The 66,783-nt window shown below is 38.8% G+C and overlaps 1 long non-coding RNA gene across 1 annotated transcript; it reads right to left on the reverse strand.

Moving 5' to 3' along the window:
- Positions 1–12,474: 12,474 nt before the first annotated feature.
- On the reverse strand, positions 12,475–58,866 carry LOC101015662. The gene is made up of 2 exons (XR_004181227.1): positions 58,274–58,866; positions 12,475–16,766 (listed from the first exon to the last, which is right to left on the reverse strand). It is a non-coding gene; the product is annotated as an uncharacterized LOC101015662 (long non-coding RNA).
- Between the last annotated feature and the right edge of the window lie 7,917 nt (positions 58,867–66,783).

The following is a 66,783-nucleotide window of genomic DNA, read 5'->3' on the forward strand; positions in this document are numbered from 1 at the left end:
TTATGCAGAGTAGAGTTTTTAGTTGATTTATGGTTGAAATGGAGTCTGAGAAATAAACCTTTGTCATTTAAGACTTTTTTTTTTTGAGCTGCTTGTTATTGTAACATAATGTAGCCTTTTCTGATTGATACGAGGATCAGTGGCACCGCTTATTTCTTATTGTATTCCCATATCTTAGCACAAGGCCTGGTACAGTAAGTATTTGTGATTTGTTGAATCAAACTTGAGAATCAGAGTTCTCTAATGCCTGTGGTGACAATGCAAAGATGGGGGCTGATTTTCTGTGCTATTTGGTCTTGAGTTCTCAATACATTCCATTCATTTTACCAGCTGGAGGGAGGAAGAATGACATTTGACTTAGTCACAAATGGAAATCATTTTGTTTGGTACAAAGCCCATTGGAAAAAGGAAAACAAAGGGCATTTCTTCCAGTGGTAACCTGCTACTGCATTTCCTGTAAACACTAAATATTGTATTCTGTTAGCCTGTGAGAAATGGTGCTAGGTGGGAGAAGAGGCAAGGGTTTTCTTGTTTGTCTCTTAGCTCAAAAGAATCAGGGGAGAAATCTCTTCTAATTACAGAGTTGTGTGCTTTGGAAGGACTTTTGTATTCATTGAGTCTACCCACTACCTACAAGTAATCTGTCTTGGAAAAGGTGTTTTATTCTTAGAAGTATGAAACCATTTTTGGTCTCTGAAGCAAGATGATTGGATCTACCAATAGACAGTCATATTTTCTTGGTCAGACAAATATTTTATACGTTTTATTTTTCAAATAAGTAGAGAAGTCATATTATTTATTGTCTAAGCATAGAGACATCTGATCATGAAAGAGGGCACTGTTACCATTTATACTCGGACAACTAGCATAAAATGGTATTTTCCTGGGCAAACTACATGAACACCTTACAAATAGGGCCACTTATGAATGTAACTTTCATAATGTGTAATCAAGTCATTAAGTCCTTTATTCTGAGAAGAGCCAGCTGACCAGGAGACCAAAAAGCCAAGAGAAGAAATGTCATCCTCAATTAAGCATTTCAATGAGTAAATCATTATTCCATTAGTTGATTGTTACTAAACTTTCTTAAGATATGCCTTTAGTGGAACCTTTGACACCAGTGTACAAATGCCTGGACTATTTGCCTGAACTAGATGGTCCTTTCGCCTCAGCAACCCCTGACCATAAGACCCAGACTAAATGTTATTTCCTATGGAATTGCTTCTTCAACATTCCTGGATGTGGCTAGTCTGTGATAACTGGGTTTCCCCAGCACAGTGTAAAGACTTCTATAGTGGTACTTTTCACATTATATTATAATTCTTCATTTATGTCTGTCTTCCCTCATGGGCTGTTCAAGGGCAAAAACTTTGTCTTATTTATTTTTGTGTCTTTCTAAGAAAAGCTTTTTTTTACTCAAAGTAATTGCTCAATAAATTATTGAAAGAATGAATCCAGAGAACTACTTATTTAGAAAAAGAAGTTTATGCTAACAAGGCCTTCCCAGCTTGAGATAAAAGGAATAAAAAGAATGAACTGATTTACCAGCTGTTTCCTGATTCATAAGGAAAGAAATATGGAATAATTTTGAGGTGGGAGGCAGGGGAGAAACAAAGCATAGTTCCTTCATTTTAATTACATTTGGCTGTGGTGCCATTTCAGGATAGAACTCACAAAGCTGTAACTGCTAGGAGCTGTGTATGTATTGCTTAAGGGAAAACAAGATAATGTACGAATCTTTAAGATATTTTAAAAAGACTCTTTTGTGGTACATTGTCTAGAAGTGAATGTAGGTTATATCCCCCCCAGTGGTAACTACAGAAATTAGAGATGCTGAGAAATCATGTGGTCAACCCTCCCAGCGTAGTATGCACAATGTCACCTGAGCCGTGTTTATGTAGCTCCTGTCACTTCCCAGGAGTGTGCAGAGGTCCTAGCACAGCAGAGAAGACTGCTTTGGAAATCTAAAGCAGACACTTGGCTCCTACTGCTAGATGGCTTTGGTGAGGCATTGGGAATTGACAGATGTTAAATTGACAGCAGAATTCTCCAAACTGGGAGTTAAGGCTAAAGCGTGAAGTATTGAGAAGCCATATATATTTATGTAGAGAGGAGGGACCTCTCTTGAGCCAAAAGGAAGTGGGTGGGTAGGGATTCTGTTTACTTTATTAAGCTGTTTTGCAGGATTTGGGGAACCAATTTCATTGAAGCCTGTGTCAGGACAGGGCAATCATTCTCAGAGTCAAGTAGTACTGTCAATAAAGAATCGCATGGGGCCAGAGACTGGTGGGATTACTTTAGGTTCTAATTCTGGACTGACACCTGAGTAGTTCAAAGCATGAAATATCCATGTTTCTCCCCAGGACTAGATTTTTCATAGCTCTAGAGTATAGGGAGGAGTCCTGGTGACTACAGGAGGCGGTGACAGAAAGAGATACATAGAAACAGCAACATACGTCTCTCCCTACACTGAGTCTGTCTCAGCCTCTACTATCCTTTCACTCTATTCCTTCAAAAATATGTTCCAAGCCCATAGTACTGTGCTAAGCAGTGCAAAATTAATGGTAAAGGAAGCATTGGCTCTTAAGAGCTCCTAGCCTAGTGGGGAAGGCAGCCACATAAACAGATCATCATCATTCACCATGATATGTATGCTGTTGGAAATGTGTATAGGAGGTTATGAAAATATAATGGAAGGAGTTGCTGATTCTGTATGGTTATAATTAGGAAGAACTAGAGTTTCAGAAAGGCATCACATATGGCTTCCCATTATAAAACCCAAGCCTCTTGGCGTGGTATTCTGGCCCTCCAATGTGTGTCCCTGCCAGTTGAAATCTCACCACCCACCATGCCTGACACCAACTCTGCTCCATCCAGAGTCTGCCTGATTCTCAGCTTTGTCTTCTTTTTTCCCTGGCTGGAACATTGCATTTTTCTCTACTGACCTAATCTTAGCTGTTAAAAGTCAGTTCAAGTCCTACCTCCTCCATAAGTCCTCCTCTGAGTATTCTAGCCCGTAGTGAATTGCCCATTCTTGACTCATTGTTTGGAATTCTACCTTGACACTAGATTTTATCCTGCATTGTGACATCTTGTATATTGCTATATAGTGCTTCTAGTATTGATTTAATACACGTTTCTCTTCTCCCAAACTAGAATTAAAGACATTCAATGGTAGAATGCATTATCTAATATTCCATATAGATCAGTGATCCCCAACCTTTTTGGCATCAGAGACTGGTTTCGTGGAAGACAATTTTTCCATGGACCAGGGAGGTGGGATGGGATGGCTTCGGGATGAAACTGTTCCACCTCAGATCATCAGGTATTAGATTCTCATAAGAAGCACGCAGCCTAGATTCCCTGCCTGGGCAGTTTACAATAGGGTTCCCGCTCCTATGAGAATCTAATGCAGTGGCTGATCTTACAGGAGGCAGAGATCAGGTGGTAATGCTTGCTGGCTCCCTGCTCACCTCCTGATCTGTGGCCTGGCTCCTAACAGGCCACCAACAGGTACCAGTCTGTTATCTGTCTCTGGTCCAGGGGTTGGGGACCCCTGATATAGGCCTTAGTAGAGTGTAGGGCACAGTACTCAGTAGATACCTGTGGAGGAAATGAACATAAGCATTTTGCTCCTTGGGAGAGATTCAGGGTAAAACTGTCTTTCTCTCTCTCTTTTTTTTTTTTTTCCCGCCCAGATTCAATAAGGAGTGTGAAGCCTCTTCCTGTGGCTATGAATTTGGGTAACATTAATTTTTCTTTAAGACTGTCCATGCAGTCCTCCTTCTACCAAATATTTACCTAAGAATTTACTATTAACCACTACTTGGTGCCAAGAAAACAGCTGAATTTGCCAAGAGATGGAGTTCTTGGCTGGAAGTAATTTTTCCCCAAACTTCTTTTTCGTTTTGTTTTGAGGCAGAGTCTCACCCTTTCACCCAGGCTGGTATGCAGTGGTGTGATTTCCGCTTACTGCAACCTCTGCCTCCTGGGTTCAAGCGATTCTCCTGCCTCAGCCTCCTGCTAGCTGGGGATTACAGGCATGCACCACCATGCCCTGTTAATTTTTGTATTTTTGGTAGAGATGGGTTTCACCATGTTGGCCAGGCTGGTCTTGAACTCTCAGCCTCAAGTAGTCAACCTCAAGTAGTCTCCCAAAGTGCTAGAATTATAGACGTGAGCCACCGCGCCTGGCCTTCCCTCAAAATTCTGAAGGCATTGCCCAGTTATTTCTATTAGTTTGGTGCAAAAGTCACTGCAGTTTTTACCACTAAAAGTAATGGTAAAAGCCACAATGACTTTTGTACCAACCTAATAACTTTCACTGCGACTGAAGTCAAATGCTATTTCTGGTTCTTGATATTTTATGTGAGTCTTCCTAATTGATCCCCAAAGTTTTGGGGATCCTCTGTGTGTTGCTGGTATCAATGACCTTGGTGTTTTTTTGTTGTTGTTGTTTTCATTATGGTAAAATACAGATGACATAATTTACCATCTTAATCAGTTGTAAGTGTACAGTTCAATGGCATTAAGTACATTCACATAGGTATGCTGTTAATTTTAAATTCACAGTTTTAAGCACTTAGTGGGACCTTTCAAACTGGAGATACATACTCTTATTTAATAATTTCAACCTCTATTTTCTCTTTTCTTTTTCTGGAATATTATTAAATAGATGTTTGATCTTCTGCACTACACATCTAATTTTACATCCTTCCTGCTATTATCTATCTCTTTAATCATTTGTTCTACTTTGAGGTTTAACTTTTTCTTTTATTTACTCAGTGTTTTATTTCTCTATTTTAATTCTCTATTTGTTTTTCTTGCTTTGAATGTATTTTAAAAATACCATCCCATTATTGTTTCATTGATGTAAAATGTTATGTTATTCTCCAAGTATAGTAATCATATTTTTTGAAATTTTCTTATAGGCCCTTTCTTTCTTCCAAGTACCTTTTGCCTTTTTCTGCTTGTTTAGTTTGGGGGTCTCTCGTTTTAGAAAAGTTTTCCTTAAATATTAACCATCCCTGGCTATCTCTTCTTGGCTAAGAATCTGTCCCTAGGAAGCTGAATGGATGATCTATGTACATTGGACAGGGATAGTTTGATTAGTTAGAAACCTAATAATTTTCCTGGCGAACTGCTTGTAAATATCAGTAGGTTTTCTGTTATGTCAGGATGTCAGCAATCTGAAAACCCTGCAGGATAGGAACAGAAGTGGGGATCTCACCACTTACAATGTAGGCTTTTATTTAATTACTGTGTTTTTTAGCACAGTATTCCATTATCTCCTTTGCCTCATGTGCTTAACTCTGGGAGCCCTCAGTCTCATATTCCAAGTAAACTTCTCACCTCCTCTAAGCATGATGTAGGGAAGGCATCAGGCACCACCCTCTTCTTAGATAGATTTTCGACTAATCACTCTCCACCTCAATGTCTTCTAAGGACCCCAGTGCCCCTCGTCTCTGAGACTTTCCATGTTTTTGCAGCTTAATCAGCTTGTCTCCTCTTCAATCTTTCTCCCCTATGCTAAGTAGATTGCCACGTATGTATTACTTTGTATCTCCAATTTTTTTTGGAATCTTTCATCTACTGTCATGTTCTATTCCCTTTCCTTCATAATTTATGCTTTTTATTACCTATTATTTTGGAGATTTTCTGGATGGAGTTGACATTCACCTGCATCTATCTGCTGTATTTAGCTGGCAATCCTTTTCCTTATTTGGACTTTAGATTTCCCCTACAGACTCTCCTGAAAGTTCCCCTCACAATTGTCTTCCATCCTACACCCAATGCTATGGTATAAGGTTACCATATTTAGCAAATAAAAAAACAGATACCCAGTTATTTCGAACTTCAGATAAACAAAGATTACATGGAACCTACTTAATCTACAAAAACATTATTCATTGTTTATCTGAATTATTATTCATTGTTTTTCTGAAATTCAAGTTTAACTGGTCATCCTATATCTTATTTCAACTTGTCTTAGTTCAAGCTGTTTTAACACAGTATAGACTGGGTGGCTTATAAACAATAAAATTAAGTTCTCCCAGTTCTTAAGGCTGCAAGTTCAGGATCGCGGTGCCAGCGTAGTCAAGTTCAGGGTAGGTCCCTCTTCTGGGTTGCAAATAGTCGGCTTCTCATTTTAACTTCATGTGGTAGAAAGACAGTGAGAGAGCTCTCTAGGGTCCCTTCTATAAAGGCACTGATCCCATTCATGAGAACTACACCCTCATGACATAATTACGTCCCAAAGATCTCACCTCCTAATATCATCACCTTAGGCATAAAGATTTCAATATATAAATTTTGGCAGAACATAAACATTTAGTTTATAATATAACTCTTCTTGGAGAGGAACTTCTCACCCAAGCTTTGGCTTCATAGTACCATAATTCATATGTCTATCACATATAATTCTTATGCCTAACCACATAGCCAGCACCTGAGTAGCCCTTCTCTGTTCTCTGACCTCCACAAGAAAACAGTACTAGACATTACCTGTGGTTCAAGAGCTTCTACACTCTACCAAAATAAGATGGGTAAAATGTCTGCTCTTCGCATTTTGCTTATGCTAAGCTGAAGACTGTGAACTGCATCATTAAAGCTTTGGAGAATTCTCAAATATTTGCAACAGTAAACTGACTGTTTACTGATCAGATTTGGATTAAAAAAAAATCATGCTGTGGCATAAAGGTTGACAAGCCTAGGAGCTGAGAGACCTTTGGATGACTATTGTAGAGAGTAATTCAAGCAAGAAAAGATAACATCCTGAACCAGGGAAGAACAAGTGAGAAGGGAGAAGAGAAAATGCAAGGAATATTAAAGAGGTATAAACTACCAGATTTGGAAATTGAATTACTGTGGTGAAGGGAAAGGAGGTATTGAGTGAGTGCTGAGTTTCTGGCTTAGGCAAATGCTGGTAAGTAGAGCCTTTCACAAAAAAAAAAAAAGAAAGAAAGAAATTCAGGATGAGAACAGATTTAGGGGAGGAGATTACCATTGTTTCTCTCCTAAATGGTTCTCATTTACACAGCAGGAGGGGGATGTTCTTCCAGGAATTATGAATGTCTTTGGCCTTGTTCCAAACTCCCAGCGAGAAGAAACCACAAAGACACATCCAGCTTACTGAAGTCTTTTTCTAATGGTTGCTCCTATTCTGACCATGAGCTCAGCTGCTGGAGGAAGACCTTGCATTTCCCACATGCAAGCAAGGGAGGGGCCTTCTCACATCGTGGTCCTGTCTTTTCAACCAGGGGGTGACAGCTATTGGCAACTGTCAGCTCAGCAACACTGGAAATAGGCTGTCCTCATTTTGCTCTGGTGCATGGTGACCAACAGGAATGGCAGGGGCTCTTTTGTGCTCAACCTGAGTTGAAGTAACCCATCCTGAACTGAGATCTGAAAGCACCAAATGGGATTGACTCTCTGGAGGGACCATTTTCTTACCAACTCAGGATCTTGCCCCTTTGCTTTCTCTCTTAACTTTCAGATGACATCATTTGCATCAACTTCTCTTACTGCACTAAATCATCCATTTAGAATAATTGTCAGGAATAGTTCATCAGCTGTAAGCAGCACATCTCACTTCCTGGGGAGCTGGAAATAATGTAAACTCCTTTGTTGTTAAATTTCTTTGACCACGCCAAATCTCATTGTTGAATCAATTGAGTTGGTTGAGAGTTTAACATTAACTTTAATGCTAATTCTTTGCCCTGTTAATAGTCAAGTCAATACAGACACCTGCTATCTCTGTTAAACTAATGAGGCAGGAAAAAGGATGGGAAAGATGGCAGGTGAGGCCAGTTCTTCATCCCCTGAGTCTCTGTGTTGCCCAGGCAACTTTCCTGCAACTGTAAATGGCAGTGTTTTGCTTTCCAGTGTTTCTTTCCTCTGTGCTGTGTTAGCAGACTGCCATTCCTTTGGGAATGGCCCCTCTACTTTGTCTTTCAAAGAGTGTACAGGATGAACTCGAGCAAACAGTCTTATGGCAATTCCAGACATAGCTACTCCATCCATTTCTATTGTTGTTGATTCAATCTCTTTTTGAAAAAGTTTTGTGGAGTTGGAAACACAACTCTGTGTGTTGCACAAAGCAACAAATGGTTTTAGTGCCTGGGAGGAGGGAAGGCACAGGTTACAAGACACATTTAAAGAACTTGGGGGGCGGTGGAAGGAGTAGGCAGTTCTGAAACTCATACCTCTAGCTGAAAAATTCTAATGAGTCCATAAAGAAAAAAGAGTTTGTAAAAATTGTCGCACTATGAATTCAAACAAACTTTATTATGCCTAAGTTTGCCTTATCAGGTGAATTGTTAAACTCAAGTCAAAGGACAGGGAAAAAATATATAGTCAACCAAATAGATTTTTTAAAGTGGATAGCTTAGAATACAGGACATCAGTGGAAGCAGAGACATTGCACCTTACTTATAGGAATACAGGAGAAAAATAACATTCATCTGCCAATGTGGGCTTGTTGCTAGTGTTTTTTAAACAGCCCAACTTTCATGAGGTATTTAGGGAACATAATGAATTAAGTTTAGCGGTCAAATTCTTTCTCTCCTAGTGTGTGTGTGTGTGTGTGTGTGTGTGGGCAGGGGGGTGGGAGGTAGCGGAATTATTCATTCTCTGAGCCTCAGTGAACTCCTCTGAAAAGTGGGTGTGATTCAAAGAGAAAAAGCCGTGAAGCACTGAGCATAGTGTCTGGCACTTCCTAGCCACTGCATTGGTATTATTTTAGGAAACTTGCCTACAAAGACCATGTCCTTTCTACTTCTTCGGTTCACCAGCTGAAGCACATCACACACCACTCCTGCTTCCTTTGTTTCCTTCTGGGTGGTGCTTCCTAGATCTTTGCCTCCCTTGTTTTTTTTTGTTGCCGGCCGGGCACAAAGCCTCCTGGCTCTGGATGGTGGAGACTTGGTTATTTTCCAGGCTGCTTTGAGGATTCCCCAGGAGGACTATGTCAGAGGTGCTAATGAGTCTCTGTTTAACCATGACTGTGCACTCCCCTGGCAATTGGGACAGAGAGAAACACCTTGCACAACAATTAGCTTTTCACAGCCATTAGCAATTTGCAGTCATTAGCACCGTAGAAACACTGCAAATAACACTCAGGAAGCAAATACCACTGTAAGGTGCCACAGGGCTCCTAAGCTGCATCAGCCCACAGCAAGGCAGGGGTCTGAGATCCTCAGGTCCCCTGTGCCCACTTACTCCAGCAAATGGGTTTTGTGATCCAAAGTGCCCCTGTTCCTTCCCGTCATATCTTTGAAAATGGCTCTATCAAGCCCATTATTTGTTTCAGTGGAACATAAATCTTTCAGAAGAAAAGTCCAGAAGATGTAGCGCCTAATAAAGCGATTCTGAATTCCCTCAAGACCAAGAAGCCTAAAGGAGTCTGGAAAGAGTGGTGTGAATAACTGAAATTTGAGTGGAGTGAAACTCCAATGCAATGCAATGATTTCGCTCCAAAGCTGTTCATGGCAGCATTGCTAAATACAGAACCATCTATATCTCTAACGGTAGGGATTGGTTAAATAATTGTGCTACACCCATTGAATTGAACATAATGCAGCCTTTAAAAATAATATTCTGGAATTTACAGGCAGATTATATCAAAAGGTTATAAAACCTTATTAACATTATTTCTTCTTTGTTGTAAGATATGATATGCATCTTCTAAAATATTAGTGATGATTGTCTCTGTGTGCTGGGAATGGGAATGGATGATTTTTAATTATTAAATTTTGCTGTTCATAGTTATTTTTCTAAAATAAGTACAGATGTATGTGTAATCCTTTAAATTAGAGGGATAAAGACAACACAGTGAGAAAGTAAGCCCTGTCTGGGTTTGATATACCTAAAACAATTTTAAGTAAATATTTTATTGAAGCATGACATATATACAGAAAAAAGACACCAATAATAAGGACAGTTTGATGATTTTTCATGAAGTGCATAAATCCAGATACAGAATGAATCTTAAATACCACGATGGTTATGCTTGTAGCTCCACAAACAAATGTCTGCATGGTGAACAATTACAGTAGGAAATCAGCTGCGGGTTGAGGAGTTAGTGATGCAAGTTCATCAACTGAAAGCCCATCATGGTAATTGCATTAGTCTGTTTTCACACTGCTACAAAGAAATACCCAAGAACAGGTAATTTATAAAGGAAAGAGGTTTAATTGACTCACAGTTCTTCATGGCTGAGGAGGCCTCAGGAGACTTACAATCTTGAGGGAAGGAGAACCAGGCACGTCTTACGTGGTGGCAGGAGACAGAAGAGAGAGCACGTGAAGGAGAAACTGTCAAACACTTATAAAACCATCAGCTCTCGTGAGAACTTACCCACTATCACGAGAACAGCATGGGGAAAGCCGCCCCCAAGATCTAATCACCTCCCACCAGGACCTTCAACACGTGGGGTCTATAGGGATTAATTTTCGAGATGGGATTTGGGTGGGGACACAGAGCCAAACAATATCAGTAATGCTGGAAGGAAAGGTGGTAAATCTCCATTTTACAGGTGCAGAAACTGAGGCACTGGGAGTAAGAGTAACTTGAATCCCATAACTGCTAAATGGAGGCACTGAGATTTATTCCCAGTCAGGCTCTGGAATCAATGCATTCCCAAGAAGAAAAAATACAGCTGGGGCAACTAGCAGAAGGCCAGGGCATCTCTAAAAGCTTGATGACCAGAGAGTAGGAGACAGGGAAGAGCTGTGTCAGGGAGGGCAGGAAGGCTTGTCTGTTAGGAAGAAAGGGCAGAAAATCAGTTCCTGACAATTTCTACAAAAATCAGACCAGTGGGGAAACTAATAATGCTAAGTCTGGTGCCTTTGTGCACTTATATTTCATGTGGACCTGAAAGGTGGCCTTGAGGCTGATGGACCAGAGATGCAGAGGACAAGAGCTCTGACCTCCTTCAGAAGTCATGGTTAACTAAGAAGAATAGGGTCTAACTTATTTTTTATTTTATTTTATTTTATTTTTTTCGAGACAGAGTCTTGCTGTGTCACCCAGACTGGAGTGCAATGGCACAATCTCAGCTCACTGCAACTCCTGCCTCCCAGGCTCAAGCGATTCTTGTGCCTCAGCCCCCTGAGTAGCTGGAACTAAAGATGTGTGCCACCACACCTGGCTAATTTTTATGTTTTAGTAGAGACAGGGTTTTTTGTTTTTTTTTTGAGACGGAGTCTCGCGCTGTGTCACCCAGGCTGGAGTGCAGTGGCGCGATCTCGGCTCACTGCAAGCTCCGCCTCCCAGGTTCAGGCCATTCTCCTGCCTCAGCCTCCGAGTAGCTGGGACTACAGGCGCCCGCCACCACGCCCGGCTAGTTTTTTGTATTTTTAGTAGAGACGGGGTTTCACCATGTTAGCCAGGATGGTCTCGATCTCCTGACCTCGTGATCCGCCCGCCTCGGCCTCCCAAAGTGCTGGGATTACAGGCTTGAGCCACCGCGCCCGGCCAGAGACAGGGTTTTGCCATGTTGGCCAGGCTGGTCTCAAACTCCTGACCTCAAGTGATCCACCCACCTCGGCTTCCCAAAGTGCTGGGATTACAGGCATGAGCCACTGTGCCTAGCCAGAAAGGGGGTTAATTTATATTTTCTTTATATTTACTAATTCATAGGGGAGCCAGGCACTACTCGTAATCCTCTCACGTAGAAAAGTGGCCTCCCAAATCTTCACTGAATGATCAAACTTCTTTTCCTTTGAAATAGGTGTTCTGGGGGAACCATGCAGAGGGCACACTCTGGGCAAGGGGTGCCTCTGGAGAACACAGGGTACATGCTAAGGATCTTAGGTGATGAAAGCAGAAAGTCACCTTCCAAAATGAACTCTGCTGGGGAGGACCAAGCTTGGAAAGTTTTTATGGAAACCATTTCATCAAAGATATATATCTAGGAATTTTGTTGTCTTAATTAACTCAGTGGTAGTACCATACTATGCTAAGAGGACTGGTTGTAAGACTTGTAATTACCTCTCTTTAGGCTATTAACCCTGTTTGATTACTGTAAGCTTTTCAAGGAATGAGGCCATGTGGTTGGTCATCTCTATATGCCCAATGCACAATAATGTGCCTGGTAGATAAGAGACATTAAACAAATGCTTACTGAATGCATAAAACATGTGTCCTAGATATTCTAGGCCAATACCACTTTAAATAGTCCACTGATTATATATACTGGTTTGAGTTCAGAAACACTGATCATCAGAGAGTTAGGTCTGAATGTGGCTTAAGGAATTTCTGGGAATCTCCAAGAGATACTTCTCAGCAGTAGCCACTATACCAGCCATTTTTCATAGTCCTCAATCATTCATTCATTTTAGTAAAGGTAGAATCAGACAGAAATGAAGAATACCCCAGAAGCAAAGGAAGCAAGAAATTTATGGAACCTGAAATTGGTTCCTGGTCTTCATATTTCAGCAACTTCAGAATTTTTTTTTTTAATCATCTAAGACCTTTTTAAACAGTCATTTATTGAAGTCTTACTAAGTAGCAGGCTTATAGTCAGTGCTAAGAATACAAAAATCAATAAGATAGAACACACAGATCTGAAAATAGATACATTACAACCCAGGTTGGATAGTGTTTGTATTATGTAGGATGTCTTCAGTTTTGAGTAACAGAAAAGAAATAATGGCTAAAACGAAAGAAATTTTTAATCATCTCACAAATCATGAAAGACTAAAAGTAGATGGCTCCACATTGGTCCAGCAGTTCAATGATATCATAAAAAAATTCAATACTCTGTCTTTTCACTATTCTATCCTTTGTTCTTGGCTTATTGCCTCATGGTCACAGAATCGTTGCTGTAGCTCCAAGTAACATGTTTGCACACAACTGCATTTAAGTCAGGCAGGAAGAAACTTACTGTTTATAGCAGGAAACAAAAATCTTCTGAGATAAGCTGACCAATAGACTGTTTCTTTGGTCTCATTGGTCAGGGCTGGGTCACTTGCCCATTCCCAAATCAATCATGAGAAAAGGGGAATGGGATTGCCATGGTTGGCAATAAGCCAAAGATGCTTTATTCTCTCAGGCTAGAGGAAGGGGTTGCATCTTCCTTGAACATGTTGCTACCACCTAAAAACCTGGATAACCTAAAGAAGATGAAAAGAAGAGCAGAGAAGTTAGCCAATGTGTTTGCCACAGGGTTAAGCACAGAGTTGAGTGAATCAACGTACCTTATTTTTTCTGATTTGATGCCAAATCTTCGGCTCCACCTCCCTTCCCCAGCATACGGCCAACAGCCCAAGGCTACAAGAAAACCTGGCCTTTCCCTGACACTGCCTTGGCCTTGATTGCCTCAGTGCGGAGAGTAAAACAAGCTGTCAGACTCAGCTCCTGCCCTATCCTTGAGCTCTAATAACCTCAAGCTTTTACAGTTCCAACCAAGTTTAAAATTCTAGCTTGTTGATGTGAGTGGGAGTTTGGAATGCTGGAGGGGAAGGGTGAGAGTCAGGTCAACAAATGAGATTTGAAGTGGTTTTCCTTCCTCAAACGCAAGCTTCACATCAGGACTCTGAACTCAAATGGCCTCTCCTGAATGAGAGGAAGGGGGACACATGTAGGGAAGGCCAGCCACGGGTGTAGCTGAATGTTGTTTCAGAGAAAAAACAAGATTTCTCTCCCTGAAGACCACTGGGTACTACTTTCAGAATTTACATAAGAGAGAAATAAGGGGTGGTCTCAATCTGGGGAAGAAAGTTAAGGAGGTGACTGGAGGAGGACTCTATAGAGGATGTGGCTTTGTTCAACACATCCATAGACACTGGTTTTACAAGACCACAATCAATATGCTACTGATATATAATAGATGATATGATTGATATAATACAATATGATTTAATGTAATACAGTAGTATAGCAATACAATATAATGATACCAGTAACTAAAATTCATTGATCATTCACGGTGTGATTAACACAATGCAATGTATTATCCTTCCAGGACTACTCATAATCATACTTACAGGCAAGTTCCATTATAATCTACAAGCTAAGCAAAGTCACTCTGTTAAACAGTGGACTCAGGACTCAGGACTGCAGGGTTGTCTGCCTCTAGAACCCTCCTCTTCACCACTTTGCTATTTTGCTTCCATTTATCTCTTTCCTACCAGGGTGTTAATACACATAGTGGTGAAAAGGCCAAATGGTGACTACAGACAAAGACACTGAGCGAGGCTAAGTGAAAAACAGCTCATTGGAATACATACTTCACTAGCTAGAAAAAATGAAAGAAATAACACCAAAAAGTTATTTTAAATGTTCAGAGAACCAAATAGTTAAAAGTTTCTTGTTTTAAAGAGTTCAAGAAACATTAAGAGGAAATACAGTATTGATAGGAATTATATAAACAGATGAACCTCTTTCTCTATCATAGAATTCATGAACATTTATGTGTGTATTATCGAGATTTTGCAATTCCCTCTTTATGGCAGTTCATTCTCTAGCCTATATAGTTCACTCTTTTTCTAACTAACTCAAATACTCACTTTATTCTTTCATTCATTCATTTACCTAGTCATCCGTCAGATGTTTATTCAGTCTCTTCCATGCACTGGGTACCAAGGAGGATAATGGAAGCTTAAGAATAAAGAAACACTGTCTCCTTTCTTAAATGGGATGGAATTTAGTATGCTCAAAAGGCAATTTTCCCCTTCAGATCCCCTTCAGATTCACTCCATTGCCTGTGAATGGTCCTGTGCAATAGAGAGACCTCCTTTAGCCCTCTGGCATGTGGCATCACCATACTGCAGGGGGTTGCCTATCTCTGATTTAGGACTGCAAGTGGAGGTTCAGAAGATGAGAAACTGTGAAGAACAGAGGACACTAGATGTGTTCCCTATCTGTCTGATTGAAGCAAATTCTGGTTCAGGAGCCCCCTGGGAGGTTCTAAGACTTCAATATCCTATGTGATTTTGAAAACATCAAAGCTTCCTGGAATTGATCAACCCATCTTGGTCCCTTAAGATTTCCCTTCCACCTACTGGGAGGCACTAAGCTAAGGGTAGGGTAGGTACCTGGGGTAATATTTATTTCCAACCCCACTCTAGAGCTAACCTCTGCTACTGGATGCCTGAAACCACAAGCCTGATTCTAGCCTTTGGCTTGACTCAAGAATCCTAATGAACCTCTCCAGCACATTTCTCTGTGTACTGGAGCACCAGTGATGAACACTATTCTTGAAACATCTGTAGAATTGTCCATACTACTTTTCTATATGACATCTCTTTTCATTTGGTTGTTTGCTTTTTAATTTTATTTTGCTAAAATTAATAGTGAGGTAGGTTTACAGTCTCACAAAATATCATACAGGCAATCAAGAGATAGTCTAGAAGCCTCTCTTAAGGCTCCTATTACACACAGTCCCCAAGTACTGGGACCCCTTCAGACCATCTCATTTTTAGGAGGTGTTCCCAGTCACTAACAAAGGCCTGTGTCAAAACGGGTCCCCATAGTGATAGCCAGCGTCCTGAGCAGGTGTCTATGTCTCAGGCAGCTGGTCTCTGTAAGGGGTATCCAATTATGATGAGTCTCCAGGAAGATGTATATGGATGTGATAAGAAGGATGATGGAATGGGACCCAGGAGACACCCCACAATCACTATCACCAAAGCCTGGACATTTGTTCCTGCCCATTTCTTTGCCCATATTTCCTCCTCTGCAAAATAAATAGTTCAGACTAGAAGAGGCCTCAGGTCCTATCGAGCTTGGACAATTTATGACCTTCTGAGTACTGTAAGTGTTATCTGCTTTGGCAGTTTGCACTAAGAATTGGACTTTAGAGATTTGGCACATTCTGATGTTTGTTCAGTTGGTAAGTGTGCTCAGTTTTTGTGGCATGTGTCTACAAAGCACAAAAGTCTTAGGTTCTCTGGACTTCTGAAGTGCAAGAGGTAGATAGCAATCCCAGCCCAGTCCCAGGGAGAGACGCAGAAGCAACTCTGTGAAAGGGTACTTCGGTCTCTATGGGAACCAGTCTGTGCCCTTGACAGAGAAGACAGCTTGGGGAAGGGAAGCACATTCGAGAGCTCTGCAGCCTGGGCAGAATGCCCCATGGGCCCACAGTGCCACATACCTGTGAATGGAGAGAAGGGAACAGGCAGTCCTAGTGTGCATATTTGGAATCCAAAGTCCTGTTTGACCTTAGATATTTGGAAGTAGGTGGGACCTGGAAATGCTAACACCCAGAGGCCATGCAGTGTAGTGGAAAGAGAACTGGCTTTGGAATCAGAAGTTCTGGTTTGACTCAGCTCTGCCCTTACTAGCTACGTGACTTGGAGCAGGTCTCCTAACCCTGCTGAGTGTGGGTTTTCTTGTCTGTCCAGTGAGAAGCATTAGGTCTTTCCTGATGATCTCATAGGGTTGATCTTTCTGGTTACTTTTCCTGCACACAGTGTACAACCCCCCACCCCCGGGATGCGTTAGTCACAGTTTAACAACAATATTAAGGAAGGATAATGATAAAAGTTAATTTTTGTGGAGAATATAACATTGACGATTATTGCTACCCACTGTTGCATTCTTAATATGTACTAGGCACTCTGATAAGGACGTCAGAAATATTAATTCATCACCTGAGGTCACACGGCTGGTAAATCATATGGCAGGACTAAACTCAGACAGCTCTGATTCCAGAGCTAAAGTCTTAACCCGGTGCATGGTTCATTCCTCCTGAGCCAGCAACCAGGTTTCTTCCAGTCCTGGCTTGTAGAGAGTGAGAAAGATGTGCTGGCTTGTCTACTCACCTGTTAACAAACAAACAAATAAATAATTAAGCAAATCAGTCAAATCCTTTAAAAGAGTCAAACACAGCAACTTTGGAAAATCATATGTTAAAAGATATTTATGGATCAGATTATATAAATAAATTTATGAAAAAATGTGATTCTATTTTCACTAATGGTTAACCAACAATGCTTATTGCCAATGTACGAACTTTTCTTTGGCTTGTATCAAATAGGTATTTGTCCCACCCATCCACCCAGCTAAAAAACAAGCAAAAAAAGTACTGAACGCCTTCTCTGTACCAAACATCCATGAAGTGCTCAGATTTAATGGTGATTGAGGTGTTTCTGCCCTCAAGCATCAGTCTAACAGAAGATACTGACAGAAAATTAAGTAGAGTATGAAAGTGCTTTGATAGGGGCATGAACAGGGTACTAAGGACAGACAGAAAATAAGAAGTTAATTCAGCCTGAATATGTCGTAGAAACCTTCCCAGAAAAGGTGACAGCTAGGTTGAGTGGGAGTCAAACTGTTGGTAGGAAGGGACATGGAGAGGAGAGAAGGGGAAGGACATTTGGGAAGTGGGAGTGTCTTATGCAATGGGTAAGAGGCAAGAGAAATGTGACCCACTCAGGGAGCCAAAAGAAGTTCACAGTGGCTGATACATAGAGTCTAAGGACTAGAGAGGTGACAGCTGAAACAGAGGCCATATCATGCAGGGCCACATAGGGTTTTGAACTTTATTGTAATCAACTGAGAATTAATTGAAGGGTTCAAGCCAGGGCCTAAGGAGTGGGTTATAATCCCATTTGTATATTATGAAGATGATTCTGGCCACAGCGTGGAGAATGGATCTGTGAGGGGGGAAAGGGGTGGCTAACAGAACATAGGACTAGTTACAGAGTATTGGAATAATCCAGCCGACAGATGAAGATGACCACCCAGGTTCTGCCAGTGAGAATGGAGAGAAGTAGATACTACCTGAACACTTAGCAGAACGAGGCAGGTTTAGCAATTGAATGAAGGTAGGGTGAAGGAGGGCATGGTGTGAAGGATGCTGTGTCTGCTGGTCCCCTCAGTCCCCGAGCAAAAGGACTGATTGCTTTGTTCCGGGTTCCTTTCTGGTTCAGATGACATGGCTGTGTCCCCGAATTTTTGACCCATCAATCCATACTTTTTGACATCTCTCATCTCTTCTTTTGCCCCATATTTCCTTCCACCTCCCAGTACATTAACTAGGGCAATGTGAACTGTTGTATCAAAGCCAAAACTCAGTGGTTGACACAATAGAAGCATATTTCTTGCTTATGTAAGAGTCTTCTCTGGTCAATCAGAGGCTTTCTTCCACATTCGGGTTTAGATAGGAGGCTTCCTTCTGTTGCATGCTTTGCCATTCCCTAGGGCCTGAGTTCTCAGCATTTAGATGGTAGAGGGGCAAGAAGGTGGAGAAAGTATCTTTATTACTTAAAACCCCACCTACACCTCCATTAATGAGAACTTGCCACATGGCCATATTTAGATGCACAGTTACATCCCTACCTACCCACATGAAGGAGGGAGCAGGAAGTTTTGCTAAACAGCGAACCACCTTTGTCACACCCAGCATGTCTAGGTTTTAACTCCTTTTTATCTCTTGTCTTTATTTATCTCCTTCTACTATCTGACAGTTGATCACTGGAATGGTTGTAAACATTTCCATTCATCTGGTTTTCATATAGAAGGAGGATGACACTCCTCAAATACATCAACAATGGAGAAAGAATAATTCACAAGCTACTTATCACAAGGTAAACCCATGACCATTTTTCTTCTACTGAGCAAAGAACACCTAAGAGACAGGAGACCTGGCTTCAAATTCTGGCTCCATCAATAACTTACGGCATGACTTAAGCAAGACACTTCACTTCTATGGACTTCTATTTTTCCATGAGTAAAATGGATGGAGTGTGCTACACTGATATTTCTCCAAGTGTGTTCCATAGAACATTAGGTTCACGAGGTGCTCTTTGAAAAACTCTTCCATGGTCAAATAGCTTTGGAAAATACTGTGAACTTTAACCACTGCTTTGAGGACAGCTGAGGCTCATAACAATAAGAGAGGCTCTGAGAAGTCCTATACTAAGGCAATCTGCTAGACTTTAACCTGACATTTCCTAATCTTGAGAGGTGAAATTTATATATTCAAGTATTAATCTATATTATTAAACTGTTTTACCAGTCACGAATTGGTCAATGATACACAGAAGCTCAGATTCCAGTGAGAAAAATGAGGTATCTCAGTAACTAAGAATCAGAGTAAGGGAAAAAGAGGGAGAGCTGAGGACTGACATGGGGAAAAAGAAACCTTTCATGTGTTGAGAAGCTATAGGAAATCTTTCATGAACTGAGAAGCTATAAGAAAGCTCTGCACCAAACTAATGTGTCCCTCTTCTATGTGGGTGACCTGAAAACTGCCAGCAACTAACCCATGGAACTTTGAGAGTCTGGATGGAAGTGATGTTTATCACTGCCCATGAGACTCTGCCGAAACCTCTCACCTGTTCCAGATGGACCATCTCCTGTAGACAAGCTGCTGATGTAAAGGTCCTAGACACTCACAGGTCACTCAGAACAAAAAGAGATTTGGCCACCTTTTGAGGGGAGGATGATAACAGGAGGAAACTTGCCTTCAGATCAAGGTGGGGCAGGTATGGCCAGTTGGAAATTCCCTTCTGAACCAGGAAAATGGTGGTGATTTCATTTCTATTTATGTTATTTAACCATCGACACTGTAATAGATAATGTCTCCTCATACCACATTCTCATACTCACCTAGATCATTTGCAGCTATGGTGTCAGTACCAGAAGCTGGCAGCTTCTCCCTCAACCATCTCTCTTTTTTTAAGCCTGAGGATTTTTTTTCAGCAGAAGCATGTTCTACAGCAAGCAGACACAGCCCAGAAGTGTAGAGTTAATACCTTCAAGGGTAGTCCCCAGCCAGTGGGAGATGAAAACTGGTGGATACAAGCCTCAGTCTCCCTGTACTCATGTGGGGTGATTTTGAAGTATACTTTACACGCTTTTTTGGAGCATCTTCAGCAGAACTGAGCCCCAATAGCCTATATTAGTAGTTCAATTTTTATTGCACCTTTTATTGGCTTTTCTCCTTTCTGCATCTTACTTTCTCCATTTCTCCACTTGTGTTTCCTGAGACAAACACCCAAGTAAACTACCTGAATCCAAAACTGTGTATCAAGGTCTGCTTTAGGGGAAACCCTCACAAAAATAAAACTTTTTCATGTGGCATTCCTTAGGTAATTGTAAAGTTCCCTCTTGCCCTAAAATTCAGTGCTCATTCATTTGGTCACTCGCAGTGGCCAAGTCTGAGCCAGTCCCCATTTCACCAGGAGTGAGAGAATGAAGACAAGTTTGGCCACATTTTGATTTTTTTTTTTTTAATTATACTTTAAGTTCTGGGATACATGCGCAGAACATGCAGGTTTGTTACATAGCTATACACGTGCCATGTGGTTTGCTACACCCATCAACCCGTCACCTGCATTATTTCTCCTAATGCTATCCTTCCTCTAGCCCCCCACCCCGACAGACCCTGGTGTGTGGTGTTCCCCTCCCTGTGTCCATGTGTTCTCATTGTTCAACTCCCACTTACGAGTGAGAACATGCAGTGTTTGGTTTCCTGTTCCTGTGTTAGTTTGCTGAGAATGATGGTTTCCAAATTCATCCATGTCCCTGCAAAGAACATCAACTCATCCTTTTTTTGGCTGTATAGTATTCCATGGTGTATATGGAATACATTACAGCCACATTTTCTTTATCCAGTCTATCATTGATGGGCATTTGGGTTGGTTCCAAGTCTTTGCTATTGTGAAGAGTGCTGCAATAAACATGTGTGTGCATGTGTCTTTATAGTAGAATGATTTATAATCCTTTGGGTATATACCCAGCAATAGGATTGCTGGGTCAATTGGTATTTCGGGTTCTAGATCCTTGAGGAATCGTCACACTGTCTTCCACAATGGTTGAACTAATTTACACTCCCACCAACAGTGTAAAAGCATTCCTATTTCTCCATATCCTCTTCAGCATCTATTGTTTCCTGACTTTTAAATGATCGCCATTCTAACTGGCATGAGATGTATCTCACTGGACCACATTCTGATTTTAGCTCTCCTTCTAATTACTTAAGGTTAAAAATAGTCTTTACTGCACCGAACCATGTTTCCAGAGAAGCCCAGAGCGTGTGAGAAGCCCGGGGAGTTGCGAGCTAGTTTCTAGGACATTTTAATAACTTAAAATAGAAGTGCACATATTTTATTAAACATCTTCCAATTATCTTTAATTTTTATATATAACAGCTTTGCTGAGCTTTAATGGCTTTATTTATACAGTTCACCTATTTAAAGTAGAGAAGTCAAATATTTTTAACATATAGAATGATGTACAACCATCATCATAATAAATTTTAGATCATTTTCATTACCTCCAGAAACCAATTAACCAAACAAAAAACCCATACAATTCACAGTCTCTCTCCATTTTTCCACAAGTCTCCTAGCCATAGGCAACCATCAAATGACTTTTTGTCTCTATAGATTTACCTAATTTGGATATTTTATATAAATAAAATCATACAACATGTGGTCTTTTGTGATTGGCTTGTTTTTCTTAACATAATGTTTTCAAGGTTCATTCATGTTTTAGCACATATAGTACTTTATTTCTCTTTATGGCCAAATAGTATTCCATTGTACAGATATACCACATTTTATTCATTCCTTCGTCAGTTTATGGACACTTTGGTTGTTTGCGCTTTTTGGCTATTATCAATAAAGCCGCTATGAACATTCATGTACAAGTGATTGAGTAAACATACGTTTGTATTTTTCTTGGATATACACCTAGGTGTCCAATTGCTAGGTACCATGGTAACTCTATTTTTGACCTTTTTAGAAGCTGCCAGACTGTTTTCCAAAACGGATGTAACATGTTCTATTCCCATTAGCAGAGTATTAGGGTTTTAATTTCACCCACACTATTTAAAAATGTCTTTTTAAGGCTGGGCGCAGTGGCTCATGCCTGTAATCCCAGCACTTTGGGAAGCTGAGGCAGGCGGATCACTTGAGCTCAGGAGTTCGAGACCAGCCTGGCAAACATTGCAAAGCCCTGTTTCTACTAAAAATACAAAAAATTAGGTGTGGTGGTGGGTGCCTGTAACCCCTGCTATTCTGGAAGTTGAGGCAGGAGAAATGCTTGAACCTGGGAGGCAGAGGTTGCGGTGAGCTGAGATTGTACCATTGCACTCCAGTTTGGGTGACAGAGCAAGACTCTGTCTCAAAAAAAAAAAAAGCTTTTTAATTATAGCCATCCTAGTGGGTATGAAGTGGTATCTCATTGTAGTTTTGATTTGCAATACCCTGATGACTAATAATGTCAAGTACTCTTTAATGTACTTACAGGCCATTTGTATATCTTCTTAGGAAAAATGTCTATTTCTATTTAATTTTTAAAAATTTTATTTATTTATTTATTTATTCTATTTCAATACCTTTTGGGAAACAGGTAGGTTTTGGTTACATGGATAAGCTTTTTAGTGGTAATTTCCGAGATTTTGTTGCACTCATCACCTGAGCAGTGTACGCTGTACTCAATAGGTAGTCTTCTATCTCTCACCCCTTCCCACCCTTCCCCATGAGTCCCCAAAGTCCATTATATCATTCTTACGCCTTTGTGTCCTCATAATTTAGCTCCCACTTATAAGTGAGAACATACAATATTTGGTTTTCCATTCCTAAGTTACTTCACTTAGAATAAATGGGCTCCAACTCCAATACAAGTGCTGCAAATGGCATTATTTCATTCCTGTTTAAGTCTGAATAGTATTCCATGATATATATTTATCACATTTTTTTATCCACTTGTTGATTGATGGGCATTTGGGCTGGTTTCAAATTTTTGCAATTGTGAATTGTGCTGCTATAAACATGTATGTGCAGGTATCTTTTTTTGTACAATGACTTATTTTCCTTTGAGTAAATACCAAGTAGTGGGATTGCTGGATCAAATGGTAGTTCTACTTTTAGTTCTTTAAGGAATCTCTATACTGTTTTCCATAGTTGTTGTACTAGTTTACATTCCCACCAGCAATGTAAATGTGTTCTCTTTTCACCACATCCCTGCCAACATCTATTACTTTTTGATATTTTGATTATGGCCATTCTTGCAGGAGTAAGATGGTATCACATTGTGGTTTTGATTTGCATTTCCCTGATTATTAGTGATGTTGAGCATTTTTTTCATATGTTTGTTGGCCATTTGTATATCTTCTTTTGAGAATTGTCTATTCGTGTCCTCAGCCCACTTTTTGATGGGATTGTTTGTTTTTTTTCTTGCTAATTTGTTTGAGTTCCTTGTAGATTCTGGATATTAGTCCTTTGTTGGGTGCATAATTTGTGAATAATTTCTCCCACTCTGTGGGTTGTCTGTTTACTCTGCCCATTCTTTTGTTGTGCAGAAGCTCTTTAGTCTATTTAAGTCCCATCTATTTATCTTTGGTTTTGTGGCATTTGCTCTTAGGTTCTTGATTATGAAGCCTTTGCCTAAGCCAATGTCTAGAAGGAATTTTTTGATGTCATATTCTAGAATGTTTATGGCTTCGGGTCTTAGATTTAAATATTTGATCCATCTAAGTTGATTTTTGTGTAAGGTGAGAGATGAGTATCCAGTTTCATTCTTCTACATGTGACTTGCCAATTATCTCAGCAACATTTGCTGACTAGAGTGTCCTTTCTCCACTTTATGTTTTTGTTTGCTTTGTCAAAGATCAGATGGCTTTAAGTACTTGGCTTTATTTCTGGGTTCTCTATTCTGTTTCATTGGCCTAGGTGCCTATTTTTATACCAGTACCATGCTATTTTGGTGACTGTGGCCTTATAGTGCAGTTTGGAGTTGTATAATGTGATGCTTCCAGATTTGTTCTCTTTGCTTAGTCTTTCTTTGGCTATGCTGACTCTTTCTTTGTTTCATATGAATTTTAGGATTGTTTTTTCTAGTTCTGTGATGAGATGGTGGTATTTTTATGGGAAACGCATTGAAACTCCAGATTGCTTTTGCCAGTATCTCTAGATTGCTTTTGGCAGTATGATTGTTTTCACAATATTGATTCTACCTGTCCACAAACATGGGATGTGTTTCCATTTGTTTGTTTCATCTATGATTTTTTTCAGCAGTGTTTTGTGGTTTTCCTTGTAGAGATTTTTCACATCCTTAGTTAGGTATATTCCTTGGTTAGGTATATTTGCAGCTATTGTAAAAGGGATTGAGTTCTTGATTTGATTCTCAGCTTGGTCGCTGTTGGTGTATACCCAGCAAAGCTACTGATTTGATTACCTTAATTTTGTATCCTGAAACTTTGCTGAATCCATTTCTCGGTTCTAGGAGCTTTCTGGAGGAGTCTTTAGGCTTTTCTAGGTACACTATCATATCATCAGCAAACAGCGACAATTTGACTTCCTCTTTACTGATTTGGATGTCCTTTATTTCTTACTCTTGTCTGATTGCTCTGGCTGTGATTTCCAGTATTATGACGAATAGAAGTGGTGAGAGTGGGCATCCTTGTCTGGTTCCAGTTCTCAGGGGGAATGCTTTCAACTTTTCCCCCATTCAGGATTATGTTGGCTGTGTGTTTGTCATAGATGGCTTTTATTGCATTAAGGTATGTTCCTTCTATGCTGATTTTGCTGAGGATTTTAATTATAACGCAATGCCGATTTTGACAAATGCTTTTTCTGCATCTATTGATGTGATCATGTAATTTTTGTTTTTAATGCTATTTATGTGGTGTATCACATTTATTGACTTGCACATGTTAAAGCATCCCTGGTATGAAACCCACTTGATCATGGTAGATTATTTTTTTGATATGCTGTTGGATTTGGCTAGCTAATATTTTGTTAAGGATTATTGTATCACATTTGTCAGGGATATTGGTCTGTAGTTTTCTTTTTTGCTATGTCCTTTCTTGGCTTTGGTATTAGGGTGATACTGGCTTCATAGAATGTTTTAGGGAGGATTCTCTTTTCTTCTCTCTTGTGGAATAGCATCAATAGGACAGGTATCAATTCTTCTTTGAATGTCTGATAGAATTCAGCTGTGAAATCATCTGGTCCTGGCCATTTGTTGTTGTTGTTGGCAATTGTCTTATTATCATTTCAATCTCTCTGCTTGTTGTTAGTCTGTTCAGCATTTCTATTTTTTTCCTGGTTTAATCTAGGAGGTTTGTATATTTCTAGGAATTTATCCATCTTCTCTAGGTTTTCTAGTTTATAGGTATAAAGGTGTTCATAGTAGCCTTGAATTTTTTTTTTTTTTTTTGTAATTCTGTGGTATCAGTTGTAGTATCTCCCATTTCATTTCTAATTGAGCTTACTAATGTCTTCTCTCTTTTTTTTTTTTTTTTTGGTTAATCTCGCTAATGGTCTATTAATTTTATTTATCTTTTCAAAGAATCAGCTTTTTGTTCCATTTATCTTTTGTTTTCTTTTTTGTTTCAATTTCATTTAGTTCTGCTCTGATTTTTGTTATTTCTTTTCTTCTGCTGGGTTTGGGTTTGGTTTGTTCTTGTTTCTCTAGTTCCATGAGGTGTGACCCTAGATTGTCTATATGTGCTCTTTCAGACTTTTTGATGATCATTAAGGACTAGGCTATTTAATTTCCATGTATTTGTGTAGTTTTGAGGGTTCCTTTAGAAATCAATTTACAGTTTTATTCCACTGTGGTCTGAGAGAGTACTTGATATAATTTCAGTTTTTAAAAATTTATTGAAACTTGTTTTGTGGTCTATCATATGGTCTATCTTAGAGAATGTTCCATGTGCTGATAAAAAGAATGTATATTCTGCATTTGTTGGGTAGAATGTTCTGTAAATATCCATTAAGTTCATTTGTTCTAAGGTATACTTTAAATCCATTGTTTCTTTGTTGACTTTTTCTCTTGATGACCTGTCTAGTGCTGTCAGTGGAGTACTGAAGTCCCCCATTATTCTTGTGTTGCTGTCTATCTCATTTTTTAGGTCTAGTAGTAATTTTATAAATTTGGGAGCTCCAGTATTGGGTGCATATATATTTAGGACTGTGATATTTTCCTGTTGGGATATTATATAATGTCCCTCTTCATCTTTTTCAACTGCTGTCACTTTAAAGTGTTTTTTTGTCTGATACAAAAATAGCTATTCCTGCTCCCTTTTCATGTCCATTTGCATGGAATGTCTTTTTCCATCCCTTTACTTTAAGTTTATGTGAGTCCTTATGTGTTAGGTGAATCTCTTGAAGAAAGCAGATACTTGGTTGGTGAATTCTTATCTATTCTGCCATTCTGTATCCTTTAAGTGGAGCATTTAGGCCACTTACATTCAGCATTAGTATTGAGATGTGAAGTACTATTTTATTAATCATGCTATTTGTTGCCTGAATGCTTTGGGTTTTTAAAATTTTATTGTGCTTTTGTTTTACAGATCCTGTTAGATTTACGCTTTAAGGAGGTTCTATTTTGATGTATTTTAAGGATTTGTTTCATGATTTAGAGCTCCTTTTAGCAATTCTTGTAGTGCTGGCTTGGTAGTGGCAAATTGTCTCAGCATTTGTTTGTCTGAAATCTTTCTTTCACTTACGAAGCTTAGTTTCACTGGATACAAAATTCTTGGCTGATAATTCTTTTGTTTAAGGAGGCTGAATGTAGGGCCCCAATCCATTCTAGCTTGTAGGGTTTCTGCTGAGAAGTCTGCTATTAATGTAACAGGTTTTCCTTTATAGGTTACCTAGTGCTTTTGCCTCACAACTCTTAAGATTCTTTCCTCATTTTGACTTTAGGTAACCTGATAACTACGTGTCTAGGTGATGATCTTTTTGTGATAAATTTCTCGGGTGTCGTTTGAGCTTCTTGTATTTGGATGTCTAGATTTTTAGCAATGCTGTGGAAGTTTTCTTTGATTATTCCCTTAAATATGTTTTCCAAACTTTTAGATTTCTCTTCTTCCTCAGGAATACTAATTATTCTTAGGTTTGGTCATTTAACATAATCCCAAACTTCTTGGAGGCTTTGTTCATTTTTTATTCTTTTTTATTTGTCTTTGTTGGATTGGGTTAATTCAAAAACCTTGTCATTTAAGCTCTGAAGTTCTTTCTTCTGCTTGCTTGATTCAATTGCTGAGACTTTTCAGTGCATTTTGCATTCCTATAAGCATGTCCTTTATTTCCTGAAGCTGCTATTGTTTTTTATTTAAGCTATCTATTTCACTGAAGATTTTTTCCTTTGTATCTTGTATCATTTTTAAAAATTTCATTAAATTGGACTTCACCTATCTCTGGTACCTCCTTGATTAGCTAAATAATTGATCTTCTGAATTCTCTTATTGGCAATTCAGAGATTTCATCTTGGCTTAGATCCACTGCTGGTGAGCAAGGGTGTTCTTTTGGGGGTGTTAAAGAACCTTATTTTGTCATATTACCATAATTGTTTTTCTGGTTCCTTCTTATTAAAGTAGACTATGTCAAAGGGAAGACCTGGGGCTCAAGGGACACTGTTCAGATTCTTTTGTCCCACTGGATACTCCCTTGATGTAGTGCTCCCCCAATTTCCCTAGGGATGGGGTTTTCTGAGAGCCAAACTGTAATGATTTTTAATTCTCTTCTGGATCTAGCCACCCAGTAGAGCTACCTGGCTCCAGGCTGGTACTGGGGGGTGTCTACACAGAGTCCTGTGATGTGAACCATCTTCAGGTCTCTTAGTTGTGGATAGCAGCACTTGCTCTGGTGGAGGTGGCAGGGGAGTAAAATGAACTCTGTAAGGTCCTTAGTTGTAGTTTTGTTTATTGCACTAGTTTTGTGCTGTTTGGCCTCCTGCCAGGAGGTGGAGGATCAAGAGAGCATCAGCTGCGGTAGTATAGGGATGATCAGGCAGTGGGCAGTGCCCTAGAGTTCCCAAGGGAGCTCTTTGTTTTTGGCTACCAGGGCAGGTAGAGAAAGATCATCAGGTGGGGGCAGGGTTAGGTGTGTCTGAGCTCAGACTCTCCTTGGGTGGGGCTTGCTGTGGCTGCTGTGGGGGATTAGGGAGTGGGGGTATGGTTCTCAGGCCAATGAAGTTATATTCTCAGGGGGATTATGACTGCCTCTGCTATGTCATGCACGTCGCCAGTAAGGAAAAGCCGACAGTTATAGTCCTCATCCAGCTGCTGTGCAGCCCAAAATGCCAGTCTCTCTCCCACCATACCCCCTCCCCAACATCACCGGGTTTGTTTTCAAGCAGCAGGTGAGCAGGGCTGAGAACTTGCCCCTGGCTGCCAACCTTCTGGCTGTGAAAGCGAGCAGGGCTTTCAGGTTTCACATTTCTTGCCTGCTGTGGCTTCTGTGCTGTGTCTGCACTCCAGATTCATCCTCTCCCCCAAGTTATGTCCAGGAAATTTTGCATTCAGTTGAAATTGTTACAAAGTTCAGCTGGAAGTTTCCCTCTCTCTGTGGTCTTTTCCCAGTTCCTCTGGCAGCCCTCCCCAAGGACCTCTGTGAGACAAAGTCAGAAATGGCTTCCCTGGGGACTGTGAGAGCCCACAGTCCCCAGGGACTTCTACCCCTGTATTCTACTTCTATGCTATTCTGCTTCTTCTACCCCTGTATTTCACTTGGCTCTCTAAAATTGTCTCGGCTCCAGGTAAGGTCAAATCCTTCTCCCATGATCTGGACCTTCGGGTTCCCCACCGAGGGTGTATGTTTGGGAGCAGATGATCCTCCTTTCACACTTTGGGCACTCACAGCTTTTGGGTTGTCTCCCAGGACTGTAGGAGCAACCTGCTCCCTTCAAGACTCTGTGGATTCTCTCGGCTTTCCTGGTATGTTCCTGCAGTAGTTCTTGGAGCAAAAGTTCATGATGTGATTCTCCACATAGTACTCTGTCTCTCCAAGTGGGAGCTGCAGTTTGGTCCTGCCTCTTATTCACCATTTTCCTAACCTCTGTGATATGAAGATTACTTTTGCTGGGTACAGAATTCTTAGCTGACAGTTATTTTGTTTCAGGAGGCTAAAGATGGAATCCCAATCCCTTCTGGCTTGCAGGGTTTCTGCTGAGAAATCTGCTGTTAATATGATAGGTTTTCCTTTGTAGGTAATCTGATGCTTATTTCCACAGCTCTTAAGATTCTTTCCCTTGTCTTGACTTTAAATAACCTGATGACTATGTGCCTAGGTGATGATCTTTTTGTGATGGATTTCCCAGTTGTTCTTTGAGCTTCTTGTGTGTGGATGTCCAGATCTCTAGTAAAGTCAGGGAAATTTTCCTCAATCATTCCCTCAAATAAGTTTTCCAAACGTTTAGATTTCTCTTCTTCCTCAGAAACACCAATTATTCTTAGGTTTGGCCATTTAACATAATCTCAATTTTTTGGAGGCTTTGTTTATTTTTTAAAAACTTCTTGACTGGGTTAATTTGAAAGCCTTGTCTTTGAGCTCTGAAATTCTTTCTTCTACTTGGTGTAGTCTTTGTTGAAAGCTTTGGGTGCATTTTGTATTTCTCTAAGTGTGATTTTTCATTTCCAGAAGTTGTGATTGTATTTTCTTTATGGTATCTATTTCTCTGGAGAATTTTCCATCCACATCCTGTATTCTTTAAAAGTTTCCTTACATTGCTTTTCACCTTTCTCTGGTGCTTCCTTGAGTAGCTTAATAATCAACCTTCTGCATTCTTTATCTGGCAATTCAGAGATTTCTTCTTGGTTTGGATCCATTGCTGGGGAGCTAGTGTGATCTTTTGTGGGTGTTACAGACCCCTGTTTTGTCATATTACCAGAATTACTTTTCTGTTTCCTTCTCATTTGGGTAGACTATTTCAGTGGAAAGGTCTACAACTAAAAGCCTGCTGCTCAGATTCTTTTGTTTCACAGGGTGATCCCTTGATGTGGTGCTCTCCTTCTCCTAGGGATGGGGCTTTCTGAGAACTGGACTGCAGTAATTGTTATTGCTCTTCAGGGTCTAGCTACCCAGCAGGGCTATCAGGTTCCAGGCTGGTACTAGGGAGTGTCTACAAAGAGTCCTGTGATTGATTTGTCTTCAGGTCTCCTAGCCATGGATACCTGCACCTCTACCTCCCCTGCAGAGGTAGCAGGGGAGTGAAGAAGACTCTGTGAGAGTCCTTGGTTGTATATATATTTAGTGTGCTGGCTTTCTCAAATGCTGGTTATGCTAGCAGTGAAGTTGTCATGTGGACACACTCAGGACCTCTGGTTAGCCAAGATGTTTGAGACAGTGAAATTAGCTATTGTTTTCTCCTTCCTGGGATCAGGTTTATTCTGCCATGAGGTGCTTAATGGCCTGAGTTGGCTAGACTCTAGCCAGGAGGTGGCACTTTCAAGAGAGCACCAACTAAGGTAGTAGGGAGATCTAAGCTTGCCCTAGTTGGCCAGGGTAAGTAAGTCTTTTGGTTTCTCAGGCAATGGGCTGGGCCATAAAGCTCTCAAGAGTTTCTATCTTTTGTATTCAGCTACCAGAGCAGGTAGAGAATGACCACGAGGTGGGGACAAGGCCATGAGCACAGACTAGGCAGCTCTGTGCTCAGACTCTCGTTGGGCGGGGTTTGCCATGGCCACCGTTGGAGATGGGGAGTGGTTCTAAAACCAATGGGGTTATATTCCAGAGGGGATTTTGGCTGCTTCTGCTGTGTCATGTAGTTTGCCAGGGAAGTAGAGGATAGCCAGTAGTGAGAGGACTCACCCAGCTCCCATGCAGTTGGCGAGGCCTCTCTCACTCCTGCAGTGCCCCACTCAGGCCTTGCTCCAGGCTGTCAGCTTCCCCATTGAGAAAGCAAGTGCAGCTTTTGGACCTCCTCACTCCCCATCTGCCCACTCTGTTGGCAGTAGCTCCTGCACCCATATCTGCAGAAGTTCCTGTTTGTCCTCTGGATTCTGCTCAAGAAAATGTGTGCCCAGTCAAGAGTATTACTAATTTCAGCTGGAAGCTTCTTTTTCCTTGTGACCCATCCCTAATTCCACTGACTGCCTTCCTTGTGGGTCCCTGTGAGATATAGTCAGGAATGGCTTCCCTGAACTCGAGCTGGAGACTGGAAGTGCCTTCTAGGCACTGCTTCTACTTTTATTTTTATTTTATTTTATTATTATTATTGAGACAGAGTCTCATTCTGTCACCCAGGCTGGAGTGCAGTGGTGCAATCTTGGCTCACTGCAATCTCCGTCTCCTGGGTTCAAGTGATTCCCTTGCCTCAGCCTCCTGAGTAGCTGGGAAGCTGGGATTACCGGCACCCACCACCACATCCAGCTAATTTTTATATTTTTACTAGAGTCAGGGTTTCACTGTGTTGGCCAGGCTGGTCTTGAACTCCTGACCTCAGGTGATCCACCCGCCTCAACCTCTACTTTTATATTTCATGAGGTTCCCTAAATTGGTGTCAGCTCTAGGTAAGGTTAAATTCTTCTCCTGTGATCTAGATTTTTAGATTCCCCAGTGGGGACGAGGAAGGTTTTCCACCTCTCACACTTTGGGAACTCACAGTTTTTTTGCCTGTCTCATACAATTTGCAGTGGTCTGCTACTTCTTTCAACTGATCTGTGAATTCTTGCAGTTTTCCTGGTACATTCCTGCTGTCATTCTTGGAGCAAAAGTAAGTTCATGATGTGAGTCTCTACACACTGTTCTGTCCATCCAAGTGGGAGCTGCACATTATCCCTGTCTCCTATCTGCCATCTTGTCTCCTCACCCTTTGTCTATGTTTAATTTTTTTATTATTAAGAGCTCTTTATCCCTTATTAGATATATGATTTGTGAATTTTCTACTATTTAGAGGATTATTTTTTAACTTTCTGATATGGTTTGGCTTTGTCCCCACCCCAATCTCATCTTGAATTATAGCTCTTATAATTTCCTTGTGTTGTGGGAGGGACCCAGTGGGAGATAATTGAATCATGGGAGCAGTTTCCCCCAAATGGTTCTTGTAGTAGTGAATAAATCTTATGAGATCTGATGGTTTTATTAGGAAAAACTCCTTTCACTTGACTCTCACTCTTCTCTTGTCTGCCGCCATGTGAGATGTGCCTTTCACCTTCCACCATGATTGTGAGGCCTCACCAGCCATGTGGAACTGTAAGTCCATTAAACCTCTTTCTTTTGTAAATTGCCCAGTCTCAGATATGTCTATCAGCAGCATAAAAATGGACTAATACACTTTCTTAATGGTGTCCTTAGTGGCTTAAAAACGTTTCTTTTTTAAGTTCTGGGGTACATGTGCAGGATATGCAAGCTCATCACATAGGTAAATGTGTGCCACTATGGTTTGCTGCCCATCACCTAAGTCTTAACCCATCACCTAAGTATTAAGGCCAGCAATGCTTTAGCTAGTTTTCCTGATGCTGTCCCTTCCCCTGCCACCTCCCCCAACAGGCCCCAGTGTGTGTTGTTACTCTCCCTGTGTCCATGTGGTCTCATTGTTCAGCTCCCACTTATGAGTGAGAACATGTGGTGTTTGGTTTTCTGTTCCTGCGTTAGTTTGCTTAGTATTCCATGGTGTATATGTACCACATTTTCTTATCCAGTCTATTACTGATGAGCATTTAGGTTGATTCCATGTCTTTGTTATTGTGAATAGTGCAATGAATATACACAGGCATATACTTTTATAATAGAATAATTTATATTTATTTGGGTACATACCCAGTAATGGGATTGCTGGGTCAAATGATATTTCTGGTTCTAGGTCTTTGAGGTCTTTGCTACACTGTCTTCCACAATGATTGAACTAATTTACATTTCCACCAACAGTGTCAAAGTATTCCTATCCCTTCACAGCCTCGCAAGCTTCTGTTTCTTCTTGAGTTTTCAATAATTGCCTTTCTGACTGACATGAGATGGTATCTCACTGCGGTTTTGATTTACATTTCTCTAACAATCAGTGATGTTGAGCTTTTTTCATATGTTTTTTGGCCGCATAAATGTCTTCTTTTGAGAAGTGTCTGTTCATATCCTTTGCCCAGTTTTTAATGGGGTTGTTAATTATTACTTAATAAATGATTGTATGTCTTTTAAAGGAGCTGAGAGAGGAAAAGAAAGCAAGCATACATTTTGGGGGGAGCTGTTATATTAACCAGTTAATTTGCCATTTCTTGTTCTTTTCATCTTTTTCTATAGTTTTCAGTAAGCATATGGTGTCCTTTCCTTACTACAATACAGCTTTGTCCACCTACCTCCTTTTTGCTGTTATGATCAAGTATATTATATACTACATGTTATAGGTCCACAATATAATTACACACATATTGCTTTATACCACTTTTTTTTAAGAGAAAGGAGAAGAAATATGCATTTATGCCATCTTTTATAATTACATAATCACCTCTATTAGTGCTTGGTTTCTTTATGTAGATTTAAATTACTGTCTGTGGTCATTTGCTTTCAGCCTGAAGAACTTCCTTTGCTATTTCTCGTAAGGCCATTTCTGTATTGTAGCAACTTTAGATAGTGATTTTCCTCCTTTTCCTGCGCTTGTTCATGTTACTTGCTTACTTGTTTAGTAACTTGGGTAGAGTATTTTATTAAGTCCATTTCCCATGCAGTGTGAAGCCTCTGATGTCATTCTTAGGAGGGTTCAGTCTTGGGCATGGGCATAGTCATCCTGGGATGACTGGTTTTGGCAGGCTCTCTTTGTCTCTATTTCTTATCTGTCTCCTAAACTGTATGTCTCTGTAGCATTACATTCAGCTGTTAAGCTTCATTCATTGCTGGCTGATGACTCAATTTTTTAAAAATAATGTGCTGGCGCATAAATTGCTTCACACGCTGATCCAATTAAATTTGGGCGTCTTGACAGGGCCAGGCTTTGAGGATTTCTCTGACCACAGGAGGACTCATCTTAGAGTTATCTCTTCACCTGGTTCTGTGTGGTAATCCAGCTGGCTTATAGTTTTGCTTGTTGCTCTCCTGGAGCTACCAGCCTCTTCTTAATTGCTTATTACCAAAATCTCCATGGTCCATGACAGTTCCTTTAGGATTGAACTTACCCACACTTTGTTCCAAATAAATTCGATTTCTTTGGGGGAAGCATCTGCATCTTATGTTATTTTGACTTGCCTCTTCATCTGGCAAAATCTCTGAACCACTGCTCTGGAGATGACAGCAGGCAAAATCACCCACCTCTCTTGGAATACCATATTTTGTGAGCTGAGCACTGAGCAGGGGCAGTAGCCTCTGGTTTTCTCAGCTTGCCTCTTCCAGTATGGAATATTCTCCTTATGAAAAGATTGGGGTTAAGATAATTTGGCCCCAGTTTTATTACCCTTCTGTACCTGGAGTAGAACCAGTGAAGTTATAACTGGAGCTGGGTAGGGGAATGAAGTCTCTGACGTCTTGGCCACACTTGCCTGGAAACTAGCCTTTGTAACATGCAGTTAGGAGAGGATAAAAAATGTTGGCAATCTCTTTATCCCAGGAGGATACCTTACCACTTGATTGGTAGCTTAGAAGAAAGTGAGCTGCTCTGGAGTGGAGCTTCTATCAAGCTGAGCTTTAGGGGAAGGGTAAAGGAGGGAGTGGATAGTGGCATAAGTGACACAGGATCTCACTGTTATTACCAAGATTTAGTAGATTTTATTACTTTCTTCTTTTTTAAATTTCAAAGTATTTAATTGAGAACTAAAGATTATATGTATTCAAGGTGTGCAATGTGATTATTTGATATACATGTACATTGTGTAATAATTGTCACAATCAAATTAATCAACTCATCCATCACCACTTAAGCTGTACACTAGATCCCCAGACCTCATTCATCTTTTAACTGAGAGTTTGTACTCTTTCATCAAATTTCTCCATTTCCTCACCCCCAGCCTCTGGCAACACCATTCTACTGTCTGTTTCTCTGAGTTTAATTTTTTAGATTTCACATATAAATGAGATTACACAATATTTGTATTTCTATGTTTAGCTTATTTTACTTAGCATAGTATCCTCCAGGTTCACCCATGTTGTCTCACAGATGGCAGGACTTCCTTATTTTCTATGGTTGCATAATGTTTCATTGTATGTATACATACACATACACCACATTTTAAAAAATTCATTTATCTGTCAATGGACAATTGGCTTATTAGGCCAAGGGCATGTGCAGAAAACATAACCCCCTTGTACACTGTTGTGTAACCTTCCGCAGGCCTAAATTTTTGTGGCTGTGGGATGGACAAGAACCCCATTGTGATGGTTAATACTGAGTGTCAATTTGAATGGATTAAAGGATGCAAAGTATTGATCCTGGGTGTGTCTGTGAGGGTATTGCCAAAGGAGATTAACATTTGAGTCAGTGGGCTGGGAAAGGCAGACCCACACTCACTCTGGGTGGGCACCATCTAATCAGCTGCCAGCACAGCTAGAATATAAAGCAGGCAGAAAAACATGAAGAGACTAGACTGACCTAGCTTCCCAGCCTACATCTTTTTCCCATGCTGGATGCTTCCTGCCCTGGAACATTGGACTCTAAGTCCTTCAGTTTTGGGACTCGGACTGGCTCTTCTTGCTCCTCAGCTTACAGATGGCCTATTGTGGGACCTTGTGATCTTGTGAGTTAAAACTTATTAAACTCCCCTTGAGATATATATATATGTGTGTGTGTGTGTGTGTGTGTGTGTGTGTGTATATATCTCCTATTAGTTCTGCCCCTCTAGAGAACCCTCACTGATACACCTATCTTTAGCTGAACTAAGGAAAAGTCCTGCAACAATGTTTTGCAAATATTTTCTCCCATTTTGGAGACTGTCTTGTCATTTTGTTGCTTGCTTCCTTTGTTGTGCAGAACTTTTTAGTTTGATGTGGTCCCACTTGTTTATTTTTGCTTTGTTGTCTGTGCTTTTGGTGTGCTATCCAAAAAACTATTGCCATGGCAATGTCAAGGTGCTTCTCCCTGTTTTTTTTTTGTTTGTTTGTTTTGTTTTGTTTTTTTCTAGGAGTTTTATGGCTTAAGATACTACATTTAAGTATTTGATCTATTTTAATTTATATATATAGTATAAGATAAGGATTTGATTTTGTGTGTGTGTGTGTGTGTGTCTGGATATCCATTCTACCCAAAACCATTTATTGAAGAAACTTTCCTTACATTGTGTATTTTTGGTGCACTAGAGAAATATTAGTTGACCATATAGATTTTCTTGAATAAATATGTCTTCATTTCCTGCATGCCCTTAGGAAATTTACAGAGACTTTAAATAGGCGTTAGGTTTTAAAAATAATTTTCACCACTTAAAGCTATTTTGTATGGGAGCAGCTTTGAGCTCCTCACACTGTCATTCTAGAAGTCGTAGCTCTCCAATTATCTTTAGAAGAAACTTAACTGATTAGGGTAAAATAAACAAATTAATGTAAATGCAAAGAGAGCAAACCTGAAGTCTAACTAATTTGGTTATTAGTAGTAATTATTATTTACAGATAGATTTTTTTGTAGTTCATTAACTGCAAACTTGCTTCATTTGTGTGCTGTAACTCACTAATCAGAAAGCTACATTGAGTGATGGAACTCTAATGTGGTTTGACTTTTTAAATAAATTTCACGATTTGAATATCAAATTTCAGTGGAGCATTAAATAAGCACTTTACGGCATTGAAGAATTGGTGATTATATGCATTTTTCTATAAAGCAAATACTTCAGTTTAAGTGTCAGTGTGCTTATATACCCAGGTTTTAATATGCCTGCACTGTACCATATCTTATGTTTGCAGAACTATCATAGTAAGAAATTATGTTATTTTCTAGAACACACAGCCTCTGGTTTAATTAACTAAGAAATATTTATAGAGTGCCCTCTGCCTAGAAATTCAGCAAATGTAGTACAAGATACCTATCTTCAAGAAGCTAATTATTGAATTGTTAATATGTTCTCTAAACACATCAAAAATAATTTCCAAGATATAATAGTTTAAAAATAGATGACTGGTGCAGATGGATTAAGAAGAAAGTGAGGCCCTTAAAAGTTGAAGTATTTTCTGTTAAATCATTGGCTTCAGATTATGGCAATCTTTTCCCCCTTTTTCTTGGAAGTCTTCAGTTTTGGTGGGGCAGCGTGGGGAAGGCTTTTTCTGCTCCATGAAGTGTTTTCTGGGGAGTGGTAGGTAGTGGATGGTGATTTACTGAAGACTGGAGAATTTGCTTCCAATACAGCTCCCTCCTGTAACTATTTAGAATTACTAAGGAATTTCTTGGATTCTACTTGAATCTTGATTTGTTAAGATGCTCCTGTGCCCCACAAAGGGAGAGTCTGAGATTTTTGCACCATCTCATCTTTATATAATCTGAATCCAAATACTTCCAGAAGAGAGAAAGTAGTTTTCTTTTTCTGTCTCCTTGGGAATAATCCACCTTGGAGATTAAGAGAAGGCTGAGTAGTTCCTGGCTTCAAGCAAATTAAAACAGGGCTGAGGGGGCAGCCAAAATGATGGCACTGAGTGGAAATTTGCGTAGGAATTCCAGTAATTTCCTCCAAAGAACTATGTGGCTTTATTAATAGTCACTTATTGGGTAGCCAAAGCTACTTGAGACTGTAGTCCATAATGAGACATAGTCCATAAAGGAGTATGCTGATGATTTGCCCCAGAAAAAGTGTTTGCCACCAAGGGGTTGCATTGATAGGAGAGAAGGCAAGGGGTGTCAGGAAGATAATTTAGGTGAAAGCCACCACTTCTGAGAGCAACCACTACTAAGGAGAGTTCTTCCTATAGAAAGCTCCAGGGTGTAGCCTCCAATGGGAACCAACTTTAGCTCCTGACCATCAGTAGTAAGGGAAGAAGTCTCAGCAGGGCTAAAGATGTTACTATCTTGGCTGGAAATGTCAGCAGACACTGCTGTGAGCCCCTGAAGGGAAAGTATCAGAGAAGCTAAAGTTGGATTCAAAAACAGGGAGCATTCTTTGGAGGTCAATGGCCCAACCTTCCCTCCTAGTGAGCACTGACCTTAACATTTATTGGAAGAGTAGATTGACATTTAATAGACTTCAGTCAAAAAGCATATAGCATAGTGGAGAGAGCATGAGCCTTGGAGGCTGTGTGACAACGGTTTTCATCCATGCTCTGCCACTTACTAGTTTGTGCTCATTGGTGATTTGTCTCAGTTCTTGTCATCCACTAAAAAAAAAAAATAAGGTGTTATAGAGAGGGCTGAATGAGATAATACATGCAATAGAAACTGGCACATTACAGGTACTCAAAATGTAATAGCCAATATTGTTCTTTCCTGTGTGAATTAGAAACTGATGAAACTTCAAGGCCTCTAACCAATTATTGAGCCCTTGAATTATGTCCTGCCTCTTGTATTCTTATAGAAATCATCTAGGGGAATGTAGTATGGGAAAATTATTAAGTAAGTACTAGAGGCAGGCCCTGTGCCTGTGAAAGCCAGCACACTATTACATAGAGAAGGACTTGCAATCAGTCCTAGCAATTTCATGAGCTCTAGAGACCAGCATTCCCATTCTATGTATTTCCAGTGATAACTGCAGGACACATCATTATTACACTGGTGAAAGAATTGTAGTCACAAAAGATTTGGTTGCTGGAAAAGATTTTCAGCATAAGTTTCCTTTACCTCATGTATAAAAGATGTAAGCCAAATTTCTCTTAAAAATTCGCTGCTTGGTTTATTTCACCTTGCCCAGCTCTATGTGTAATAGGTAGATACTTTGGGGATCACTTTGCAATTCAAAATCTGAACCTTTCAAAGATGCTTCTTGATTTGATGTTCCAGGTGGCTGAAGAGGAAATGAACTTTAAGTGATTGTTTGTGGCTTTGACAGGTCATGATCTACTTCCTGCAGTAGGTTTAATGTGCACCTGAACTTTAGCCCTCACATTTTTCTGATTATGGAACAAAATCGTATGACAGTGGCAAGTAGCTCATTCTCATGCATATCCAATGTTCAATCAAGGCAGGGCTCAAAGCTGATGGGCATTTCTGTGATTGGCATTTCAGAAGTGCATTTATTTCAGTCCTACACTGCATTTCTGCATTTCTTACTTAACTCCAGCATCAAAGGAATTTGAACAATTTGGCTGGTGGGCACAAAGGAAGGTTATGCCTCACTGTATGTATAAGCATTTACGCACTTAATGCTCTCAAAAGTGTGTCATTCTTTCACAACTCAAATTTTGCATGATTTATTGATAAAAGATAAAGAAATTGACATATTTCAAGAAAATATTGCAAGAATTATGGATCTGAGCATTTGAAGCATCATTACACATTAAAAATTCATAAAGTTTTCAGAGATACCGCTATTGTGGTGTAGCATCAAATCATTGTTCTAATAAGGAACACTTTTGAACATTATGAAATATTATTGGTATCTAGAGTTTGGTGCAGATAATACAATTAAAATGTTTTTATGTTATCATTTATACACTCAATCTCAATGATGAAAATTCATTTTATTATATATCCTGTTTTTTTAAATTTCAATAAGTTTTGGGGGAATAGGTGGTGTTTGGTTCCTTGAGTAACTTCTTTAATGGTGATTTCCGAAATTTTGGTGCACCCATCACTCAAGCAGTGTACATTGTACCCAGTGTGTGGTCTTTTATCCTTCACCCCCCTCCCAACCTTCCCCCCAAGTCCCCAAAGTCCATTGTATCATTCTTATGCCTTTGAGTCCTCATAGCTTAGCTCCCACTTATGACTAGGAACGTATGATGTTTGGTTTTCTATTCCTGAGTTACTTCACTTAGAATAATGGTCTCCAATTCCATAATGAAGTAAATTCAGATGTTTAACAACAAATATTTATTAAGAGTCTGTTTTGTGTCAAGCCCTGAACTAGCACTGCATTTTAATAAGGTCTCATTCTAGTTGTATGTACAGACAACAAATTTTATACACAGACATGCAATAATTAAAGATTTTATACATGTTATAAGGGAAAGACTGTGCAGGGATGATAAAGTTTATGAGGTGATCTACTTTAGATAGAACACTGAAGGAAGAACTCCCTAGGACTTAAGTGAAGTTACATATAAGGTGAGATCTGAAGAATGAGAAACCAGCCAATTTTTTCACTTTGTTTTGTTGTGTTTTAATTTTTGTAGATACATAGTCGGTGTATATAATTGTGTGGTACCTGAGATATTTTGATAGAGGCAATGCATACATAATAATCACATCAGGGTAAATAAGGTGTCCATCACCTCAAGCATTTATCCTCTGTGCTACAAACAATAAGATTATACTCTTTCAGTTATTTTAAAATGTACAATTGAATTATTATTCACTATAGTCATCTCGTTGTGCTATCAAATACTAGTTCTTATTCATTCTAATTTTTGTACCCATTAACCATCTCCACTTCTGCTAACCCCTTCACCCCTACTACCCTTCCCAGTCTCTGATAATCATCTTTCTACTCTATCTTCATGAGTGTAATTGTTTTAATTTTTAGTTCCCACAAATAAGTGAGAGCATGCAAAGTTTGTCTTTCTGTGCCTGACTTATTTCACTTAACATAATGACCTCCAGTTCCATTCATGTTGTTGTAAATGACTGCATCTCTTGAGTATATGTACCACATTTTCTTTATCCATTCATCTGTGGAGGGACACTTAAGTTGCTTCCAAATCTTGGTTATTGTGAAAAATGCTGCAATAAACATGATAGTGCAGATATTTCTTCGATATACTGATTTCCTTTCTTTTGGGTATATACCTAGCAATGGGATTGCTGGATCATATGGTAGCTCTAGTTTTTGTTTTCTAAGGAGCCTCCATACTGTTCCCTATAGTGGTTGTATTAATTTACATTCCCACCAACAGTGTATGAGAATTCCCTTTTCTCTATACCCTCACCAGCATTTATTATTGCCTGACTTTTGGATAAAAGTCATTTTAACTGCAGAGACATCTCATTGTAGTTTCGATTTGTTGTCGGTTGTCTCTTCACTTTCTTGATTGTTTCCTTTGCTGTGCAGAAGCTTTTCAACTTGATGTGATCCTATTTGTCTATTTTCTTGCTTTGGTTGACTGTGTTTCTGGGATATTACTCAAGAAATCTTTGCCCATTCCAATGTCCTGGAGAGTTTCCCAAATGTTTTCTTTTAGTAAGTTCATAGTTTGAGGTCTTAGGGTTAAGTCTTTAATGCATTTTGATTTGAGTTTTGTATATGGCAAGAGACAGGGGTCTAATTTCATTCTGCTGCATATGGATATCCACTTTCCCAGCACCATTTATTGAATAGACTGTCTTTTCCCCAATGTATGTTTTTGCACCTTTGTCAAAAATAGGTTCACTGTAGATTCATGGATTTGTTTCTGGATTCTCTATTCTGTTGCATTGGTACATACGTCTGTTTTAATGCCAGTAAGATGTTGTTTTTGTTCCTATAGCTCTGTAGCATAATTTGAAGTTAGATAATATGATTCCTCCATTTTATTGTTTTTGCTCAAGATAGCTGTTGTTATTCTGGATCTTTTGTGGTTCTACATAAATTTTAGAATTTTTTTTTTTCTGTGAAGAATGGCATTGGTATTTTGATAGGGATTACATTGAATCTGTAGCTTGCTTTGGGTAGTATGATATTTTAACAATCCATGTTAGATATCCTGTGTTCCAATCCATGAACATGGAATATTATTTTCCAATTTTGGGTGTCCTCTTTCTTTCATTGGTGTTTTATAGTTTTAATTGTAGAGCTCTTTCACTTCTTTGGTTAATTTCTAGGTATTTAATTTTATTTGTAGCTACTGTAAATAGAGTTATTTTATTGATTTCTTTTTCAGATTGTTCACTGTTGGCATATGTAAATACTATTTTTTTGGTATGTTGATTTTGTATCCTGCAACTTTACTGAATTCATTTATCAGTTATATTAGTTTTCTTGTGTAGTCTTTAGGTTTTTCCAGATATAAGATCATATTACCTACAAAGATAATTTGACTTCTTCCTTTCCAATTTACATGCCCTTTATTTCTTTCTCTTGTCTGTTTGCTCTAGCTAGGACTTCCAGTACTATGTTGAATAACAGTAGTAACAGTGGGCATTCTTGTCATGTTCCAGATTTTAGAAGAAAGGCTTTCTGTTTTTCCCCATTCAGTATGACACTAGCTGTGGGTTTATCATACATGGCTTTTATTATGTTGAAGTACGTTCCTTCTATACCCAGTTTTTATATTTTTGTTTTTTATCATAAGGGATGTTAAATTTTATCAAATACCTTTTCAGCATCAGTTGAAATGATCCTATGGTTTGTGTTCTCCATTCTATTGATATCAAATATATTACATTGATTGATTTGTGTAGGTTAAACCATCCTTGGATCCCTGGGATAAATCCTGCTTGGTCATGATGAATGATCTTTTTAATGGGTTGTTGAATTCAGTTTGCTAGTATTGTGTTGAGGATTTTTCCGTCAATATTCATCAGGGATATTGGCTTGTAGTTTTCTCTTTTTTTTTTAATGTGTCTTTGTCTGGTTTTGGTATCCTCGTAATATTGGCCTCATAGAATGACTTTGAAATTATTCCTTCCTCTTCTATTTTTTGGGATAGTTTAAATAGGATTGGTATTAGTTCTTCTTTAAATGTTCAGCAGAATTCAGCAGTGAAGCCATTGGGTCCTGGCCTGTTTTTACTGGCGTACTTTTTATTATGGCTTTGAACTCATTACATGTTATTGGTTTGTTCAGGTTTTGGATTTCTTCATGGTTCAATCTTCGTTGGTTGTATGTGTCTAGGAATTTATCCATTTCTTCTAGATTTTCTAATTTATTGACTTACAGTTCCTTGTAGAAGCCACTAACGATTCTTTGAATTTCTGTGGTATTGGTTGTAAAGCCTCCTTTTTCATCTCTGATTTTATATATTTGAGTCTTCTCTCTTTTTTTCTTAGTCTGGCTAATGTTTGTCAATTTTACTTATCAAAAAATGAAGTTTTTATTTCATTGATATTTTGGAGAAGCCAGTCATTTGAAAAGTAGCAAGAAAAGTGTTTCAGGCAGAGGAAAAACAACATAGAACCATGGCAAGGGAAGAGTTTGGTATACTGAGGAATTACATAATGTAACTAGAGAAGCTTGAGCAAGGATTTTATGATGGCTCCTATATAAGATGTGAGAAAAACAAGGCTCAAGAAGTAATTGTTGAAGCATGCAGAGGCAATAAGTGACAAACCTGGGCATAAAATTCTAGCTTTCTAATTGAAATATTAAGCCTGTTCTGCCATTATTAAAGACAGAGAGAGGTGAAAAGAGATGAACAAAGTATGTAAAAGTCATTTTTCCTGGCCTCTTGATACTTGTGGTAATGCTACACATGTGTTTATTACACTCCTTTCTATCAGTTCATTTATCCAAAATAAGTATTGGCAAAGAAAGTTCTAGTACAATAAAAATGAAAACACAAATGATGGCAAAGAAAAATAGAGATGATTAAAAAAATAGCAATCACTACAAGGAAGGCAAAGGCAGAACATAACATTATAGTAACACTACTGGTTTATTAACTTCTTCAACTTCATTGCATGCTAGAAACTGTTGGGAATTTATTTAGTCACTAAATTTACATAGTTTGTAAAACACAAGCAAATTGACATATACCCAGGAATTCTGGCTTCTATATTTCTTGGTATTTGGCTTGACTTTAAAATAAAATTATTTTAGTTGTAAGATGTAGCAAATGCTTCTGAAATTGGAATATTGAACTAACTAGAAAATAATACTAATATAGGAGGGAAGTAGAGGAGTGATATCCCCTGATATGCTGCAAAATCACAATTACTAAGTATCTTACCTGTGGCCCACTGGAATGGGATACTGACATTTAAAAACTCACTGACACTTGAGAGATATGATGCCAGTGGTAATTGTAAGAGTTGTGGAGTTGGGCGGCTCAACTTAACTAATCACTAATTCAGGACATAATGTACCCAAAACCAAAAGACCTCTCTGACAGCACTTAAAGACACCCTTTATTATTGTAGGCAGAAGGCCTATTGGCTTAAAAATCAGTCCCAGGACCTAACTGAGAGAGAGTCAAATTGTAGAGAAGGCTCAATTTGAAGTTCTACTAAATCTCAAATTCTAAAGTCTGAGCCTTGATAAGGAAAGAATGGGATCCTGGGACACAGGATAAGAACATCTAGGTGAAGGAATTTGAGAACCTTGAATCCTCAGAATCCTTGAACCCTCTGGGCCTGTAGAATTCGTTCATTATTCTTTGCCTAAAAATATTACAGAGGTATCTCTTGAGGCAGATGCTTTGCAAGATGATAATATTCCTTCCTCAAGATTTGTCCCCCTCCCATCATGGCATTAACCTTGTTGGACTGGTTAATATTAACCGTAAGCAAATTGATGTAAAGTAACTTTTCAAATACGTTTCCAACTTCTACATCCAAAATGTTTCCATTGCTCAACACATTTTTGAAATTCCATTTATGAAAATATCTCATATTTGTGCAGTGCTTATGTGGCTCTGAATGTCTATATTACTTTTTGTGATGGATGGATGATTAAAAGGTTTTTGAAGTCCAGAAATAAGATTAGATTTGCACAATACTTACTATGACCTTTGCCCAAATAGGTCCCTTCAATGACAGTAAAATTTGGTAATTTAGTTCTTAAACGTCCTATTCATGTCAGGCCATTAAGAAGAAGTCTTTTTTTTTCTTTCTGACCCACCTCTTAGCTCTGCTGTAATATTGTCAAGGCCTCCTGGGATAGTTGCTCTGTTTTACTTGTAAGGGCTATACATTTTATTGGTGGATGAAGTGATTCATCCACATGCCAAATACAAGCAACGTTCTTTGGCATGACAGATGTCACACAAAAAGAGAAAACACTTGGCATAAATGGCAACATACAGGTGCAGCTTCCTTTGGAGCTTTTCAAATCTGGAAAATACTGAGTTAGGGAAAAAAGAGTTTTGTACACTCAGTTTGTAGTTCAACCCATTTACTAGATTATCCTTTTCTATACCAAATAATATTGAAGAATCAATCTGCATAGCACCAAATGGCTTCAGAGAATGATAGAAACATGTGTGGGTCACCTGTGGAGTAACATTTTTTTTTTATGTAGCATCTCAGAATGAGAATTGTCCCACCTGCTTTGTCAGAGCAGAAAGCACTCAATAAATACTTGGTGAAGTGAATCCAGGTCAGACTATGTCCCCAGTGCTGGGATACAAAGGTAAATAAGACACATTCTACCCTGGAGGAACTCAGAGTTTGGCAGAAAAATCAGAGATGCTAACAAAGGAGGATAATAAAATATGATATAAGCAAGATGTTGTAGGAATCTAGTAAAGGGGAAGATTGTTAGGTGGAATCAGGGTTTGCGGGAAAGGTGATGCCCTTCAAGATCCACTAGGTGGAGAAACAAGGGGAGAAAGGAAAGAGAAGAGGGATTTCTAGGAAGCAACTATGAGGTTTCAATGAGTAAAAGCACTGAGTATTTTCATGAGATTCTATATAGTTTGGTTTGAAGGAAACATGAAGGTGCTAAAAGGAGGACAAGAAATTCAGTCTAGAAAGCAGGTTGAGGTCAGGTTGTGAAAAGCACCATATATGATTTATGGTGCTTTTGTGACCATACCCAAAGGAGTTTGGATTTCATTTTCCCCATGGAAAAGTCAGTTTTTAAAGTTCCATATTGCCTATAGGACTAGGTTTTTCCAAAGACTATTCCTGGCATGCTAGTTCTATAGGATGTTAATAGGAGTTATACCAAAACACCTATGCAGCTTTTAGTTGAAAGGGGAAGGATAATTGTCTGGCACAGATAATATGATACAGTGGTTATGAGAAATAACATTTATAAAGAATTTTTTCTCTGAAACACGTACAGTCCATCCAGCTCTTAGATAGCGTAAGTTAAGCCAAACTCAACTGCAGACTTAAACCCAATAGTCTACCTCCTCCTAGAATGGATTTTACCATTCTGCTCTTCCACAAGATGAGAATGGCCTATGTTGAGAATTGTAAGAAGGAATGGTTTGATTTAACATGAGTGAGTGCTACCTTCAAATACCTGGTTTGTCTTTATCTTAGTGTATAGGTGCTGTAATTGATTATGTATCTGTTTTTGCACTAAACACTAAGAAGCTTAGAGCCAAATTTGTGTCTCACTACCAACAGAGGATCCTTAGAACATTCTTTTTGGGGTAAACTCAGGATTTTTCTGACTTAAACCAGTTATATTCCCTTTCCCACAATGCCTTCATCTATTTATTTGATCCTATCGCAAGCATTTTGCAACCTCTCTCTGATCCTTTTGTGGGGGAAAAGCTGAGATTAAGAAATGTAATGAAAATATATCACTTACCACAGCATCTGGCATACAGTGCGTATTAACTAAGGATTTGTTTTTAATAGGGTGATTTTTTTATCAACCCCACCCATTTCATTTCACAGTCCTTCCCTGTTGACAGAAGATGAAAAGTAGTGTATCTGACTATCAGAAATGTTTTTCAAATTCTACTTTCATGGTTTCAAGTTCCATTAAACACATTAATAAATAGACAAATATTAGCCAAGCAATTACTGACTGCAAGGCCCTGAGCTTTGTGCCATGAAAGAGACAAATCAATAAGTCAAAGAGATGGCAATTGGAGCTTCTGATCTGATTAGGGAGGTATGATATCACTGCGTGTCTCAGGATCCTCATCTGTAAAATGGGAATGAGAATATAACCCACCCCGTGGAGTCACTGTAAGAATTCTGACTTCATACATGTAAAGTGCAAAGATAGTGCCTGGCACATAAGTACTCAGTTAATGTCATTTATTTCATTAGTTTTTATTACTGTAAATTATCTTTGTGTGCAGGCAACACCAGAATATGCAATCATTAGGGGCTCTGTGTTCAGACATAGGGGAAATTACTTCCAGTTCAAGCCATTCAGGAAGGCTTCCCAGAAGTGGTAGGATTTGAGTTAGTCTTGAAGGATGGAGAGAATTCAACTAGGCAGAGAGAAACATGGTCATTGATCCTTGTGGGAGCCCAGTTTAAAGAGGTGGAGGAGGGGGGATATCCCCTTGGGAAGAGACCTCATGTGGGCAGGGGATTCACCAAGGGGGCTAGTAGGTGGCAAGCCAGGCAAAGGCTCCTGCCTCCTCTTTCCTAAAGGCTCACACCATTAGCAATGACATCCTGCCTCTTCACGGGCCATCCCCAGAAAGAAAATCATGTGCTGTTCTCTGAAAAACCTCTGAGCACCCTTCTGCATCCTTTAAGTATCTTATAGTCATTAGGAAAATTACTTCATGGTGTGGTAATTATAGGGCGCTACAGACACCCTGTCCATTCTCCCACTAAATACCTACACGCAGACTGAAAAAAACTATGATTCTATTTCAGGCAGGCGAGTGCTTTGGAAAGAAAGTGCAGGAAATGTGAAATGAGAAGGTGGCAGCAGAATTCCCATCTGTGCAGACATTGAAAGTCCTTTATTACAGAATGTGAGAGAGAAATCCGGCGAGTTGTGGCAGTGATTGCTGGACTGGCTCCAGTGCGCAGGCTGCCGCCAAGATGGCTGAAGCTATCTCAGAGACAAGGGTTCCAGCCTCCTTATCCACATTTATCTGTTTGTTTAAAGAGAGAAAATGTATATTTTTTAAATATCCCATAGTCTGATATTTATAGACCTCTTAAAATTTGGAGGAGAAAAACTTCACCAGCTCAAAGACGTTAATTTGGATAATTAAGCACAATTCTTGTAGCAAGAAGAAGAAAACCAATTTTAAACTGCAACGGTGAAATGTGAATCAATAAGGTCTGTGACAGATTTGATTGATGTGTGCAAGCCAGTAAGCTTACGCCCATTGAAGACAGAAGCCTTAAGAGCTGACGGATGGAGATAACAAGAAACGAGGAAAATTCCATTTCCAATTTGATTATTTATACGCTGACTTATTCCAAATTATTTGCACTTTCTGAATTCAAGTTGAGAAATCAAACTATCCAAAGAATACCTGCTGACACAATTGAGCATCATGTTTCTTAGAGCAAATGCTAAACTCTGTCTGGGAAGATGATTTTTCTTTTACTTTTCTTTTCTACCATGCAACACCATTCTGAGTGGGGAAAAGAGCATCAATCAAGCTGGCGATGGACTTGAGTCAAACTTACACTCTCCATTTCCATCACTATCCTAAACGCCGCACAGAAATATGTTTCACAAAGGGAACTTCTCTCAATTAAAATTTTATGGAAGTACAAAATACAGACATATGCATAAATCATAAACGTACAACCTGATGAATTTTTACAGTGTAAAAATGTCCATGTATCCAGCACCCAGATCAAGAAATAGAATATTACTGGGGTCCCAGTTGCCCCCTATCAGTTACTCTATACCTTCAAGGTAACTGCTTTCATGATTTCTAATACCATGGATATGACTTTTGCCTGCTTTTGAGCTTATATGAATGGAAATATACATCATTGACTCTTTTATGTCTGGCTTCTTTCACTCAACATTATGTTTGTGAGATTCATTCATGTTGTTGCATGTAGCTGTAATCCAGTCAATCTCATTGTTGTATAGGATTTATTTAAAGTGACATTGTACAGGTAGTAGACATTTAGATTATATTCTCTTTGGAATTAGTTCAAGTAATACTTGTGTAAACATTATTGAACATTAGGATTATACCCATGAGCAGAATTGCTGCATACAGTTTTGAGTGCCTGCTGTTTACCAAAAGCCAGGCTAGGTGCTAGAATAAAACCACAAAAAGACCCAGTCTCTGCTTGCAAGGACCCTGGGATCCAGGGAAGGACAGAGATGACTGGCAAATACTATTCCATGTTTGTAGGAGTTATGTACAAGAATGTCTTGGGCTGGATGGGGGTACAGTGGAAGGTGGTGGAGTCAGGATAGGCTTTCCAGTGGAAATGACACTCAAATGGACTTTTGAAGGATAAGGAGGCATTTGACCAGGGAACAAAGTGCAAAGGCAGAAGGAACAGCATGCGGAAAAGTGGAGATGGGTGAGAAAGCAGGTCAAGTCCAGAAACCTCGTGATATGCCATAGAAAAAGGTGGCCGGGCACAGTGGCTCACGCCTGTAATCCCAGCACTTTGGGAGGTTGAGGCGGGTGGATCACAAAGTCAGGAGATGGAGACCATCCTGGCTAAGACGGTGAAACCCCGTCTCTACTAAAAATACCAAAAATTAGCCGGGCGTGGTGGTGGGCGCCTGTAGTCCCAGCTACTCGGGAGGCTGAGGCAGGAGAATGGCGTGAACCCGGGAGGTGGTGCTTGCAGTGAGCCAAGATCGCGCCACTGCCCTCCAGCCTGGATGACAGAGCGAGACTGTCTCAAAAAAAAGAAAAAGGTGGGAAATGTGTGGTAAAGATGAGGGCTGAGTAGATAAATTGGGGTCCTATCATGAAGAACCTTGTTCACCATCTAGTAAATACATACACAATCCTGAATGTGATGGGAGCTACAGAAGATTCTAGAGACATGGAGTGACCAGATCCACTCTTGCTGGTGGTTATATGGAGTCTGGACTGGAAAAGGAGAGCCTACAAGCTAGAAAGTGACGAGAACGCATGCTTTGTCTGGAAATGGGAATGAGGTATGGTATCTTAGCAAATAGAAACTAGATGATTCTTTGAGGAAAGTCTTGCTTTGGCCCAATATCCAAGCCAAGAATCTGGATGGCTTCTAATGGAATACAGAGTGTTGCGGGGAGAGGGGAAAGGAGCAAGGGAGGTGTGTGTATGTGTGGGTGCCAAGTTTCAATGTGCAGAAACCACACACAGTAATTCATGCAGAAAGCTTTTGGGGCCAGCAGGCCACCTGCTGACATCCAGACTGGTGCAGGCAAGGAGCCCTCTGCTTGAAAGCGGAAAGGGAAAGCATATGTGTGGGGAGTTCAAGCCAAAAAGCAAATTCAGTACAACATGAGTCTGCAAAGTGGTGCCAAGATCTCATAGCAGCTTTCCGTCCCCTCTGGAGACTGAGATGGAATGCTGAGTGAAGATGAGCAAGGTCTCATCCTGCCCAGCTCCCTGCTGGAATCACAAGAGAATTCTAGAAAGTCTCGTTGTCACTGATTGAAATAATAAATTCAGTAGGAATATTTTATGTAAATTTTCCTAAAGTGATGGCTTGGTTGGAGCCCAGAAAGTTGATGTTAGGACTAAGAATGGAAACTTGATATAGCAGAGAAGTGGGTAAAATAAAATATGACAGAAATATGCTAATTACTTTATTAAGTTCAATTTTATATTTAAAAAATAAAATTGTTTCTAGTTTTTATAAGTATAAAATTGGTAATATATTAGAAAGTATCAAAGTTCATGAGAGTTGAAAACATTTGCTCCAAATTCTACTGGCCAAAGAAAACTGGTTAGAAGAGATATCTTCTTGTCTGTCTTTCATCCTTCTTTCCTTTTATTTCTTCCTTCCTTTTTCTTTCTTTCCTTATTTTAATGTATACATTCCTACATAGTTGTAATTGTAAAGCAACCTTTATCTTTTGCCATAATTGGCATTGTCTCATCTTATTAAAAAAAATTTATGATCTAAGTTTATACTTTATTTTTATTAAAATATTAAAACTTCATTGCAAAATGTAAAAGAAAATGCTGTGCAAAAAGCAAAGAAAATAAATACCACCATTGTCTCTACCATTCAGAGATAATCATTACTAATTCTTACTACATTTCTTTCTTGACATTTTATGTGTTCTTGTCAGCAATTTAACAAAATTATTGGTTTTTATATGTAATTTTGTAATTTTTATTATTACCTATGTATTATGGATATCTTTTCTAACTGTATCCCATTGTATAACATCACATTTTATTTAAATAATTCCTATTTTTGGATACTTAATATATCCCAATTTTTCACAATATAAGAAATGTTATACTTGTCCTAATTTAAAAATATGTAAACATAAATACACACACACACACACACACACACACACACTTCCCATGGAATTGCTAAGCAAAAAAATAATTTACATGAATTTTTATGACTTTGGCTACATACTACCAAGTTTTTATCTGGAAAGTACATACCAACTTATACTACCAGCAGCAAAGTAATATCCATTTCTCTACGACTTCACCAACACTGGCTATTTATTAATCATTAAAGAAAGCTATGTGGTATTCTGGTGGGTGACAATGAAATTATGTCCTTTATTACTAATGAGGTTAGATATTTCTTTGTATGTATATGGCACATTTTTATTTCTTCTTTTTTTGAACTGACTGTTCACAGTATAATTTTTATACTGGCATAGTTCTGTCATGTGGCTAGACCATTGTTTATCCAAGCATTCTCTGTTGAAAGGGGAAAAGCAAAGTATACGTGTAAAGAGTTCAAGTCAAGAAACAGATACAGTACTATATGTGTCTGGAACAATATAACAAGATTTTACTGCCTTTTAACTCTTCTAGAGACTTCCAGAGTTTTGCTCATCATATATAATGCTGGAATGAACATCTCTGAATACAAAGCGTTTTTGTATGTGTATGTTTGGGGTATTTAAGATAGATTCCTGGAAGTAGTGCTACTAATTCAAAAAGCATGGCTATTATAAGTATTCTAATTGTACCCAGTATTACTTTAATGTGGAATTATCCTTTATTATAGCAATTATATAAACAACCATTAGTCTGAGAACAGATGTCTATAAAGGCAAAGTAGACTAAATTCTGGTACTGGCAAGTCAAGGTGTCCTTCTGCATTTGATATGAAATATCAAGTAAGATAGGAAGCATATCTTGCCAAAGGTTCTACAAACATGGGGTCATTCATTCATCTCATCATACAAACACACAGGATTCTGGAGTTATTAGCCAAAATAACATGTCCTTTAATCCTAATCATGCATATGTTAGTGAAGATGGAAGAAGAAATGGAACTGTGAGGTCAAAGATGTTTGTACTAACTCCTTTTCCTTGTTCTTTTGTGATCAACTTCTGGCACTATGTAGCACGGTTACTCTAGAAATTATTGGGGAAAAAATGCTTTAGAAATTATCCTTGGTTATGATTTCAATCCCTTCATTTTTTTAATGGGGGAGGCTGGGAAGTAAATTTAATTATAGACTCGAGATCAGTATGTGTGAGTATACGTACATATATGTGTGCTTATGTATATGGTGGTAAGGAATAATATAGTTTTTACATTGTATTTTAATGTGCTTCTCAGGTGTTTCTGATGATTGGTCAGACTTGTCTTCTGGTCGCTATTGGGCTGATGTCCCCTATTATTCTAATAATTGCCCCTTCATATATTGTCTGTCTTTTCTTTCCACTTGCTCTTCAACTAGAATTATCTTATCTTCACTGTTCTGCTCTTCATATGATGCATCTAGCTGTAGATTTATATATTATGCACAGGACTCAGTGCTCTGCTTCAATCTGAGAATCTGCTTCTGCTTTTTATAATTTCTGGAAAATTCAATCTGCTTCTGCCTTTTATAAGTTCCGGAAAATTCAGAGCCATTTTCACTTAAAATATTGCCCCTTCTCCATTTTCTGCTATTGAAATTTCCATTAGACCTAAGTTGTAACTTTTAATGTAATCTTCAATATCTCTTGATTTCTCTTTTGGATTGTAGCCCTCTTTATCTTTCTCTGCAGCAGTTTGGGTATTTTCCTCAGATACAGCTTTCATATCACTAACTCTCTCTTCAACCATGCCTGATCTGCTTTTAAAGTTGGCCACTATGTTTAATTTTATCCATAATTTTTCATTTTGTTCTATTTGGTTGTTTTCCAGATGTTCCTGTTCCTTTTTCATGTCCTGTTTTTTTCCATGAGAGTTTTTATTCCTCTCTTTATCTCTTTAATGAGTGTAAATATATTTAATTTCTAGACAGTTTTAGACTGTTACATTATCTCAGGTTCTTGGGGGTGCTAGTTCTCTCACATGTGTCTGGTGACTCCCCCATATTTGGACCATTTTTTTTTTTTTGGTTTCTTCTTTTTCATTGTGAACATATTTTCAGCTAGAATATTTTTTCCCTGTGGCATTCCTGTGTACTTTAAGATGTGGTAGTAACATTTTAGACAGTTTTATATTTGATTCTTCTGGAAACTCCAGGAGTTTCACTAGCTTGAAGTAATTATGATGTCTACATTAATATATCCATTTGAGATTCCTGTACTATGCAAATAGTGTAAAATTTGGATTCCATACCTATGCACAGCACAGATTTGTTTCCAGAGACAGAGTCTTGCTCTATCATGCAGGCTGGAGTGCAGTGGCTCAATCACAGAAGACTACAGCCTTGAACTCCTGGGTTCAACTGATCCTCCTGCCTCAGCCTCCCAAGTAGCTAAGACTATAGGTGTACCACCAAGACCAGTTAATTTTTTTATTTTTATATTTTGTAAGGATGGGGTCTTGTTGTGTTGCCCATGCTGGTCTCAAATTCCTTGCCTCAAGCTATCCTCACACTTTGGCCTCTCAGAGCTCTGAGATTTTATAAAGATTGGGTCTTGCTATGCTGCCCAGGCTGGTCTCAAATTCCTGGCCTCAAGTGATTCTCTCATCCTGGCCTCTCAAAGCTCTGGGATTACAGGCATGAACCACCATGCCCAGCCAGCACAGGTTTTAAAATTTCCCTTTATTGTGGGGAACTTTTTCTCATCCAGACATCTAATCAGTGAGAATTTTATCAGTTGCTTTCTAGAACATGAACAATGTGTTTTGTAGTCCCCTTGTATGAGGGAAGCAAGTCTTCAGTTCTAAGTCCTCACCTTTCACAGGCCCAAGTTTAAGTCCTTTATTCTGTATGTGTGTTAAAGCCTAACCCATAGCTGTTAGGTCCTATAGCCATGTCTAATATCCTCTGCACTGCTCTGGCATCAGCTCATGCACTTACCACATTGACTATAAGATTCTTCCTTATCTGTGGCACATGGACATTTCCTCTGTTTTTTTTTTTTTTCTTTCTGTTTACCTGTCTGTCTCTGTTTCAGCTATGTATGCAAAATAGCTTTGTTTTATCAGTATGCTAAGTAGGTGGAGCTAGAAAGCTGTGTCAGTCAGGTTTGTAGACTACTGACTGTGCAATAGAAATACATGACCTTTGGAACTGAAACCTGAGACTAAGCTGTGACTTCACCACTTACAGTCTGAGTAAGCAGTGCCTAGTCATTTAACCTCTCTAAGCTATATTTTTCTCATGAATAAAGTATAGATAATGTTAGTACTGATCTTCATTACATGGTTTTTCTTATTGCTCTAAATTCACTTTTATTTAAATTCAAACCATTTTCTCCATCCCAATTCCTAGAAAAGCTAGAGAAGATTGCAATTTTCTTACATATCTTATTAAATATTTTCCCTTATTAAACAAATGTTATGAAGGAATGAAGCAGTTATTGATTGAATGATCTTATTACCTTTCCTCAATGTACTTTTCATATACCAATGGATTGAGGAAAGTTCTGATAGAAAAGAGACCTAAAATAGGAAAGAAATGATAAATTCCATTTCTTGGTAGATACGCAAGGATAAGGTTGGGGCGGAGTTACATCTCTGTGGAGTTTCACCCCTCACAGTTTTCATCTCTCTTTCTCTCCCTGCAGAGTGCAAATGAGTGAAACCTTATATTGGTTTAGACATTCTGCTTGGATACATGTTTAAGAGCCAATAAATCTGTCAGAGTAGATTTCAGGCTGAGCCAAGGTGAATGGCCTCACAGTAATTCTGCCAGAGCCTCAGGGTACCAGGCAACATAAGCAGAGAGGTCACCAAATGCCTGCTCACCCCGTGCCCAGGAACAGAGATATTCCACATAGGACTATGAGGACCTTTCCCAAAACGTTGTGCTTGGCATGTGGTAAAATTCTTTGTCAAACAGCAGAACAGTCCAATAAAAAAAAAAAAGAGCAAAAAATGAAAGCACATAGAAATAACAGGTCCTCTTAGTGATTCTGGTGGTTTGTAAACTCCACGTGAAAGTGATTATTCATCGCAGAAGACAATGTGGAGGTGTACACACCAAAAAGCTACCCACTTTTACCCCATAGACAGACTTACACAAAAACACTAGGTCGTCCATGGAGTTTAATTTTTTTGTTTTCACTTTCTGCAGCTTGTTTCTAATAATGAAGACCTATAGGTACTGATCTATAGGGATCCCAAAAATTAAAAAGCCAGTTCAACCAATTATTCCACAGTGTACCTTATAGGCAACAAGCCAAGTTCTAGTGCATAGAACTTCCTATTGGCATTTTTAAAATATCTAACTTTTAAAATATGAAAGATAGCCAAGAATTATCTGACATTTCCAGAAAGCCTCCAGCATAAAAGATAAAGATATCAAAGCAGAAGAAAGGAAACTCAAAAGAAACAGAGACAAGATACTAAAGAAGAAAACTTTAATCAAACTATGTTTAATGACCTCAGAGGTATAAGATAAGCTATTTATCCTTAAAGTCAGGATGCTAGTAAGAAAAAAAGAGAAATAAATGAAGGTTATTGTTTAAAAAATAAAATGTTTTTTAGAAATTTAAATATGATAACTAAAATTATGTGTGCATGTGAGTGTAAGATTTGGAAAATAAAGGTAAGGAAATATCTCAAAATATTAAGAAAAAAATAGAAGACAAATCAGAAGAAACTAAAAACCCAGTGCAGCAGGCCCAACATCCTACCAATAGGATCTAGAAAAAAATATATCAAGAGAAAGATTATGGGAAAATTTTTTGGACCTGAAGAACATGAGTCCCCAGATTGAAAAGGCCCATTCAGCATCTAGCACAATAAATGCAAAAAGACCCAGCTGTGTCATAAAACTTCAGTACACCAGGAAGACAGTAAAACTTTCAAGAAAGGAAACAATAGGTCACAAACACAAGACCAAGAATAAAATGGCAGTAAATACTCAGTACTAGCAAGGAAAAATACAAATGTTTTCCGACATTTAAGATTTAAGAAATCTTCACCCACGCACCTTTTCTCAAGAAGTCTTCTAAAAGATGAGCTTCATCTAATGCAAGAAAGACAAAACAATATCCAGAAAATAAGGAATCAACACAGGAGGAAGACGAAAGAAATTCCCTGGACAATAATGAAAATAAGTCTTAATATGATAACCATACATAGGTTTAGAAAACAAGCAATACAGATGCAACAAGGGTCCAGAGACATATGGAGGAAGAGCTCCATTTAAAAAAAAAAAATTCAACTAATTGGATTAGGTGGTACAGCTGCTAATGTAGGTAGTTATACATCGAGATACTGTATGTCTTGTGCTTTGGAACATGAGTGCAGGAGTCAGACTGCCTGGGTTCAAGTCCTGGCTCTGCCACTTCCCATCTCATGTGAGCCAATTAATTTCTCTGTGCTTCATGCTTCCCATCTGTAAAATACAGATTATAGTTACCTGCCTTAGAGAGTTATAAAAAAATTAAATGCGGCACTGATACTGTGATGAAAACAATGTCTTGAATATTGCCAGATGTTAGGGGAAGCAAAGACAGTAACACAGACAGAGAAAACTAAGGCATTTTTTAAATGAGTGAATTATCAGCTCTAGAAAAAATGATAATAGAACAAGAAAGGAGTTATAATGACAGTATGCTCCTTGGCTCAGCAGAAAATATTTCCATTGTCAGAATAATGCAAATCTTGAAAACTGCGATGTAATAAACTGGAAGGATAAAGGAAGGAAAAAGGGACTTAAGGGAGAAATCGTTATCTACCATAATAGAAGTGTGTAGAGGTAGTATTCTATTTAGAATATGGAATTAGATATTAAAATAAATAACTACACACATCTGAAGTAATCCTCAAGGAACAGGACTTGGTTAACTATGGCATTTGGTTAGCATAAATAAATAAAGAAGGAGGCAAGGAAGGAAGGATACAGGAGAACCGGCGAGGCTGCAGTGATTCTGAAGCACTAAATTCTAAGAGAAGCCTCAAGATTGCAGGTCATGGTGGAAGTGCCCAGCATGGAGTCCACACTGCTAGGAAGTATTCCCAGGAAGGGAAGAACCTGCTATTCCATGAACCCATAACATGGGTCTCCATTACCCTGAAAGGGTTTTTCCTGTCTGGAAAAGGAACCTGCAGAGATAAACTAATTATGAAACAGGGAAAACGTTTTGTTTTTACCTCTTCTACCTAGAACATGAGTTAAGTTTGACTTGACACTACAATCACCCTTTAAAAAAAAAAAAAAAAAAAAAAAGAAAGAATACATTTTGGTTTGAAATAGTATTTCCTAAAACAGCAAGTCACAATACTAAAAATTGACATTTGAACGCAGGTAACTGACATATAAATAAAGGGATAAATATCACTGTTGTGCTCTGAAATTAAATGAATAAAAAAAGGATTCTGCCAAATAATCATAAAAAGATGAAAGAGAAGGCATGTCGGTTGCCTGCATGAGGGTAACACTTCAGTGAGGCCTGAATTTGTCTGAGCTCCACACGATGTTTCAAAGCCATGGCAAGCTGTGAACAGCCTGAGGGTTGTGAACATCCAGGTGTCATGATACTTTTCTCCATAAGTGACCCATCACCATGTGCGCCTCTGTCCTTGCAAAGAACCTGTTGAGGTCCTCAGCACTCACACTGTCTTTAAGGGCTGCACAAAAACCACAAGACGAACCAGCATGGAGGAAAACAACTTACTAGGCATTTTCCTGTCTGGGGTACAGATGTGTTTGGATTTCAATGAAGGAGTTGAAACTTCAGCAGCTGAGCTAGAGACAGCTGTTCCAAAAACCCAGAGGGAGACCTAAAGGTCTTGTTTTGTGTTGTATCTTGGCAACACTCCTTGCTATTGCTGACCCGTAGCAAAGGGCCAGTCCTTTGTGATAGGCCTTGAGAGGTGATCATATTTCCAGCCGTGTCAAGAAGAAACAGTGTGACACAGTCACAGGAACTCCTTGCTTGGGTCACAGAAACACCAAGACACCACCTAAGCATGAAATCTCACACAAAATATAAGCAAGTTGATAGTATATGACAGCTATGGGAAGTGATGATTTTGTCAGAAGCAAAATAAATGCAGATGAATTTTTTTTTTAACATGTAAAATTCTGAGCCAAATGGCTTTGGATTTATAATTCCCAGGGATTTTGGTGCTTTCAATCATGAGCAGGAACATGAAGTTTGAGGGGGCGGGGTTAAATCCTCTAAGTATTTCTCTATAAAACCAATTCATGCTAGCTTTTCTGTCCTAAAAAAGTATTTCAGTTTACTTTCTTACTTTTTCCCCTAGGTTAGAGAAATGTTTTTTTGTTTCTTTGTTTGTTTTTATAAAAAAAGCAGGGGCAGGGGAAGGGGAGAGATTGAGGAAGAGAACAAATATTTATGAAGTTCCCATCCTGTGTGGGTATCCTGGGAGAAACTTCGCCCACATAATCATAAAAATTCTCACAATTCTAAGCCAGGAATTATTATTATGATACCCATTTTAAACATCAAGAAACTGAAACTCACTGTAAAACATGTTTAAAATCACAAGGCCAATGTGCAGCAGAGCTGAGATTAAAATGAGGTCTGTTTGAATATTAAATCTATACCTTTTCCCCATATCTGCATCCCAGTGTTCATTGCAGCTTTATTCACAGCAGCCAAGAGATGAAACCAACCTAAATGTCCATCTGTGGATGAATCAACAAAGAAAACATGTTCTATATACACAACATAACACTATTCAGCCTTAAAATAAAAGGAAATTTTGTCATTTGGAACAACATGCACAAAACTCGAGGACATTATATTAAGTGAAATAAACCAGGCACAGAAAGACAAGGCACAATCTCACCTATGTGTGGAATCTAAAAAATCGAAACCCCTAAAAGCAAAGAGTAGGATGGTGGGCACTGAGGACTGAGGGAAGGGTGAGTGGGGAGATATTGATCAAAGGTTATACAATTTTAGTTAGACAGGAGGAATAAGTTCAAGAAATCTATTGAATAACATGGTGACTACTGTTAATAACAATTTATTGTATACTTGAAAAGGGCTGAGAGTAGATGCTAAATGTTCTCACCACATACACAAAAGTATGTGAGACAATGCATATGTTAATTAGCTTAATTCACCCATTCCACAGCTTACACATATTTCAAAACATCATGTTATGCATCGTAAATGTATGTGATTTTAACATAAATATACACACATACTAAAAATTAATAATTATTACTAAAAGAGGTATAAATAAATGAAGAAAGAAAGAAAAGGAACTATGCTCTTTCCTTTTGACCATGTTTCTTCTCATAAATGTCAAACACAGACCTTTGCTTTCTCTTACGCAGTAAGGCAGCGCTGTCCCTAACAGAGGTAATACATTCCTTTTATTCATGTAAGCCATATAGGACAGTCCATAAATTAAAACTGTGAGAGTAAATGTGCTTATCTCTAGTTTATCAATTAAGTTTCCTGCTGTGACACATTTCTCTCTTTTGCCAAGTATTCTAAAATCTTCCTTATTCATTGCTTCCCATCTTGCCCAAGTAAAATTGGCAAGCACTGTTATCCTCATTTAATAACACAAGTTACCCAAGGAATAGCCTGGATTAGAAGCTATGATGCCCAGAGCTTATGGATAAGCACTCTGGATCTTCTATCTGGACTCAGTGAAGAATTCAGAGGCCTATTTGGTAGAAATCCAGTTAAGAGTCTGGCAGATTTGATTATTTCAGAGCTGTGGTTTCCAGGACACACTGCCTCTGCCTGTTTTCCTCCTCTGATTGCTTTTTAGACGGAATCTTCTTATTCCCCTAACCTTTTAGATTTGGTATAACATACAGTTCTGGTCCTAGACTTCTCCCTGATTATTCTCTTTATTCATTTAGCCAAAACGTATTTGAGCTTCTATTACATGTACATGTCAACTGCCTTTTGACTTACAGGCCTACTTCAGCCCCTACTGTGGTTCTACCTCCTGCTAAACGACAAGCTCTTCCTTCACTGTCCCTCAACCCTAAGCGTGATAGCAGCTTCTAGCTGGTACTAATCGCTGGGCTACTCCCTGCTCCTTGCAGGGCTTTCCAGCTTCTCTACCACCCTTTTAACCAAGTATCCGCATTAAATCCAATCTGTTTGCAAGACCTAGGAGGCTATTTTCCTGGCTGGATCCTGATGGGCACAAACAGAGAGTGTTCTTAGTTCCAAGCTACAGAAACAAACTTTGGCATTTTGGCAGGAAAGAAATATAAAGATATTGAAGAGCTCAAAGAATCTCTAAGAGGATCAAAGAACCAGGCTGGGAGACCACAAGGGAAAGAGCAATGCTCAAACATCTCAAAGTAGAACTGTTCTGGCAAAGCCACCATTACTGCTATGCTCCATGTCTTCAGTTGCACCACGTCACCAACACTGGATTCGGGAAGCCTCCCGGTTCAGACATGTGAAAAGGCAAGTACAATACAATGGGCAAGAGCAACAGAGACAATACAGGGAGCTAGAGCTACACTTCTGGCCTCCAAGACCCAGGAGGATGGGGTCAGCATCCTACTCATTTTTCAATCCCATTGCCTAGAGTAGTACATATTCAATACATGTTTTCTGACCCTATGCTGAATTGTCAGGCACATTCCTGATGCATTATATTCATTGTCTCTGTTTCTTACTATTACCCAATAAGGAAGGTGTGCCCCTATTTTACAGTGGAGGAAGTTAAGGCACTCTTAATTCCTCCTAACTGCCTTACTACTAATATGCTTCACATCTCAGTTTTGATGTAATCTCTCCAAAAGGCCTGCCTGTACCATGTGCCCCCATCTCCAAGCTGAGATTATCTTTATCACAGAACTTATCCTCTGTTTTGTAATTGGCAACTCATTCTCATGAATTTTCATGAGCAGAGCTCTTTAAGAGCAGGAACTGTGTCTGTGTTGTTTAGCAATGTATACTCAGCATCTAGGCTTGTGCTGGCACATTTCATTTGCACCAATCATTTTTTGAATGACTTGAATAAGTGACTAAGGCCCAGAGACATTAAGTAACATGACCAGTCACAAAGCTAAGAGGTGACACAACTGAGGTTTGAACTATAGTCTGTCTGACCCCTAAATCTCTCCTACATTTTGCTGAGGGGTAAGCAACTTAATCCATTTATAGCAACCAGAAAATTTAAGTTGGATTAAATGCTTGTATTTTAAGGTCAAAAGTAATGGGTAGGGAGTCTAAGAACTTCTCATAGTCATCGGGTTGAGGAATTAGCAAACAGAACCCTGGACCCAAAGCTAGAAGAAGGTTCCTAGAGGACAATACTCCCTATCTAGACTTTGCCTGGGCTGGACAACATTTAAAACTCTCCCTTAATTTAACATTTTAAGATTCTAAGGTTTTTAACCGAATCTCTAGGTAAAAGGAAAATTGTTCCCTCTAGCATCAATAACTAATCGACCTCATCAGCTTACTAAAATAACTTTAAAATATTAGAGATAATTGTAAGGCACCTGATATGGTTTTTTATGCTCCTTTAGACATTGCAGAAAAGTCTTCTCAAACTCACACTTGTCAGACATACACAGAGTCACATTCAAAATAAGGAGGATGGGGGAGATAATGGTTTGGAAATCAAAGGAATTCTTTTCCTGCCTTATTTATCCAGACAACGTTCCCACTCCCTCATTTTTGCCAAGTTAATGAGAGCCATCCATCCTCTAAGCATGCGCTTTCCACAGACCCTAAATTCTAAAATGGCCATGAAGTAACATAGATTCAATAACAGCCTTTTGGTACTGGGGGTGGGGATGGGAGGCCGAGGTAGGGAAGTGAGAGATGAAACAGACAGGAAACACTCAATGACATGTTCACTGAAATTACAATGCACACATCCTGATTTTGGAATGCTAACATGAAGCACTAAGAGAGCCTTAGAATTGAAAAAAACATGCTAATTAAACAGAAAATTATTAAATGATATTTATAAAATGCCTACATATTTTGTCCAGATAATATTTCCAGACATAACTAAAAAATAGTGGGAACAACAAAAGGAAGTTTCACATAAATTACATGTCTTGTAATTACTTAAAAGTAATTACATTACTTTTAAAATGCATTTTAAAAGTTCCTTGTTTCAGCTTTCTACTTATGGCTAGCCAATTTTCCCAGCACCATTTATTAAATAGGGAATCCTTTCCCCATCTTTTGTTTTTGTCAGGTTTGTCAGGATCCTTTCCTTACTCCTTATATGAAAATTAATTCAAGATGGATTAGAGACTTAAATGTTAGACCTAAAACCATAAAAACCCTAGAAGAAAACATAGGTAATACCATTCAGGACATAGGCATGGGCAAGGACTTCATGTCTAAAACACCAAAAGCAACGGCAACAAAAGCCAAAATTGACAAATGGAATCTAATTAAACTAAAGAGCTTCTGCAGAGCAAAAGAAACTACCAACAGAGTGAACAGGCAACCTACAGAATGGGAGAAAATTTTTGCAATCTACTCATCTGATGAAGGGCTAATACCCAGAACCTGTAAAGAACTCAAACAAATTTACAAGAAAAAAATAAACAACCCCATCAAAAAGTGGGCAAAGGATATGAACAGACACTTCTCAAAAGAAGACATTTATACAGCCAACAGACACATGAAAAAATGCTCATCATCACTCGCCATCAGAGAAATGCGAATCAAAACCACAATGGATACCACAAAACCACGATGGTATCCACAATGAGATACCATCTCACACCAGTTAGAATGGCAGTCATTACAAAATCAGGAAACAACAGGTGCTGGAGAGGATGTGGAGAAATAGGAACACTTTTTCACTGTTGGTGGGACTGTAAACTAGTTCAACCATTGTGGAAAACAGTGTGGCGATTCCTCAAGGATCTAGAACTAGAAATATCACTTGACAGCCATCCCATTACTGGGGATATACCGAAAGGATTAGAAATCACGCTGCTATAAAGACACATGCACACGTATATTTATTGCATCACTATTCACAATAGCAAAGACTTGGAATCAACCCAAATGTCCATCAGTGACAGACTGGATTAAGAAAATGTGACACATATACACCATGGAATACTATGCAGCCATAAAAAAGGATGAGTTCGTGTCCTTTGTAGGGACATGGATGCAGCTGGAAACCATCATTCTCAGCAAACTATCGTAAGAACAGAAAACCAAATACCGCATGTTCTCACTCACAGGTGGGAATTGAACAATGAGATCACTTGGACACACGAAGTGGAATATCACACACTGGATCCTATTGTGGGGAGGGGGGGAGGGGGAGGGATAGCATTAGGAGATATACATACCTAATGTGAATGATGAGTTAATGGGTGCAGCACACCAACATGGCTCATGTATACGTATGTAACAAACCTGCACGTTGTGCACATGTACCCTAGGACTTAAAGTATAATAAAAAATAAATAAATAAATAAATAAAAGTTCCTTGAAGTGTTTAAGGTATTCAGATTTGTTTCTGAAACTAGTAAATTGAAAAATTACCAGACCAATCAATACGTATATACATATATAATAATGTGGGTGCTCGGATAATCAGTGTGAGCTTTCTTGGTAAAAGCTGAAGTAGGGTTTAATTTCTACTCTAGCTCTTTTTCTTCTGGAGAAAAAATATGTCTGTGCCCCATCAGCTTTCAAATGAAAATCCATACATGCAGCAAATCAAATTAACAGTTCATCAGTCATCCCTTTGACTTGATCACTGATTCAGAAACTCAGAAGTGAACACTACGTTGTATTTCATCTGGTTTTTGCCACTTCATTAGTTTCCAGCCGAGTCCTGCCACAGCACTCACCAACAAGATTGAAATAACAGCCAATAGCAAAACACCCTTGTGAAAGGATCAGCATTTCATGAATCCCTCAAGGATCTCAATATACAATCTAAGATATCACAATGAGAATCAAGAGCAGGAGAAAAACATTTTGATTACCAAGTTAAAAGAAGGTGTGAAAGAAAACACTAAGATCAAGAATACATATGTGAAATGTACACAGTGTAGCAGAGGGATATAAAATGTATGGCACTAATACTCTGTTGCCCACTCTTATGCCCACAGCTAAGCCCCAATCAACCCCAGAGCCAGATGCAGCCTCAGAATCTATCTTAACACATTTCTTCAAAAAGCCACTCCAGATCATTGGCCCTAGAATCAAGATAGAATTCTTTCTTCCTGCCACTGAAAACTGAGTATTTCAAGCCATGATGGCTCTCATATATATTGGAGCCTGGCTACATGGAGCTACTTAGTCATCTTTGAATGTACTGTGAAACTTCAAGCCCTGTGCCTTTGTTTTTTCTGTGTCCTACCTGGAAATATATTTTCCCTACTCCTCTACTGGTGGAAATCTTATTTAGTTTTTGTGGCTCCATGCAACAATTTCCTCTTTCATAAAGTGTGCCTCATTCATTGCCTCTAACCATAATGAATTGTTTGTAGTTGTTCATTTATTCCACAGGTTTCAGTGAGAGGTACTTAGGCAATCTAAAAGAAATATTATGATCAAATAATGATAATAATAATCACTATTATTATTATATATAACATATTTATATAAAAATTCATTTCGGTCAAAACACCAAACTAAAGAGGGAAATGATAAAATTTATGAATTACAATTCCTTTCCCTATTTTTAAAATAAAGCTGTGCTGTTACTATAAAGTGAGTCAATATATAAAACTTTAGTGTTATCCTGCATCCCTACTGTAAAATGTAACAAGGAGAGAAATTCAAATATAATATCACTTTGTCCTGGGGTATTAAACATTTCTATCAGGGCAGAGTATCTCACACTACGAAAATTACGTCAAGGGTTACCAAATGCTCTAGTTCAGCTGTTCCCACACTGGACTGATAACTCAGAAGCATAAGATTCTATATTTGAAGAATACAGATTTCCTAAGTCTTATACTTAGCATATGAACAACATCTTTAGGGTGAGGGGCTCAAGAATCCATACTTCATGAAAGCTCCCCTAGGTGAACTGGCGAACTGCTAGGCTGGCTATCTTAACTGATGATTTTTATAATAAATGTCTGAGCTGGGGACATTAGTAAACATTCCTTACAAGTATAACATAAATGAATATACTCATGCAGGCACACAATATTTGGATTCCATCTATGTTGTTAATTCCAGGGAAGACACAGACTGTGAGTTCATTCATTTTGCTATTTTGGCATTGTAATTATGGGAGAAGGGCTGCTAAAGGTTTCGAGTCTGATAAATTTCTAAAGAATCAAAAATTGACTTATCTTAAGATAAATGTGTCATGTTTGTCTTCAATCTAAACGAGAAAACATTTGGGGGCAAAACTTTGTTAAAATTCAATTTAACTGATTTATCTAACCACGTATAAAAGCTGTTTTTCACATGTTAAAAGACAGTGTGAAAGTATGGGTTTTTCATTTTGTTTTGTTTTACATGTCAATACTAAAAGAGTTTAATTTTTAAAATTTCTGTGACATAATGACCTTAACTTCTTAAGGAAAACAGGAAAAAACATGTATATGTCCAAAGAAATAAAAATTTACAATAATAGTGTTCCTAAAAAGTAGAATCCCTGAAGATGCAATTTACAGCTCATTTTGGGCTAACAATTCACACCATAAAACAAAAGGAAATTCTAATCTAGTGGACTCCATTAACTGGATGTTTTCTGACAATCCTCTAAGCACTACTCTATGGTTAATCAATAAATACAGGGTGATTAGTCTCCTGTTAATGGTCTAGCACACATGCCCTAGTTGGAACCAAAGGCATCAGGGATACAGATGAATGAATTGACTCCAGTTCTAATAAATAAATAATATGAGAAACAAATCCAACTTTCAGACAACACAGTAAGTCCCACACAGCCTGTACAAAGCATAGCTGGTACACAGGAAGGATACTAATGTGCACTGAAGAGAACAATTTGAAATTCCATTGCAAACATTCATTTTCATGAATTTCCTTTCTGTGCTTTATCTTTGTTTGCATTTGAGGAGTAAGCTTAGAAACAAAAACAAATAATAGAAACCTACCGGCTTCCTGGGTCAGACCAAGCAAAGGTAGACTTTCACTATGCCTGGAATGTGTCAATTTGCCTTTTAGGTTAAAATAAATTTGACAGTGCACTGGGAAATTAATTTTAAAATCATAGCTGTGCTAAGCATGGGAAAGATAATACTCCATTACTAAAATTATTTGGCTTCCTATGTAAAAATACAGCTCTCACAATGTATGAATGTGGTTTTGGAGTCGAGTTGCAATTCTCACATTCAGCTGTGGCAACTGAGAGAATCTGGATAATTTTTTATATTTGCACTGCAAAATTGTGGCACAGATAACACTGGAAAGGAGGACTTATTTTGGCTATTTACATTTTCCAAAAATGGTCACATTAATATTTGTGATTCCACATGCTCTTCCAGAACTTGTTACTTGTTCATCAAGAAGGAGAATCTATTTTTTTCTCTCCTTGAATCTGGGTGATGCATTGTGACTACATTTACTGAGAGAATGTGGAGGAAATGATACTGTGTGACTTTCAAGAATAGATCATAAAAGTTGATACTAACCTAAGCATGGTAGCATGCACTTGTTGTCCCAGCTACTGGGAAGGCTAAGGCAGAAGGATCCCTTGAGCTCAGGAATTCAAGGCTGGCCTGAGCAACATAGGAACAAATTGTCTCTAAATAAATAAGTAAGCAGGGTATGGTGGTTCATGCTGTAATCCTAGCACTTTGGTAGGCTAAGGAGGGTGGATTGCCTAAGTTTAGGAGTTTGAGACCAGCCTGGGCAACACGGTGAAACCCCGTCTCTACTAAAATACAAAAAACTAGCTGGGCGTGGCGGCATGCACATGTAGTCCCAGCTACTCTGGTGGCTAAGGCAGGAGAATTTGCTTGCACCCGGGTGGCGGAGGTTGCCATAAGCCGAGATCGTGCCACTGCACTCCAGCCGTGGTGACAGAGCGAGACTCCATCTCAAAAAACAAACAAAGAAGAAAAAGAAATAAAAAAATATATATATATAAAGTTGATACAGCTTCCACTGGGCTCTCTTGGGACACCTGCCTTTGGAACTTAGCCAC

This window comes from Papio anubis, unplaced genomic scaffold (assembly GCF_008728515.1).
Source record: "Papio anubis isolate 15944 unplaced genomic scaffold, Panubis1.0 scaffold130, whole genome shotgun sequence".
In the NCBI taxonomy this organism is placed as follows: domain Eukaryota; kingdom Metazoa; phylum Chordata; class Mammalia; order Primates; family Cercopithecidae; genus Papio; species Papio anubis.